Genomic DNA, 72,089 nt, shown 5'->3' with positions numbered 1-72,089 from the left:
TTCCGACGGACAAGACGAGTATATAGCGATGCCGTTTGGATTGAAAAATGCATCGTCCATCTTTCAGAGAGACATTCTCAAGGCCTTAGACGACCTCGCTTATTCGTACGTTGTTATCTATTTGGATGGTGTTCTAATTATTGCCAACTCGATAGATCAAGCTCTAGAAAGATTATACATCGTACTAAATACCCTCGTAAATGCCGGATTTTCTTTTAATTTCTCTAAATGCTCTTTTCTAAAGACATCAGTACTTTATCTTGGATACGTAATTCATAACGGAGTGGTTCGCCCCAACCCGGGTAAAATACAAGCCTTGAGTTCTTTATCTGAACCAACGACCGTCACACAGCATAGGCAGTTCATAGGTTTAGTTTCTTACATCCGAAAATTCGTCTCTAAATTTTCACAGGTAATACACTCTATACACCCTCTATACACACTTAGGTAATTTCCGTCCTGACTGATGCGCCGGTGTTACCGATACTTGACCCTAATTATCCTATAGAATTACATACTGATGCTAGTTCGGATAGATATGGGGCCATTTTAATGCATAAGGTGAAGGTAAAAAAATAGAGTAGTAGAATACTACAGTAAAAGAACTAGCCCTGCGAAATCTAGATATCATTCATAGGAACCAGAGACGTTAGTAGTCGTACACGCTGTTAAACACTTTCGCCACTATTTACATGGACGAGAATTTCTTGTTGTTATTGATTGTAATTCCTTGAAGGCATCGAGTAATAAGGTGAATTTGAATGACAGGGTTTACCTGTGATGGGCCTACTTACAAACTTTTAATTTTGACATTGTGTATCGAGGAGGTAAACGAATGACTCACGTAGATTTTTTTCCGCGGAATCTCGTAGACATTGATCATAGTATAATTAACAAAGTCAAAGAAAAAGAAATTAATCTGGCCGAAATTTCAAAAGATTGGCTGTTAGCAGAATAACGTCGGGATCCTCAAATTTCAGAAAGCGTCACTAAATTGCAAAATGATAAAACACTCGAGAGGTTGTATGCGTATTACTGGTTCGAAGGAATGACGAAATATGTTCGCAAATTTGTAGAGAACTGTCAAGTTTCTAAGTCAAGTTCAGGTAAAATACAAGACGAATTACATCCTATACATAAGATCAGCATATCTTGGCATACAGTTCACATAGACGTAACAGTCAAGTTAAGTGGTAAAAGTGATTTGAAAGAATATGTTATTGTTTTGGTCGACGCTTTCACTAAATTTGTATACGTACATCACACCCGTAAAATAGATTCCCTTAGTACCGTCAAAGCACTTAAGTCTGGCATATTTTTATTCGGTAGTCCTCGCCGGATAATAGCGGATCACGGTAGGTGTTTTACGGGTAAAGAGTTCCAGGAGTTCTGCCAAAGCAAACGGATTATACTCCACTTGATAGCAACCAGTGTTAGTAGAGCTAATGGGTAGGTAAAGCGCGTTATGGGTACGCTGAAAAATATGTTTACTATTACACTATTACAAATTATTATCACTATTACAAATATTGAACAAATGCAATCGGATTAAAGAATCTAGATTATAATTTTAAGCGTTTTTCCTAAAGTTCCAAAGGGGAGGCTCTGGTGTCCTTTCATCTCCGACATATATTATATAACGTGTATGTATATCTTTTGTGGAGATGAAAAGCACTTTACTTCTTCCAAGTCTCAGAACAACAGTTCAATAAAAAAAGCTTCCTGTTTAAATATCTACATTTAGTAACAACGTCACGGTAAACAGTTAATAGTGCACCATACAAATGTAAGGGAAATAAAAATGGAAACATGGTGGAACCGAACAACAGAATTTATTCAATATTGGCATCTTTCAAATGCTCGAGTTTAAAAGTTTGAGTGGAAAATTACTTTGCTGTGAATATTGTATCAGAGAAAAATTCGTCTTCTATTTCCCATACGTTTTAAAACAACTCTTTTTCTCTGCCTCTACTGGATTGAAAACATTTTTAATATTCATTTAATCAAGCTGAACGAAATATTTTCCAAAGTTACAGCAATTTAGAATTAACGTTTAATTATTTTAACGGGCAATTTGCAATGTCTATAATACGATACAATTCGAGTTAATTTGAGGTGACGTCGGGGTCACCAATTTAAGGTGTAGTGTTGTCCGTGATGATTGTAGATGCTGGCTATAGATGTCGCTGCTGGGGTACTGCTATTTTTCTTCTAATTTAAATGCGTGGAAGAAAAATAGGACTACGGAGCGCCGGGATTCGAACCCGGGTTCCGAACGTTCGTAACCTAAGGCGCTAACCACTGCGCTACCATCGCCCGGTAGAAGTTAGTGTCGAATGGCGGTATTTGTTATCGAGTGCCACCATAAATTATATATGTACGTATTTAAGTATAATTTTCTACGATTAGTACAGTACAATTATTTACAATATGCAAAAGGATTGTCATGAGATAAATGCACTTGAGCCTAATTACTTAAGAAACCAGCTGATTCCTTCGTTTTGTTTCACTTCCTTCGAAAAGAACAGGATGTTACATCCCGTGATCCTCTACATAAGCCAGACTCTATCCCTCGGGCAAGATGGCCACCAGATGTCTAAACACCCTCATTTCGGATCGTCAATAATATTTAACCTAACCCCAATCTTTAGGAGCTGTTAGAAAATAGATGTATGTACATCTGTATTGTATGAGCGAGGAATGAAAGAGAGGAATACAGAAGGAAAACGCCATGAGATGAGCGCATCGCGTATGTGTTGAATGAATGAATGTGCAATAAAACAAATTCATTTCTGTTTGAGAAGTACAAGAGAATAGAGCGCTGTTCGTTAATATTTCAAGTTAGTGTGTTATATATATGTTGGAGATGAAATGACATCGAAGCCTTCCCTTTGGAACTTCGGGATAATCCCCTAACATTGTAATCTAGAGTCTACTATAGCTGTAATTAAACAATCGTAGTTATTCAATCCAATTGTAATTGTTCGAGATTAGTGACAGTGAGCTTTGGCTCGAGACGACAGTCCGTCGCCCAACGTAGCCGCGGTCAAGGGATGAACGCTTTGTCTAACAAAGGCATGGAGTAATTCTATAGCTCTCCTTAAAAAGGGAATAGCTGCAACAGTCGACAGTAAACATTCCAACGGTCTCTGTCCCGTAGCTCGCCACATGCAGACTCTATTCTGCGAGTAAGATGATTGCCAGATGTCGATGCGTCTCCGCAGTACATGTTCAGCTAGCCCGAGCGCCCGTTATAAATCTTAAGATTTAGTCAACTAAAGTCCTTCAAACGGACAAACAGTCTTTGTCCCAACTACGGGAAAATAGGGGAGACCTATTTTTCAACGAACGACGTCTCCCACTAGCATCTTTCCCTCGAGGGCGGCTAGCATCTGTTTCTAACCACCGATAGGGAGATCGACCAATTAGCAGCAACGCCAATTTCCCTTACTTTCCGAACGAAGGCTATCCCCGACGAATCCGATGATCTCGTGTCCTTAAACACACCCCATCATAGTTTTCCTCTGTGGCATCATCGGGACGGAAATTCATTCTCTTGCGATCTCGTCGATGAAAACAGTAACCCCTTACGATCAGTGATTATTACGCGTCCGACTTAGATTTTCTGAGCATGTTCATCTATCATCCCGTCGATCGCGGACTCGTTATTGAACCTAGGATCATTATCATTAGTTTCTCGAGTATCTAATTACTACGGCTACTTATCTATGATAATCGTATTTGCACTAGTCAATGTCTTCTCTATTGCATGACGACAAGGTGTAATCCAAACGAAGATTCGTTTCACGCCCCTAACCCTAATTCTAATGTAAACCTGACATCAGAAGTAGGATCAGTGCCGGTTATAACAGTGCAAGAGCTTACGACCATCGTGCGCGAGTTAATTCAGTCGCTAGTGCAAAAATCGAGTGTGGAACCTAACAATTTTTCGCCACCGCGTTTTAACCCTGAAACCGCTGGCTTCGACTCCGCTGAATGGTGCGCAGTTATCAATCTGATTATGGAGGAAAATCCTTACACGGCAGTGCCCTGAATATAATTCCAATAACGAGTGTTGAATCGACTTCTACGTAGTGGAGCCACCAACTTGTAGATTAAGTCATTCGGGTGAGTCGTTTTCATTTTACCCTGATTTTGGACCGAGCGTTCACTAATTAAAGAATTCGTAGTCTTAAGATTTTCTGACAAAGGACGATTGATATAGTAATAATGCGAGGAACAAGAAATATTTGAACTAAATGTACATTTCAAATTTTGTCCGTTGCAGGTGTTGATGGTTAGAGATAAATTTTTCATGTCCTCGCTGATAGTTATTTAAAATATGATATCGCGATTGATCGTGAAATTTTAAATCAAGGTTTTGACGTAATATTATATAAAATAGCGTCGCTATGTACAAAACAAAAATAATTCATGCCTGTAATAAAACCGCTGAAAACGAGATCGATGTTAATGAAGTTGACAACGAGGTACGTGGTAGTGATAAAAGTCGATTAATCTTTTTTTTTTCGAAAATTCAGAGATTCATTCGTTACGGGTTTCCTACGTACTCGCGTAAATACAGGTCAGTTAGAAATACAATTAATTGATCCTAACATCACCATACAAAGAGGACCTGATATACTTCGCGAGGAAGAGCGCAGAATAGTACATGGGAGAATAAGCGAATTAATTAGAGTCAAATATTATAAGGCTTAGTAATTCACCGTTCGCGAGCCCTATATTATTCGTGAAGACGAACGATGGTTCAGATAGATGATTGGTAGATTTTCGAGAATTAAATAATAATACGGTCGCGGATGGGTAACTTTTCCCCCTCATTGCGGACCAAGTCGCGAGATTGCAAAAGTGAGATATTTTATTAGTCTGAGCATGGCCGGTGGGTTTCTCCAAATCCCTATTCATGCTAATTCGACAGAATATACAGCGTTCGTTACCCCCGACGGGCAATGCGAATACATAACGATGCCGTTTGGATTGGAAAAATGCACCCTCCTTTTTTCATAGGGCTATTCTTTCTGCCTTAGGTGACCTCGCGTATGCATACGTTGTTGTTTACTTGGATGACGTCCTCATTATTGCCGACTCGATAGATCAAGCTCTAAAAGGATTGCACACCGTATCAGATACCCTTGTAAAAGCCGGATTCTCCTTTAACTTTTCAAAATATTCTTTTCTAAAGACATCGGTACTCTATTCGGGATATCTAATTCACGACGGAGAAGTTCGTCCCAGTCCGGGTAAAATACACGCTTTGAGTTCTTTACCTGCGTCAACGACCGTCACACAGCTCAGGCAGTTCATAGGTTTAACCTTTTATTTCTGAAAATTCGTCCCTAAATCTTCACAGGTAACGAAACCCTTGTATGCACTCACTTCCGGTAATAAAAACATAACTCGGACGGATAGGCATGAAAAAAAAAACGCGCCGGTGTTAATGGTATTTGACCCCAACTATCTGATAGAACTTACAGACAGACGCTAGTTCGGATGGATAGGGGGCTATTTTAATGCACAAGACGGAAGGGAAAAAATAGAGTAGTAGAATATTACAGTATAAGAACTAGTCCTGCGGAATATAAGTATCATTCATAGTGATTCGAAAGAATATGCCACTGTTTTGGTCGACGACTTCACTAAATTCGCATATCTGCATCATATTCGAAAAATAGATTCCCTTAGTACCGTTAAAGCACTTAAGTACGCTATATTTTTATTCGGCAGTCCTTGCCGGATAATAGCGGATCAAGAGAGGTGTCTTACGGGTAAAGAATTTCAAGATTTTTGTCAAGATAAACATATTAGACTCCACTTAATAGCAACCAATGCTAGGAGGGCCAATGGACAGGTAGAGCGTATTATGGGTGCGCTAAAATCATATGTTCACAGCAATAGAAACGACCGGGCGGTCTCGGTAAGACGCGATTGGGGAAATACAACTGGCTTTAATTTGCACTACCAACCGCGCGACTAAGTCGAGTCCATTGGAACCGCTAATCGGAAAAGCAGCAAGACCCTACGGCTTTTCCCTACCCAACAATATCGAAGAAAGAAAAGTAGATATCTCCAATGTAAGGCAACAGGCAATAGAGAATATAGAAATTAGTGCTAGGTACGATAGACGTGGATTTGACAAAACTAAAGCTAAGTGGTTAGGTTTAATCTCGGTGATTTTGTATTACGCAAAAACGAGGAAGGAAACTAAACGAAGTTAGATCCGAAATTCAGGGGTCCATTCGTGATAGCAGAGATTTTGGAAGGAGATAGATATACTTTGAAAACTTTAGACGGCAAACGATCATATGAGAACAGACATGACAGACTGAGAAAAATGCCAGAAAGTTGCGTCCCTGCCGGGTTGGACATCTGCGGTGATGACAACGACGATGATAATAACGATGCAAGTACACGGACCTCAGAGGATCATTAACACCACGTTGTGGTCGTCCACCCAGTATGGTGCCCTGCGCCTTCAAAATATGTCCAATGTAACCTCCTATATATATGTCGGATTCACAGTAGGAATAAGGTTGGGGGAGTCGGATGTGTCTTCACGGTTATTAGCCATTGCGGTGGTACAGCACAGATGTATTTTATTCCAGCAAAAGGGGTACTTACAAACTTGACGGTTGATCACGGCAGGTAGGCAGTGACGATGACTTCAGGTTATTTGACGAATCCACGGCCCACGGAATGACCAGTATCAGCGTAACTCACTCGGCAATTCGTGTAACGACTCACTAACTAAAAACTCTTTCAATCCAGATGAAACCGCCCTTATATACTGTCTCCGCTTCTCGGGTCAATCCCTGTTTTTAAGGAGAGTCATAAAATCATTCCGTACATCTGACAGGTACGCGGCCCTCCCGTGACCGTGGCTACGTCTTTTTTTTTTATTAACGTGGAGGAAATCCGCACGGACACCAGGTCGCTTCTGGGGAAAAGCGGCTTGGTAGTGCCGGACTCCAACCGACTAAAACCTCCACGATGACCGTCCCGGCTGCGATCGATAGGGGCCCGGGAACCGGTGTGAGCGATACACTCCTCCCCCGCGCGCCTAATACCGCCGCTTGATGGTGCGGTGTGTGGCCATTGTCACGCCGCGGCTCGTCGCCGGAGCCGCCATGCCAGGCAGCCCGGTTCCCCTACGGGGCTGCTTTGCGGCCCCGGGGCGCTGAGCTGCCAGCGCCTAAGTTTGCACCCCACCGGGGGGCGCGGCGGACCTAGCACGCCTCACTGAAGCGCGTTCATGGCCTCTCCCGCGCCCTCGCGGGCCAATCCTCTCAGGGTGAGAGTACCGCACCCTCACCCTCTCCGCGGCCTCTCTTCGAAGCATAACTTGCTCACAGAAGGAGGTCACGGCCTTCCTCCTTCTTTCGCTTACCAACAATGCCTCGAGGATCGTCGGCGGCGAGAGGTCCCATCCGATTTTCGCGATGAGGTCGTGGCGCGGCCGCGCCCACGCCGGGCAGTATTCCAGCGTGTGCTGCGCCACATCCTACCCGATTCGGTACAGATACTCACCGAAGCAGCCGTGTCCGGTGAGCACCTGTGTCACCCTGTATGTCAGGGGAGATCCGCCGCCGTCCAACCAAACGTCCCAGTTTGGAAGGACGGCACCGAGGACCCTTATCCCCGATGCACCCGCTCTCGTGTCGAGGCCGGCGCGCCATCTGTCGAGCAAAGCTCATTATCACATCATCATTAACACATTCGGTCAAGATGGAGATTACTTTTTGCCTTATTTTTTCATGTCTATCCGTCCAAGCTACGCTTTTATTACCGGAAGTAAGTGCGTACAGGGGTTTCATTATCTGTGAGAATTTAGGGACGAACTGTCGAAAATAAGAGGCTAAACCTATGAATTGCCTGAGCTGCGGAACGGTCATTGGCGCAGGTAAAGAACTCAAGGCGCTTTGGAGTTCTCCAGACGCAAGTGCGCACCGAAAGAGCGACGCAAGTCTGGAACTCCACTAACGCCATTTAGTAACTCCATTTAATAACGCTGTTACTAAAACACGACATTTTGGGTAATTCGAGATCGCGCTGAGCTGGTGGCGAACCGATTCACACAATTCTGACCAGTTGACAGACGTAACAGCACTTATAATACATTAGCGGTCTTAATATAAAGACAAAAGGAAAAGAAATTTTCGAAATAGTCTTTAAAATATTTCTGGTAGCAGCAACTACCGAATTAATCGGGAACTCGAAATTTAAATATCAAATACAATTCCTTCCTGTTCCTTTCAAATAAAATTTACGACAATCAAATTGAAAACACATAATTGAAAACATAACATATACGTCGAAATATCTGAAATAGGAACTAAATAATACTTAGTTTTCGTCAAAATCATCGAAAGATTGCGCTTTGCGAGTTGCTGACATTGTTTAGACGCTGAAAGATTAGTGCACTACATTCGGCGTGTAAAATGGAGTGAAAAGAGCGTTTACACATCGCAATATCGCAAACCGGAACAAAAGTAAATCGTCTCATAGGCGAAATGTAAGAGAATATTTCAGGCAGAATCTCCAAAACAGCAATTACGATGGATTTGTGGATTTATGGATTAGATAGGACACAGAATATATATAGCGCAATCCGGCTGATGTGCGCTGTATTAGGCAGCAAATGTGGTGTATAACGCGTATCGAATTTTCGAGATATCTGGAATAGAAACTGGGATACGTTCAATTGAATATTTCAGGCAGAATTTTCTAAAACGGCAATTAAGCTGGACTTGACATCACACAGAGTTGCCATTGCGCAAACCAGTTGATGTGCGCTGTATTTGGCAGCAAATGTGAGGCATAACGCGCATCGAATTGTCGACATGTCACCAACAGCAGCGGAGATTCGTTCAATTGAATATTGAAGCCGTAATATGCAGAACTGCAATTACAATGTATTTGACAGGGCTCAGTCTTGTACATAGCGCGAACCGGCTTATACGCGCTTTATTTGGCAGAAAATGTGGACTAGAACGCGCATCGAATTGTTGACACATCTGCAATAGAAACGGAGATACGTTCAATTGAATATTTAACACAAAATCTGCAGAACTGCAACTTTGGTCGTTTTGGCAGGGTCGAGAGTTCATGTAAACAGGAGTACATGTGCTATATTTGGCAACAAATGTGGAGAAGAACGCGCGTCGAATTGTCGATATATCTCCACTGGTAACGGAGATACGTTCAATTGAATATATAAAACAGATTCTGCACAATTGCAATTACGCTGGATTTTACAGGGCACACAGTTGACACAGCGCAAACCGAATGATGTGCGCTGTATTTGGCAGCATATGTGGACTATAGCGCGCATCGAATTGTGGACATATCGTAAATAGCAGCGGAGATACGTTCAAGTGAATATTGAAACCTGAGTATGCACAACTGTAATAACATTCGATTTGACCTTAACCAGAGTTGACATAGCGTAAACAGCAGCACGTGCGCTGTATTCGGCAGCCAATGTGTAGTATAACGCGCATCAAATTGTCGAGATATCTGAAATAGAAACCGAGATACGTTCAATTGAATATTTCGGGCAGAATCTCCAAAACGGCAGCTACGCTGGATTTGACAGGACACAGAGTTGACATTACGCAAACCTGTTAATGTGCGCTGTGTTTGGCAGCACAAGCGGGTAGAACGCGTACCGAAGTGTCAAGGTTATAGCAGTTCTGAATATTCCGGCTTCAATTTCCATTTGAACGTATCTACGCTGCTATTGGTGATATGTCGAAAACTGGATGCACGTTGTATTCCATAATTGCAATTCCAAATACAGTATCAGCTGGTTTGCGCTATACCAACTGCGTGTCCTGTCATATATAATGTAATTGCAATTTTGCATATTTTGTCTTAAGTATTCAATTAAACGTATCTACGTTTCTATAACAGATGTGCCGACATATCAACTCGCGTCCTATTCCACATTTGCTGCCGAATACAGCGCACGTGATGCTGTTTATGTCAAATCTGTTCGATGTCAAATACAATGATATTACACCTCTGCATATTCAGGTTTCAATATTCAATTGATCGTATCTCCGCTGCTATTGGTGATATGTTGGCAATTCCATGCACGTTATACTCCACAATTGCTGTCAAATGCAGCGCATATCATCCGGTTGACGCTATGTTAACTCTGTGTCCTGTCGAATTTAGCGTAATTACAGTTTTGCATATTCCGTCTGAGATATTCAATTGAATGTGTCTCGGTATCTGTTCCAGATATCACAACAATTCGATGCGCGATAAACCCCACATTCGCTGCCAAATACAGCCCCTACCAGCCGATATGCGCTATGTCAACTCTGTGTGCTGTCAAATCCAGCGTAACTATAGTTTTAGAGATTCTGCCTAAAATATACATTTGAACGTATCTCGGTTTCTATTGCAGTCGTGTCGATGGTTCGAAGCGCGTTATACTCTATAATTTCCGCCAAATAAAGCGCACATTTGCCTATCTGCGCTATGCCAAATCTGGGCCCTGTCAAATCCAGGGTAATTGCTGTTTTGCAAATTCTGTCTTAAATATTCAATTGATCGTTTCTCCGTTTCTATTGGAGATGTGTCGACAACACGGGTCGCGTTCTACTCCGTATTTGCTACCAAAAACAGCGCACATCAGCTCGTTCGCGCTATGTCAACTCTGGGCCCTGTCGAATACATTATAATTGCAGTTCTCCATATTCAGGCTTCAATATTCAATTGAACGTATCAGGGCTGGAAGTATAAAATCGGAATTTGCCTATAGATGGCCTTAGCTGATAATGTAGTTATTACTAAGCTGCGTCATTGATGCCAAAAGTCTTTGTTGACATAGATTTTTCGACTCAGAACAATACAAGTTTCATACAACTGCATAGTTTGTAATAGCGTTGAACATGTCAAATTTTGTACCTGGAAACTACGATTTGCGGACAGCATTGATTTTCTGTTACCATTTGAAGAAAACTGCTGCAGAATCGCATCGAATGCTTGTCGAAGCTTACGATGAGCATGCTCTTGGTAAATCACATTGCTTTGAGTGGTTTAAACAATTCAGAAGTGGCAATTTTGACGTGAGGAATGAAAAACGTGGAAGACCACCGAAAAAGTTTCAAGACAGCGAATTCCAAGCATTGTTGGATGAGGATGACGCTCAAACGCAACAACAACTCACTGATCAATTAAACGTGACACGAGAAGCCGTCCCCATACGTTTGAAAGCCATGGGAAAGATCCAGAAGGTGGGAAAATGGGTTCCACATGAACTGAATGAAAGACAGCAAGAAAACCGAAAAACCACTTGTGAAATGCTGCTCGCCAGATACAAAAGAAAGTCATTTCTCCACCGAATTGTGACTGGTGATGAAAAGTGGATATATTTTGAGAGTCCTAAGCGTAAAAGATCATGGGTAGCTCCAGGCGAACCACCGACATCGATTACAAGACCAAATCTCTATGGACGGAAGACAATGTTCTGTGTTTGGTGGGATCAGAAGGGAGTGATCTATTATGAGCTGTTAAAACCTGGCGAAACCGTTAATAATGAGCGCTACCGACAACAAATGATCGATTTGAATCAAGCTTTGCGTGAAAAACGACCAGAATATCAAAAAAGGTAACACAAAGTAATTTTGCTTCATGATAATGCACCATCACATACAGCAAAACCGGTCAAGGAAACGATCGAAGCGTTCAGTTGGGAAATACTTTCGCACGCGGCTTACTCACCAAACTTGGCTCCGTCCGATTACTATTTATTTGCATCGATGGGACACGCACTTTCTGACCAGCACTTCGCTTCTTACGAAAATATACGAAAATGGCTCGATGACTGGTTTGCCTCAAAAGAGCGACAGTTGTTTGGCGTGGCATCCACCAATTGCCAGACAGGTGGGAAAAATGTATAGCTAGCGATGGGCAATACTTCGAATAAAATATTTTTAATCATTTTCATACAATAAATGTGTATTTTCTATACAAAAATTCCGGTTTCATATTTACATACCTGGTATCTCCGCTGCTATTTCTGATATGTCGACAATTCGATGCACGATTATACTCCGCAATTGCTGCCAAATGCAGTGCACTTCAGCCAGATAACGCTATGTCAACTCTGTGTCCAGTCGAATCCAGCGTATGTGCCGTTTTGGAGATTATGCATAAAATATTCAATTGAACGTATCTCGGTTTCCATTACAGATATCTCGACACTTCGATGTGCGTTCTACACCACATTTGCTGCCAAATACAGCGCTATTGCAGTTATGGAGATACTGCCTGAAATATTCAATTGAACGTATCTCAGATTCTATTCCAGATATATCAACAATTCGAATCGCATGCTACTCCACATTTGCTGCCAAATACAGCGCACTTCCTCGTGTTGACATTATGTCAACTCGGGTCGAGGTCAAATCCAATGTTATTGCAGTTCTCCACATTCAGGTTTCAATATCCCTTTGAATATATCTCCTCTGCTATTGGTGATATGGTTACAATTCTATGCGCGTTACACTCCCAATATGCTGCCAAATACAGCACAAATCAGCCGGTTCGGGATATGTCAACTCTGGGCCCTGTCAAATAAAGCGTAATTGCAGATTTGCAGATTCTGTCTCAAACATTCAAATAGACGTATCTCGGCTGCTATTGGTGACATGTCGACAATTCGGTGCACGTTATACTCCTCAATTTCTGTCAAATGCAGCGGACATCAACCAGTTTGCGCAATGTCAAATTTGTGTCCCGTTGAATCCAGCAGTTTTGGAGATTCTGTCTGAGATATTCAATTGAACATATCTCGATTTCAATTCCAGATATCTCACAATTTCGATACGCATTAAACTCCACATTGGCTGCAAAATACAGCGCACATCAGCCGGTTTGCGCTATGTCAACTCTGCCTATGTCCCTGAAAATACTGTGTAATTGCATTTTTGCATATTTAGGCTTAAGTATTCAATTAGACGTTTCTCTGTTTTTATTCGTGACATGTCGGCTATTTGATGCGCGCTGTATTCCACATTTGCTGCAAAATATCGCGCTATGGAACTCTGGGCCCTGTCAAATACAGCGTAATTGCAATTTTGCAGATTCTGTCTTAAATGTTCAATTGAACGTATCTCCGCTTCTATTGGAGATATGCTGACAATTGGATGCGCGTTCTACTCCACACTTCCTGCCAAAGACGGCGCACGTGCTCCTGTTTTCATTATGTCAAGTCGGGTCTAGGACAAATCCAATGTTATAGCAATTCTGCATATTCAGACTACAATATCCACTAGATCGTATCTCCATTTCTATAGTAGATTTTCCAGCAGTTCGATGCCCGTTCAACTCCGTATTCGCTGCCAAATACAGCGGACATCAGCCGGTTTGCGGTATGTCTACTCTGGGCCCTATCAAATCCAGCGTATTTGCAGTAGAGCAGATTCTGTTTTAATTATTCAATTGAATGTATCTCCGCTGCTATTGCTGACATGTGGTATATGATATGATATGACAATACGATGCGCGATATATTACATATTTGCTGCCAAATACAGCACACATCAGCCGCTTTGTGCTACTCGGAACTGGGTCCAGTGAAATCCACCGAAATTCTGCAGCTCTGCAGATTCTGTCTTAAATATTCAATTGAACGTATCTCCGTTTCTATAGCAGATATGGCAACATTTCGATGCGCGTTCAACTCTACATTTACAGACAAATACAGCGCACATCATCCGGTTGACGCTACGTCAATTTTGTTCCCTGCCAAATCCATTGGAATTACAGTTTTGCAGATTCCGCCTTAAATATTTATTATATTTATATAATAAATATTTTAATTTTATAATCAATATTATAATTAATATTCAATTGAACGAATTTCCGTCTCTATTGGCGTTATGTGGTCTATTTGCTGTGCATTGTATCTCGCATTTGCTGCCAAACATAGCGCACATCAGCCGGTTTGTGATATGTCAACCCAGGCCCCTGCCAAATTCATTGTAATTGCGTTACCGCACATTTAAGTATTCCATTAAACGTATCTCGGCTGCTATGGGCTATATGTCGACAATTTGATGCGCGGTATATTACACATCTGCAGCCAAATACAGAGCACATCAGCCGGTTTGCGTTTTGTCAACTATGGGCCCTATCAAATCCATTGTAATTACAGTTTTACATATTTAGGATCAAAGATTCAATTAGACGTGTCACAGCTGCTATTGATGATATTTCGACAACTCAATGGGCGTTATACTCCACATTTGCTGCCAAATACAGCACATATCATCCTGTTTACGCAAAGTCAACTCTGGTCCCTGCCAAATACATCGTAATTGCAGTTCTGCATATTCCGGTTTCTACATCCATTTCAACGTATCTACGCTGCCATTGTTGATATGTCGACAATTCGATGCACGTTGTATTCTACAATTGCTGCCAAATTCAGCGCACATCATCCTGTTGATGCCGTGTCAACTCTCGTCGATGCCAAATCCTGCGAAATTGCAGTTCTACAGATTCTGTCTTAAATATTCAATGGAAGGTATCTCCGTTTCTATTGCACATATGTCTGCAGTTCGATGCGCACTCTATTCCTCATTTGCTGCCAAATAAAGCGCAGACCTGCCTGTTTGCGCTATACCAACTCTGAGCCCTAACAAATCCAGTGTATTTGCAGTTTTGCAGATACTGTCATAAATATTCAATTGAACGTATCTCCGATCCTATTGGAGATATGTGGAGAATTCGAAGCGCGTTCCATTGCAAATTTGCTGCCCAATACAGCGCACGTGCTCCTGTTTACATTATGTCAACGCGGGCCGAGGTCCAATCCAGTGCTATTGCAGTACTGCATATTCAGGCTTCAATATTCAATTGAAGGTATCTACGCTGCTATTGGTGATATGTCGACAATTCTATGCGCGTCATACTACACATTTACTGCCAAATGCCGCGCAATTCTTCGGGATTTCCCTATGTCAACTCTGGACCCTGTCAAATCCAGCGAAATTGCAGTTTAGCAGATTCTGTCTTAAACATCCAATTGAACGTGTCTCGGTTTCTATTCCAGATATCTCAACAATTCGATGCGCGTTAAAGTCCACATTAGCTGCCAAATACAGCACACATCAGCCGGTTTGCGGTATGTCAACTCTGTTCGATGTCAAATACAACAATATATTAGTTCTGCATATACGGTTATCTATATCCAATTGAAGGTATCTCCGCTGCTAATCGTAATACGTCTACAATTAGATGCGCGTTATAATCCACATTTTCTGCCAAATACAGCACAAATCGGCCGATTTGCGCTAAGAGAACTCCTGGCCCTGCACATGCAGCGTATTTGCAGCTTAGCAGATTCTGCATTAAATATTCAATTGAAAGTATCACGGTTTCTATTGCAGGTATGTCGACAACTCGATTCGCGTTCTACTCCACAATTGATGCCAAATACAGCGCATATTAGCCGGTTTTCGCCATGTCAACTCAGAACCCTGCCAAATTCATTGTAATTGCGGTTATGCTCATTTAGGCTTAATTGTTCAATTGGAGGTGTCAACGCTGCTATTGCTGATATGTCGACAATTCGATGCGCGTTATACCCTGCAGTTGCTGCCAAATATAGCACATACCAGCCGGTTTGCGCTATGAGAACTCTGGGCTCTGTCTAATACAGCGGAATTGCAGATTTACAGATTCTGCCCTAAATATTCAATTGAACGAATCTCCATTTCTATTGGCGATATTTGGACAATTTGCTGCGCATTGTGTCACGTCCTGCGCTACGCACGTGCCGTAACGAAAAGACAGAAAACCGCAATATGCAAATAACGCGTGTGACAATTCGAAAACTCAAAACAAACGTACGATACAACGAAAATGGAAATTTTTTAATAAAAGAGTAATTAAATGTAGTCATATATAGAAAATTAGTATACGAGGGCAAATAACAGATAATAAAGTAAAAGTAGGTACTCTAACGAAATAGTAAATATAAAGAGTACAACATAACCTATAATTTCATAATTCGACTAAGGATAAACTATGAAGAACCAATTAACCAAAAGTGACTCGCAAATTAATTAATAAATCACGACATCATACTATACTCAATCAGCAATCACCTACAATTCGATAATTTAAATCTCGCGATAACATCATGAATAATTCAAAGGAAAGGAAAAAGGAATGGAACGATGGGAATACACACTTTTATAACAAATATGAAATATCAAACAATTTAATATATAACGAATATGGACATACAAAACCACAATAAACAAAATATATCTTATATACAACTAGATATAAAATATATAAAACACCTAGGCATATTAACACACTTCACTAAACTGGGCACTATTGTCAGAATTCACACACGAAACGTCAAAGGGATTCCACGAAGAATACACTTGAACAAGTTAAAACTAACACGTAATCGAAACAGACCACAAGAACGATTTCAAGAGACAACGTAGTACGGTGGTATACGGAACAACACTGCTTGTCGAATACTGCAGATAGTAGAAACCTAAAAGGAAAAGGAAAATTATTATGTGCGTTCTAACCATTAATTATAAAATGTGTAATTCAATAAAATAATTACAAAACAGTGGAAGTGAAAAGTACCTCGTGATCAATTACTCATCGTAGAAGGAAGTGTATGTGTGAAGACAGGTTATGTGTTCATATCCGTAGAACATAATCTATAACAGCCAGCTGAAACAAATGTAGGAATTAACTTTAATTGTTTCGATATAAAACATAATACTACTAAATGTTTATAAAAATATTGTGCCTGAACCAAAAGAAGTGTGACAGTGCTTATCGAATCATGCAGATAGTAAAAACATAAAAGAAAAGGGAAAATTACTATATGTGTGTTCTAACCATCATTTAAATACACAACATGTTAATTCAATAAAATAATTAAAAGCAGTGAAAGTTAAAAGCACCTAGTGCATAATTAATCATCGTAGGAGGAAGCGTACATGCTGGAATTTCGCAGAACCAAGTTGTGGACCCACTCCGTAGAACATAGTATAGGACTGTCAGCAGAAACGAATAAATAAACTAACCTCAATTGCCTTAATATATATGGAAGAAAATAATACTATTAAAGATTTAAAATTGTATTTCAATTAAACTAAAGGAAGCACGATAACAATCAATAATTGATGCTCGACAACAGACTTACAGTTGGCCAATGGAAAATAAAACCGCTAAAATCAAGAAAATTAATGACATTATAACGAAATAACTCAGCATTAACATAGCGGTCTTTAATAAGAAGATATAAAATCAATTAATAAGTGTAGGAAGAGTCAAGAAATAACTAAGATAGGTTAAGTGAATGACAACGATAATTTACTACTCACATCGAAGAAGTTTATACAAGGGTCAACGCAGCTATGAGAATACAACTATCGAATTGGAGTAAACGTGTATGAAGAATCGAAGTTGATACTACTGGAATGATCAAGAGAACGTGAGAAAATTGGAAAATCAAAAATTAGTGACATAATAAACGATTCAACATCGACAGAATGGTCTTAGCAAACAAGAAAAGGTACTTTATAAGTTAACGAGGTTTGTTGCAACCAATCATCGTAGAAGGAAGTGTGCATGCAGGAACTCCACGAGAAATGGCTACGGATCCAACTTTGTAAAACACAATATACGACGGTATGAAGATATCGAAAGTAATAAATACCGAGGTAACCAATCATAACCTAAAAAGGGGAAGAATGTTGTAAACCATTTTGGAATAGAAATTGATAATAATAAGAAGCTCCGTTACTCACATCGGAAGATATACATTAAAGCCGACGCAGTTACAAGAAGCCTACTACTAAACTGAAGTGAATACTTATGGAATACTGAACCAGATACTACCGAAACAGTCAAGACGGTAACAGGAAACTGGAAAACCACGGAAATATTCTTACACTATAACAGACAATTTGATGCTGACGAAGCGGTCTTAGCAAACAAGATAATGGACGGACTATTTTACTATATAGATATTTATAAAATATAGTTTTATATATATCTATATATATATGTCGGGTTTACATTAGAATTAGGGTTAGGGGCGTGAAACGAATCTTCGTTTGGGTTATACGTTGTCGTTATGCAATAGAGAAGACATTGACTAGTGCAAATACGATTATTATAGAACCGGACAAGTAACCGCGGTAGTTAGGTACTCGAGAAGCTAATGACAATGATCCTAGGTTCAATAACGAATCCGCGGTCGACGGGATGATAGATGAACGTACTCACAAAATCTAAGTCGGACGCGTAATATTCACTGATCGTAAAGAGTTACTCCTTTCATCAATGAGATCGCGAGCGAGAATGCCTTTCCCGTCCCGATGATGCCACAGAGGAAAACTATAACGGGGTGTGTCTAAGGATACGAGATCATCGGATTCGTCGAGAAAAGCCTTCGTTCAGAAAGTAAGGGAAATTGACGTTGCTGCTAATTGGTCAATCTCCATATCGGTGGTTAGAAAAAGATGCTAGCCGCCCTCGAGGGAAAGTGGGAGACGCCGCTCGTTGAAAAATAGGTCTCCCCTATTTTCCCGTAGTTGGGACAAAGACTGTTTGTCCGTTTGAAGGACTTTAGTTGACTAAATCTTAAGATTTATAACGGGTCCTCGATCTAGCTGAACATGTATTGCGGAGACGCATCGACATCTGGCAATCATCTTACTCGAAGAATAGGGTCTGCGTGTGGCGAGCTACGGGACAGAGACCGTTGGAATGTTTACTGTCGAGTGTTACAACTATTTCCTTTTCAAGGAGAGCTATAGAATTGTTCCATGCCTTTGTTAGACAAAGCGTTCATCCCGTGATCGCGGCTACGTTCGGCGACTGGCTGTCGCCTCGAGCCCAAGCTCATTATCACAACTCTCGAACAATTACAATCGGATTGAATAACTACAATTGTTTAATTACAGCTATAGTAGACTCTAGGTTACAATGTTGCGGGATTAATCAAAATTCCAAAGACTCCGGTGTTCTTTCATCTCCGACATATATATATATGTCGGGTTAACATTAGAATTTAAGGCGCGTAACGATTCTTCGTTTGAATTAGCCATCGTTTTACGAAACAGAGATTATATTTACGCGAATATACAGGATTTTACAAAATATTATGAATATTGAGTTTAATGAATGATAAGATTAACAAACGATAAGTTTAACTAATGATTAGATTAAAGAATAATAAGTTTAACGAATAATAAGAGTAATGAATAATATGCTTTACGAATAATAAATTTAACGAATAATGAATTTAATTAACGCTATTAACAATGATCTTGGGTTCAAACGAATCCACGGTCAACGGGATAACTCTTTTCTATGCGTAGAATAATTTTAAACACAAAAAAATACGATTGCTGAGACACTCGGTATACTGCTCGATGTATTACTTTCCAAGGCAATCACACGAATGAATATCTGATAAAAATCTTTTTTCGCTATACGACTGCATTTGTTTGTTATATGCTCGCTGGAGGCATCGAGAAGGATCCAATCCCCGTTGCTAGGCAGTTTCTGCCAAAAGTTTGTTGTATACTCTTTGGAAGCATCAAGAAAGATCCAAACGCCGTTGCTAGGCAGGAGTTTGATTCCTAATACAACGTGTGTCCCATTATATCGACATCTCCAAAGTACAATTCTATGTGATTTCTAGGGAGAACAATACAACCGATCCACACCTTCGTCAGGCAAAACGTTTATCCCGTGACCGTGGTTACGTTCGGCGACCAGTTGTCACCTCGAACCCACTTTCGCGATCACAAATATCAAACAATTACAAATGACAACAATTGCTTAATTACAGCTATGATAAAATCTAGGCTAAAGCATTAGAGGACTTTCCCAAAATTGCAAAGGGAAGGCTCCGGTTTTCCTTTCATCTCCGACATATAGATAATAATTTAATATTTAAATAATTTTATTTAAACTCAATTTAAATAATTCAATATTCAAACTAAATAAATCCTGTGCAACGAAATCGAATATTTATTTTAACCAACTTTAATCCTCTCCAGTGCTAGTATCCCTGCACATAGCAGGTTAGCCGAAAAGTGGAATTCATTTACCAGTTGCATTAAACGTTAGTTAACGCTACCCATTAAACGAAAATTAGTGGATAAACTCTTACGAAGTACCAAAAAACCACGACAGACGAAGCTACAAAGATTTGTTTTCCTACAGCCAAGAAGGTGCTTACAGAGTCACTTCCAGACTAGGAATTCAATCTACTAGTTACCAAAACACACGATAGACGAACAATACCCAGCACACACTAACACTCCTAGCTTAAAGAAAATAATAATAATAATAAAAAAAAAATTTCCGAAATAGTCCTTAGACTATTTCTGGTGGCAGCAACTACCGTATTAATCGGAAATCTAAATCAATATTTCATATACAATCATATCACTTCAACTGTCTCTTCCGACTAAATTCAAACTAAACAGAAAATAAATTAAACAAAAATTTTAAATTTAATTTGATTGAATTAGACAAAGCTTACACATTAAGAACGTAGCACATTACATTTGCCGTGTAAAACGGAGTGAAACGAGCGCTTAAACGTCGAAATATCTCCAACAGGAAGGAAATGACGACTAGTTTTCGTCAAATTCGACGAAATCATCGCGATTTGCGAGCGGTTGGGCTTGTTCCGACGTTGAAACGGACGTGCATTACATTTGCCGTGTAAAATGGTGTGAAATGAGCGCTTAAACTTCGAAATATCTCCAACGGGAAGGAAATGACGATTAGTGTTCGTTAAAATCGTCGAAATCATCGCGATTTGTGAACTATTGGGTCTGTTTCGACGCTGAAACGGGCGTGCATTACATTTGGCATGTAAAATGGAGTGCATGCAACGAGCGCTTAAACGTCGAAGTGTCTCCACAGGGAAGGAAATTTTTCTTTTTTTTTTTTTTTTATTTATTTATTGAAATTACAATCAATTCTCGCGTTGAGAATTTTCAGTAATTTTTCTGGCGTGGCGCAGTGACATGGCTGTTTATTTACAATAAGTCAATACTTATTATAGATAGGTATAATTTATAAGTATTATAAGTAAGTGCATATGCTTAATTTGGATAATTAAATGAATCTAACGTTTAGGTCTAGCGGGTAGTGCCTCTTCAGCCTGCGAATCTGGTCCGTCGTATCGAGTAGTCCCGTGATTAGGGGGTTTCGGTGTTTCTTGACTCTTTTGCTATATCTGTCGCTATATTTTGCTATTTCCTCTTTGACTGTAGGTATCTTGAGGTCGCGATGGATGGTTTCGTTGGTAACATACCAAGGTGCGTCTATTAAGGCTCTTAGCGTTTTCGATTGGAATCGTTGTAGTATTTCGATGTTGGAGTTACTTGCTGTTCCCCATAGTTGGATTCCGTAGGTCCAGACAGGTTTTATTACGGTCTTGTAGAGGGTAATTTTATTCTGTATGTTTAGTTTGGAGCGTCGGCCCGTGAGCCAATAGAGTTTTTTTAGTTTGTCCTTTAGTTGCTTCGTTTTATCTGAGATGTGTGTCTTCCACGTTAGTCTCCTGTCCAGGGTCATGCCCAGGTATCGGACTGTGTCCCTGCTAGGAACTGTTGCATTGTTGATGGTGACCTGGGGGCAGGTTTGTTTTCGGAGCGTGAAGGTTACATATGAGGATTTCTTTTCGTTGACTTTGAAGCCCCATTTGTGAAACCACTTTTCCATGGAGTCGAGACTTCGCTGGAGAGTGGATGAGGCTATTACCGGGTCTGCGTGGGTAGCTAATAGCGCTGTGTCGTCTGCAAATGTCGCTATTGTTATATCGTTTGATATAGGTAGGTCGGCAGTGTAGATGGAGTACAGTAGGGGTCCGAGGACACTACCTTGGGGTATGCCGGCTTCTATTGGGAATGTTGCAGAAGTGGCGTCTAGGCATTTAACCATGAATTGTCTATTGGTTAGGTAAGATTTTAGGATGGAGTAGTAGGGGTGAGGTAGAATCTTTTTAAGCTTGTATAGTAGCCCTTCATGCCATACTTTGTCGAATGCCTGTTGGATGTCTAGGAAAACCGCTGAGCAATATTTTTTCTTTTCGAGTGTTTGGCTGATCGTATGGGTTAAGCGGTGGATTTGCTCTACTGTAGAATGATGTTTTCGGAAGCCGAATTGGTGATCTGGGAGTGTTTTCAAGTTCTCTAGGATTGGAAGGAGTCGGTTCGTGAGCATCTTCTCGAACAGTTTGGACAGGGTAGGTAAAAGACTGATTGGGCGATAGGAGCTGGTTTCGTATATCGGTTTACCGGGTTTAGGGATGAGAGTAATCAATGAGATTTTCCAGGCCTTAGGATAGTGTTTCAGGCGAAGGATAGCATTAAAAATCGATGTGATGAGTGCTATCCCTTTTGTGGGAAGTTCCTTGATTGCTTTATTGCCTATTAGGTCGTGTCCTGCTGCTTTCTTGGGGTTTAGGCGACTGATTGTTTCTATAGTCTCTGCAGAGGAGAAGGGTTCGATAGGAGGGGACATTTGGAAGGGGGTGTGCAGGTATTCAGTAACGTCCGCGGCGGCTTTGGGGGAATGGGGTTTGAATACTTTTGACAAGTGTTTAGCAAACAGGTCGGCTTTTTCTATAGGGCTTCGCGCCCATCCACCTTGCGGACGGCGGATAGGTGGGATTATTTGTGGGGGGCGTGTGAGTTTCCTGGAGGCCTTCCATAGTGAGTCGGCTGTGGGGGATAAGCTAGCGAGGTATTTATGGAAACAGTCGTTTTTATAGTTTTTTAAGGTTCTGGATAGCTTTCTAGTTGCGTTGTTTAGTTTGCGTTTGTCATCCGGTGTTCTATGGGTCTGCCATACTCTTCTTAGTCTACGTTTTTCTGCTATTTTTTTTAGTATGTATTGGGGATATTCTTGTTTGCTGTTAGATGGCTTTGTCGGTGTGGAGAGGCGGATTGCGTTTATTATGCTCGTGTTTAAGTATTCCGTGGCTGCTTCGATTTCTTCCTTTGTTTTTAGTGGGGTGAAGGCTGAGGTTGAGTGTGTAAAGACTTCTCTGAAGAGCTGCCAGTTGGTGTGTTGGTTGTGAATGGAGCCATTAGGTGTATTCTCGATGATTGTTGAACTGACTGTTGCTATCACGGGAGAATGATCAGAGGAGAGATCAGCCGAGGAGTTGATCTGGACGTGTCTTGATGGGATATTTTTAGTTATGAAGAAGTCAAGAAGGTCGGGTATTTTGTTGGTGTCAGTGGGCCAGTATGTGGGTTCGTATGTGGTGAGGTAGTTGAGGTTGTTGTTTATTATACTGTTTAAGAGGTTTCTGCCTCTTGCTGTAACCAGTCTGCTGCCCCATTGGATGTGCTTGGCGTTATAGTCTCCTCCAACTATGAATCTATTGCCCAGGGTGTCCAGGAAGTTATCAAAGTCTTCTTTGGCGATGGAGTGTCTGGGAGGGCAGTATACTGCTGAGGTGGTGATTGAGCCATGACAGTCTTCTATTGCTACGTTTGTTGCTTGGAGGTAGTCTTTCTGGAATGATGGAAGTTCGTAGTGCTTAATACTTGCTTTGATTGTTATTCCGGTGCCACCGTGGGCCTTTCCGCTGGGGTGTTGGGTATGGTAGAATTTGTAACCATTTATTTTCAGGTAGCTCTTGTCGGTGAAGTGGGTTTCCGATACGAGCATTACGTCGATTCGCTGGTGTTTTAAGAAGAGTTCTAGTTCAAGTTTGTGTTGCGCTAGACCGTTGGCGTTCCACAGTGCTATGCGCCTTGGTTTTATTTTGAGTCGGGGCGTGCTAATTTTTCCACGATGAGTGTTAGTAGCGATAGCAAGTGATTTATTTGCTCTGATTGTTTCTCTATTAGCTTTTCAAGCCTTGAGGAGTTGTCTGTGTTAGGTGGGTTGGGGACACTGTTTTCGGTTATTTTGGATGCCTTGTACTGCTTGGGCATAGGAGGTTGAGGTGGAGATGAATTTGGTAGGACTGGGTGTTAGGTTGGTTGAGGGGGTTGGGGTAGTCGTGAATTTCGGCGGGCTGGGTGTTTGGTTGGATACCTCTTTTGCTCTGAGCTTAGGGTACTGGGCAGCCTTTGTAGTTGGCAGGATGGTCCCCTTGGCAGTGGATGCATTTCGCTGGGGTTTCCGGTGATTTGGCGCACTGGTCAGTGGAGTGAGTGCCTGCGCATTTAACGCAGCGGAAAGTATGGTTGCAGTATTTCTGCGTATGACCGTACCTTTGGCACCTTTTGCATTGCACTATTTCTTTTTTCACGAGCGGTGGTTCGATCTTTACTATCGCGTTCATTAGGCGACTGATGTTGTAGATTTCCTTATTGTTCGGCTTTTGTTTAATGTCTAGGAAGAATAAGGATAACGGGTCTTTCGAGACTCTATGCCTTATATTACTTACGTTGATGACTTCGTGGCCGAGTTTTGAGAGTTCGTATTTGAGTTCGTCTATGTCTGCTGAGTGGTGTATGTTTCGTAGGACCACCCGGAAAGGCCTTTCCTGTTTGAGTTGGTAGGTGTGGAAGTTGGCGTTCAGGGTCCTGAGTGTCTTGGTGAGCTTTCTGTAAGCTTCTGGGTTCGTCGGCAGTATTTTTACTTTATTGTTACTTATCTTAAGGTTATATTCCTCCTTGCAGATATCTCTCTCTGGGGACTTGATCATTGTCTGTATGTCGATGACGTCGTCCACAAATATTGGTGGGGGAGGGGGGATTCTCTGTGAGTGTTGGTTTGGTGGCGGTTCTACGATTTCCATGGCGTCGTTTGAGGATTCCAATACGGCGAACCTGTTGTGAGTGTTTATTTGCGTTGTTGTTTCTATTTTCCTTTTCTTTGTAGTATTAGCGTCGTTAGTGCGGAGAGTTCTGCTACACTTCTGCGACGGGGGAGGTAGCGCGGGGTAGCTGCGAGTCTGCTCCGGAGAGCCTGGTCGCGATTGCTGGGCCATCATCGAGCTAGTTAATTCGGAATGAACAACTAGTCGTGAGGCTATGAGGCTAGTATTCGGGTTGGGGTTAGGTGCGTGGGATTTTCTTCTCCCTAAAGGGTAAGGGACACTTGGCTGTGTTCTCTTTCGACGGTTGGGCGACACGTGTTGTTATCGGACTACGCTGGGCACTAGAGACACGTCTGCACGCTTCGGCACTCCACAGCGAACTGGGGGGAAGGAAATGACGACTAGTTTTCGTGAAAATCGTCAAAATCATCGCGATTTGCGAGCTGTTGGGCTTGTTTCGAAGCTGAAACGGGCGTGCATTACATTTACCGTGTAAAATGGAGTGAAATGAGCGCTTAAACGTCTAAATACCTCCAACGGGAAAGAAATGACGGTTCCCTTCAAAATCGACGAAATTGTCACGCAATAAAAGAAAAAAGTTTTATAAGTAGGAGAATGAGCAAAAACTCATTCGTATGCTTTATTAACTGCAGGTTACAAACTGAACTTACTGTCTAAAGGACTGGGGTTTTTATTTCCTTATTATGACTCATATCTTATGGGTAGGGGTCTGGCTATTGTCTTTTCTCTTAGTTATCACAATGCTAGGTGTTATCGATATATCCGATGTCAGTGGAATGCTTGCGTCTTGGGTGGTCATTACACCTGTTTTCTGGGTGGTCGTTACACTCCCCCCTTCGTAGAGTGAACTTAGTCCTCTAAGTTCTTGCGTTTCTTTAGAATCGATGGATGGAATTTAGCCTTGGGCGGTGTTGATAATTCAAAACTTACTCTTGATTTCTTTTCTGTTCCAGGTTGCATAGGTGTGTAAATGTTTATAGCGACGGCGGGTGTTGTAGTATTAGGTGTATTATTAACGATGTTTTTCTTAATTTTACAACAGAACATGTGAATGCATAATTTTGGCAGTCCTATCTTATTGAGCAGATACAAGCATATGAGTCCAATGGATATATATCCTATTATCTGCAACGTAGTGAGGCTCCAAGTTTTAATTCGTGTCATTCTGTGTGAAAAAGTTAATTGATTGGCTTTATCTTCTATTTGATTCAGGGTATTAGTATAACCGTTTAGATTGCTCATTACTTTAGGAGTTTTGTCTAAAGTGTCAAGCATTAAAGATAAGTCTACATTACTAGTTATATTTATAATTTTGATCTCAATATTATAAAAAACGCTCTTGGGGTTACCACTGATTCTCATATGGTTGTCTCCATACAATATGTCTACAGTTACTTTAGTTTTTAACAGAGAGGGTTGCTTCAGTTTAACAATTTGATGTCCTTCTTTAGAGAATATATTGAGTTCTATTGGTTTTTCTGGTATAGCTTTGTTGTGATTTCCGCTCTTGAGTGGTATAAAAGTTATTTCTACGATCGTATAGACTGTGAATTTACAGAATCTCATAGTATTGTCTACACTAATTATTTCAGATGCGCAATCGTGTTTTGAACGTCTATCATTTATAGGTTGAGTTTGTTTACAAATATAAAATTCGTGTTTGATTCGACATTGCCTGTCCAAATACATCTGATCTATATTCATATAAGTTAATCCTAAAGTAAAAAATATTGGATGTTCTGAGTCAATTATCGTTGGAATTGAAATTTTAAAGATCTTTTCATTTTGGGCAAACAGTGTGAGTGTAGAGACGTCTAAAATATTTTGGAAATTATTTTCTTCTGGTAAAAATTCTTTATTCATAATGTGATTTCCTAAAGCTTTAGCGTATTGTTCTAAGAAAGTGTGATGATCCATGATCTGGGGGCTAATAATTCCTTGTTTTCCTAGTAAAACCAAATTGAGTATTTCATCGAGTTGAAAATGTAGATCTAACAAAGCACTTTCCATAGAAATAATCTTAATTACTAGAAGCTCCTGCTTCTTTACTGCGTTTACTTTTTCAAGTTGTTTTAGACTGTCAATGTTTAAGATTTTCCTAATTAGAGCAGTTTGGTTAGCTACAATGGTTTTTAATTCATTTCCTTCACTAAATAGTTTGTCAATATTCTAGTTTATTAATTGTAAATCGTCAGAATCTAAAGTTCCGAAAAGTGTTTTGCTAATTGAGCCTATAGCGTTTATTAATCCTCTCCTAACTCTGGAACGAGTTAATAATTTCAAATGTGTTCCTAATGTTTTGACATTATTAAGTTTGTTAGTTAAGGAAAGTATCTCTGGTTCTATTTGACATGAGGGGGTACAATGTTTTTGGATCTCTGTTATATGTTCTCCTAATGTATCGATGTGGTCAAATATGTCGTTTATATCTATTCCTATGTATACGTTAACTTTTTCGTTATACAAGTAGCCTTTAGATATTTTCTCGTGAAAAATTGCGTTATTTTCGATCGGTATTAATTCCAATCCTAGCACGAGGGTTGTGCATGAGATGAGCGCCCTGAAAATTATGGTTTAATTTTGTTACCATGTATCTTTTTAATTTGGTTATTGATTAGAATTTCGTAATAAGGAGTCATAGCCTTTTCGATGTAGTAAGGGCCTAACCATTTATCGTCCAATTTATCCGTTTTATGATCATTATGTACAAGAATTGCATCTCCCTCTTTAAATACCGTTTGTGTCTTAATGATTTTTCTTTGTTGATTTCTCATGTAGCGTTTTCTACTTTGTTCAAGTGTCCGTTTAGCTAGTGCTTTATATTTGTCTAATTGTTTTTGCCATAGTGTAAACATTTCTTCGTATGTATAGTTGGGGGTTCTGGATATTGAGGATGGGAGGTTAGCTTTTCGTCCAAAGGTTAGTTCAAAAGGTGAAAAACCGGTTGCATCGTGTATTGCTGTGTTGTATCCTAAGCATACGAAGTTTAATACTTCGTCCCATTTTTTGTCTGAATCGTTTAGACTTGTTCTTATCGTGTCTTTTACCGTTGCGTGTGTTCTTTCTAGAGATCCGTTAGATTGTGGGTGAAAGCTGGTTGTTCTTATATGTTTGATTTTAAATGCTTCTTCGAATTTCGTCATGAGTTCGCTAATGAAGTTCTGTCCTTGGTCTGTTAGTATAGTTTTTGGTGCTGAGAAAATGTAGATATAATGATTCAATAGAGCATCTATTATGGGTTCGGTTCTTTTTGTCTTGAGGGTTGTTAATATCAGGTATTTGGTCAAATCATCATGAATGGAGAGTATATTGATTTCCTCGTTTAGGTTTTGGCATGAGACCAATTATGTCCATTGCTATCTTTTCGTTTGGTTCAGTGGGGGTTTGGGGTATTACGGGAATTTCTTTAGCGCGGATTCTGACAAGTTTCTGTTTTTGGCATGCTACACAATTTTTTTATAAATTCCTCTACTTTTGAGAACAAATGTGGGATTTTAAATCGTTCTTTGATTTTTGCGTAGGTTTTCTGTATACCTAAGTGTCCTGAAACGTCGTTATGGTTTTCTTTTATAATCGCGTCAATTTGTTCGTCTGTTAGAATTTGAATAGGGTCGTATGCAAAAATTATTTCTTCTATCTTGTCGTTAACATACATCAAAAATGTTTTTATTCGCGCCTTTTCGATTTCATCGAAGCTGTTGTCTCCTATACCTAACTTTTTATATGCGGTAGCTATTTCTATGATTTTCTTTAACCATTTCTTTTTGTCGTAGGGCCCTAGAGTTTCTTTTGTTATTTGAAAGAAGGATTTTTCATTGGGGACTATTTATCATATTCGTCAAAGAGATGGTCTTCAGTCGTTAGATTGTTAATAGTTTGTCTGGAAAGTGCGTCAGCGGCCGTATTGTCTTTTCCTTTATGGTATTGTATTTCATAATCGTATTCTTCTAACTTTAATCTCCATCTGATTAGTCGTGATGAGGGGTCTTTGCAGTTTTTAAGCCAAGTTAAAGCTTGATGGTCGGTGTTACGCCGGGCGACCCTCTGCCTGGCCCAGGTCACACACCGCGGGCCAGACGGACACCAGATGTCCGCTCTTCCGTACGGCGTACCCTCAATTGCCTTAAGTATCTTCCATAAATCTCAGGAATTTCCTAGTAGAGGTCCTTCAAACCAAACAAACGTCTGTTTCCGAAGAATTTCTAAAGACTCTTGTCTACCACGGCTTGACAAGGGAAAGTTAGTTTTTCTCACGTATGCTGCAACTTTCCTCCCACTAACCACTTTCTCTCGAGGGCGGTTAAGACCCTCCGTTTAACCAGTTAACAACGAAGCCTATTCCCTCACTCTCCTAACTAAAATCGTCACCAACAAATCCGATGGTCCCGTGCGCTAGACACACCCATCCTTAGCTTTCCTCCGACAAAGCATCGTCACTCAACATCACTTCTTCTACATCGTTGGAAAAGTCAACTACTAAATCTAACGCTAATGCCTATCGGGGCAGTCTAAGCATAACGCGAGAGTCTGTCTCGGTATTGTCGAGCATACATTTCCTCTCCTAAATATCTTATAGTGCTACGTCCACTAATATATTAAATCCAATTATAAGAGCCCTGCTCTAACGTACATATATATCTTATCTTCGTGCGATAAGTGATTATCTATCTATCTATGCTCATCAGTGTAATCTAAGTGTTGGAAATATATAATTTATAATTCTGTGAATCACAGTGTTATACAAACTCAATCACCCCTATTATCTCAACGGAAATCAAGGGATCGATCAATTCGTGGTGTCGATTGTTATAATCGTAACGGGAATTTACGACTCCCGTTGACGTCTCTCCTAGCGACTACGTCTCCCCGCGAATGGTCGAATAAACAGTCGGTTCTTATAAGAAAATGTCTTCCTAACAAATATTGTCTCAAACGTTTTACTGCCCATACGATTGCAAGGAGTTCTTTTTCAGTGGTTGAATAATTTCTTTCTGGAGGATTTAGTGTTCTGGAGATGTAGCAACAAGGATGGTCATTTTGCGAAAGAACAGCGCCTATTCCTTCGTTAGAGGCGTCAGTTGTTAATGTAAATGTTTCATTAAAGTTGGGATATGTCAATACTGGGGCTTTGCATAATGCGTCTTTCAGAGTTTGAAAGCTATTTTGTTGTTTGTCTGTCCAATGAAAGGGTGTGTCTTTTTTGTCAGGTCGGTTAAAGGTTTGGCTATGTTTGAAAAGTTACGTATGAATTTTGAATTCTTTGACTGCTTCTATTTTCTTTGGGTTTGGTTTTATTCCTTCGTGTGTGATAATGTGTCCGAGGTATTCTAATTCTGGTTTTAAGAATTCACATTTGTGTGGTTGAATCTTTAGTCCTAATTCTCTTAATCTTTGTAATACAATTGCAAGGCTATCGTTATGTCGTTGAATCGTATTTCCGAATATTATGATGTCATCTAAATAAACGAAGCAATATTTGTTTAATAAACCGCGTAGTGCTGTGTCCATCATGCGTTGGAATGTAGCTGGGGCCTTTTTTAATCCGAACGGCATTCGATTATATTGAAAGTGTCCCTGAGGAGTACTAAAAGCTGTATATTTTTTTGATGCTACGTCCATTGGTATCTGATGAAACCCGGAGGAGAGGTCTAGTGCGGAGAAGAATTTTGCGTTTCCTAACTGCGAGAGTATATCATCAATATTTGGCAAAGGGTACGCGTCTTGGTCAGTTAATTCATTTAATTTACGGAAATCTATCACTATGGGCCATTTTTGTTTTCCGGAGGCGTCCAATTTCTGAGGGACTACCCGTACTGGACTATTGTACGGTGAGTCTGATTCTTCGATTATGTCTTTGTTTAACATTTCTTTGATTTGTTTTTCAATTTTTAATTTGTGTACCTCGGGTGGTCTGTAAGATTTTGTATTTATGATTTTGTTTTCTTTCAACGTGATGATGTGCTTTGCTAAATTGGTGCATGGTAAAGTGTCTGTGTCCAAATTGAATACGTCAATGTAGTGTAGGAGGATTTTTTCGATAGGAATGCGAAAATTGTTTTCAATATGGCTCGTTCTAATTATGTTTTTGAATTTTTGAATTTGTTCGAGATCAACTTCATTGGAGAGGTCGTTAGAAATTGACATTGGTTGCTCACCAGTATCGCAGAAGCATACTTGCGTCGGTTTCTTGTCCAGATAAATTGTTTCGATTTTGGTTTGGCCTGGAGAAATTACCTGTGGTGGCTGATATGAGAATACATGATCGTTGAGTTGAATTTGGTCATTTGTAATTTTGTATTGATAGTTTTCTAGCATTGGCAACCCTATGATTCCGTCTTCGATTAGTGGGAAGTCGTCAGGTACTATGTAGAATTTGTTTTTTTTTTTTCACAGATTCTAAGATAAACGTATTCGTCTGTCTCGTATTTGTCATTGCCCATAAAAAATGTTTTCTTGTCGTCTTTTAATGGGGTAGAAATGATTCTTGAACGTTTGACTATGTTTATTCCGGCACCAGTATCTATTAAATATCGTTCTAGTCCAAGTTTTGATCCGATGGTTATTGTGAGGAGTCTTCCAGTGATGGTGTTAATTCGTATCGTTAGTCCTCTTCCACTACTTCCTCGAGATTCATTTCTTTTTCGTCTGTCATTATATGGTAATTTCTTGGTGGTGGTAAATTTCTCTGGCTGGCTGGCGGAAAATTTCGCTGTTGGGTAGAACCTTTGGATAGATGTCCCGTTTGATTACATTTGAAACATCTGGGCGGTGGTCGTTCCATTATCATATTTCTTTCCGTAGGTAGATTTATTGGCTTTGATAGTACTGCGGTGTGATGTTTCTTCTTGCATTGGGCGTTTCTTGAAATCGGGGATTGGATCTTGCAATCGGTTGATTCGTTGCTTTTCCTCTTACTATATTTTTGTTACGTTCAATTTCTCCTATAAGTAACTCCTCAAAAGCTGTGTCTTGTGCTTCCTGGAGATTCTTTGGTCTTGTAGCTGATGTGCGTATTTCTATTTCGGGTTTCAGGTTTAGGACAAAGATTTTGGTGGCTCGTTCGGTTTCAAGATCTATGGCAACTGCTCGTCGTATTGGATCACGAATTTCATGTTGCAATGCATATATTAGTTCATTGAGGTTGTGTCGAAACCTCTTCACATAACTGTGTACTGATTCGTTAAAGTTCTGTCGTGTACGTTGCAATTTATCGCGGGCTCCATTAGATGTAATGCTTACGGACACAAATTTTCTAAAGCTTTCGAACAGATCTTCATAGCTCTCGATTTCCATATGGCGAATACTGCGTTCCGCTTCTCCGATAATTCTTTGTGTCAAAATTAAGCGTAATAATGCGTGTTTTTCACGACACTCGGCTCGAGCTTCTGTTACCCGTTTAATAAACCCTTCTACTCCAATATCATCTTGTCCGTTGAGTGTAGGAATGAAGTCTAGACAGGTTTTTGCATTGTACACGGGATTGTCATAACTTACCGCGTCTTCTTCACTGTCTACATTGTCTGTTTCATTGGGTTTTATTTCGGTCTTTTTTTGAACGGGTGGCCGCTTTTTCTGAACGGTGCTGGTACTAGCGTCTTCGGTAAAAATGGAATTGAACTCAGACGTGGTAACTGACTGAACTCTTAATTGTAGTTCAGCGATATTCTTACCTAAGAGTTCGACTTCTTTAACGCGTTTGTTACGTCGTGCGACCTTCTATCTAGGCCAGATCACACACCGCGGACAGGATGGCAACCAGATGTCCGCACGCCTTCACTGCGTACCTTCAATAGTCTTAAGAGCCGATCATAAATCTTAGAGGAATTTCTAAGGTCCTTCAGACCGAACCAAACATCTGCACTAAGTCACTGTCTAAAGGTTATTGTTTACTACGGAAAGATAGGAGAAGTTCGTCTTACTCATGTACGATGTTTTACACTAGCAACTTTCTCTCGGGGCGCTTAACACCCTTCCTCCACTCTTCCACACCAATCCAGAAAATTAAACTATTATCAGAGAAGTCCTTCCCTCACTCTCCCAACAAGAACTTGGTCTTAACAAATCAGCTTTTCTCGCATCATTAGACCCACCCATCGCAAGTGTCCTCCGCTGCATCATCGTTACAGAAAGTCAGTCTTTATACGTTTTTTGAACCTTCAACATTTAAGCGTGCGTCGCGCACAACACCTTGTTACTCTAGCTATCAATCGAATTAATTGTACATTTCTAGTCAAGAAGTTGTTGGAATAAACATTAATTGTATTCGTTAATTCAGTGTAAAATCAATTTAACCACCCCTATTATCGCAAACGAAATCAGGGTATCGATCACTTCGTGGCGTCGATTATCCAATCGTAATGAGAATTTACGACTTCGTTGACGTGCTTCCTCGCGATCGCGTTTCCCAGCGAATGGTCAAAACAGCGTTGTTGACTTTCATTGTATAGTTGTCTACGCAAGTCATGTATAGCGTCTAGTATGGTCCGAAGATCTATACCTGTAGCCATAGAGCTAACAACAGATGTGTCTTCTGATTTTTTGCTCATAGTGGTTTTTATACTGTCGTCGGAGTCTGTACTATTGAAACTGTCGCGACGAGTACGATAGTGTTTAACAGAATCCAGTTTTTTTCTCTTTTTACCTGGATATTCTTCTTTTCGTGAATGTTGCCCTGACCAGTTTCAGTTTTGGTGATGACCGTAGTCGGTCTTCCGTGGAAGTCGTTTTCACGCAAAGTGAGCAGATCTATGCAGAGGTCCGCTTGATCCTTCAATCTTCAGTGATGCGCGTACGCCGAAATCGTAATTTCGTTTTCACGGAACCGAATGGATCCTGGCAGGATCGCCAAAAATGTCACGTAATAAAAGAAAGAAGTTTTATAAGTAGGAGAATGAGCAAAAACTCATTCGTATGCTTTATTAACTGCAGGTTACAAACTGAACTTACTGTCTAAAGGACTGGGGTTTTTATTTCCTTATTATGACTCATATCTTATGGGTAGGGGTCTGGCTATTGTCTTTTCTCTTAGTTATCACAATTGTCACGTCCCGCGCTACGCACGTGCCGTACCGAAAAACGGAAAACCGCAATATACAAATAACGCGAGCGACAATTCGAATATCCAAAACGAACACACAATACAACGAAAATGGAAATTGTTTAAATAAAAGTTTAATTAAATGTAGTCATATATAGAGAATTAGTATACGAGGGCACATAAGAGATAATAAAGTAAAAATAGGTACTCTAACGAAATAGTAAATATAAAGAGTACAACATAACCTATAATTTCATAATTCGACTAAGGATAAACTATGAAGAACCAATTAACCAAAAGTGACTCGCAAATTAATTAATAAATCACGACATAATACTATATTCAATCAGGATAACGTACAATTCGACAATTTAATCAAATCTCGTAATAACTTCATGAATAATTCAAAGGAAAGGAAAAAGAAATGGAAAGATAGGAATACACACCTTTATAACAAACAGGAAATATCAAGCAATTTAATATACAGCAAATATGGACATACAAAACCACAATAAACAAAATATATCTTATATACAACTACATATGATATATAAAACACCTAGGCATAGTAACACACTTCAATAAACCAGGCACTATTGTCAGTATCCACACACGAAACGTCAAGATTAAAGTAAAAGGGATTCCTCGAACAATACACTCGAACAAGTTAAAACTAACACAATCGAAACAGACCACAAGAACGATTTCAAGAGACAACAGAGTACGGCAGTATATGGAACAACACTGCTTGTCGAATACTGCAGATAGTGGTAACCTAAAAGGAAAAAGGAAAATTACTATGTGTGCTCTGACTATTACTTAAATATAAAATGTGTAATTCAATAAAATAATTACAAAACAGTGGAAGTGGAAAATACCTCGTGAACAATTACTCATCGTAGAAGGAAGTGTATATGCGAAGACAAGTTATGTGTCCATATCCGTAAAACACAAGGTATGACAGCCAACTGAAACAAATGGAAGAACTAACTGTAATTGTTTCAATGTAAAACATAATATTACTAAATGTTTATAACAATATTGTGCCTAAGGAAGTGTGACAGTGCTTATCGAATCATGCAGATAGTAGAAACCTAAAAGAAAAAGGAAAATTATTATGTGTGTGTTCTAACCATCACTTAAATACACAACGTGTTAATTCAATAAAATAATTAAAAGCAGTGAAAGTTAAAAGCACATGGTGCACAATTAATCATCGTAGAAGGAAGCGTACATGCAGGAATTTCGCAGAAACAAGTTGTGGATCCACTCCATAGAACATAGTATACGACTGTCAGCAGAAACGAATAAATAATCTAACCACAATTGCCTTAATATATATGGAAGAAAATAATACTATTAAAAATTTACAATTATATTTCAATTAAACTAGATGAAGCACAACAATCAATAATTGATGCTCGACAACAAACTTACAGTTCGCTAATGGAAAAAATCAAGAAAGTTAGTGACGTTATAACGAAATAACTCAGCGTTGACATAGCGGTCCTTAATAAGAAGAAATAAAATCAGTTAATAAGTGCAGGAAGAGTTAAGAAATAACTAAGATAGGTTAAGTGAGTGACAACGATAATTTACTACTCACACCGAAGAAGTTTATACAAGGGTCAACGCAGTGATGATAACAACCAAATTGGAGTAAATGTGTACGAAGAATCGAAGTTGATATTACTGGAATGATCAAGAAGACGTGAGAAAATTGGAAAATCAAAAATTAGTGACATAATAAACGATTCAACATCGACAGAATGGTCTTAGCAAACAAGAAAAGGTACTTTATAAGTTAACGAGGTTTGTTGCAACCAATCATCGTAGAAGGAAGTGTGCACGCAGGAACTCCACGAGAATGGGCTATGGATCCAACTTTGCAAAACATAATACACGACAGTATGAAGATATCGAAGGTAATAAATACCGAGGTAACCAATCATAACCTAAAAAGGGGAAGAATGTTGTAAACCATCTTGGAATAGAAATTGATAATAATAAGAAGCTCCGTTACTCACATCGGAACATATACATTAAAATCGACGCAGTTACAAGAAGCCTACTACCAAACTTAAGTGAATACTTACGGAATACTGAACTAGATACTACCGAAACATTCAAGGCAGCAACAAGAAACTGGAAAACCAAGGAAATATTCTGACATTATAACAAAACAATTCAATGTTAGCGAAGCGGTCTTAGCAAACAAGATAGTGGACGGACTATTTTACTATACAGATATTTACAAAATACAGTGTTTTATATATATTTATATATATACTTACAATTCCAGGATAAGTAAAAGTAGTCTTGACAAGTGTTAGACATGTAACGAAGAATCAGAAGATACCAAACGCACACCATGTAACCGTTCCAAGTAAAGGACACAGCGATGAAGGATTAGAATTGTAGAACCTATAAACAATAAAGATTTTAACTAGCAATGTATAAGATTAGCTCCTAAATTCTATGTAAAGGCGGCAAATTACACGCACAAGGTAACGACAACTTCATAACAAAGAAACAGAAAATAGCCAATAATATAGGAATAGGTTATGAATTAATTAAAACTGATTAACTGAGTATCAACGACAAACGCGATTAAGATAAAAAATTATTATATTGTACTAAGTTAATATAGCATAATTGTATTAAGTCTAGCGTAGAGAAATAAGGTTATTTTACGCAGTAGAACTGGTAATAACAAACTATGCACATATTACTATCAAATTAATTAAGCGAACACTCTATAAAAATAAACCACTCGTAACACAACAATAAAACAGTGCTATTGATAAATTATAAAATTTAACAATAACATAAGCCACATGCTATTATATTAAAATAACACACTATGCACATATTAGTATTATAATGATTACACAAACAATACTATTGTCATTTAAAAATTCTAACTGCGCTAAAATAAAGGAAAATAAGCGACGGACGAATAATTGTTTCAGTATTAAACAAATTAAGGACGCGTCACTTTTACTAGAGACACTCACGAGCGGCCATCTTGGACTGTTATGATAGCTCTTACACGTGCGCATCGGCATACATGCAATAATTACGCACATTAAATAAATGCAAAATAATATTATTCCCACTGCAATTATACGTCAACTATTAAAATAAAGTCATAAATAATTAACGGATAAATAATAGATTTCACATTAATAAAATGTCACTATATACTACGAACATTCACAGGCGGCCATTTTGGATAATCAACACGTGCATATAGTAACCTTTATGCGTTACAAAATAAATCATATTTTAAATAAATGATTATAAAAATGGAAGATCGTAACAAAGAAAGAACAAATAATGATCAATACAACGTAACGCAAGAATACTGGAAATTGATAGAAACCAGCCGTGAGAAACAAACCATGAAATAATATATTAAGCTTACTATTATAAAAAAAAATGATATTTTATTGAAAGAAACAGGAAATAACACATAAGAAGACTCGGCAAATACTAAGTTGCCACGCGCCTTGAACGATTCACTGGCAAAAGCAAAGAAGTTACCAGATACATCGCAGATGCAACTTCAACAAGGACAAGTTGGCACGCGCCTGCCACGTTCCACTGGCATCAGTAAGGAAGTTCTGGGAAACATCGCAGACGCAACATTAGCAAAATACGAGCTACTACGATACCTACATTTTATCACGCACCTTGCATGTCCCTAATACTCAACGAAATACGAGAAATTAAGAAGACGAAACTTCAGCAGCATCTATGTGTCTCTAGGATACGAGAAATTAGGAATAGCGTAAATAAGATAATCAAGAAGACGAAACTTCAGCACAATCCGCGAAAGTAGACAGTCACAAAATTCCTAATTTGTCACGTAGCAATGCTGCGATTCCCATAGAGATGATCCATCACGTGACAATTAGGATATTATAAATAAGCGGGAATAACATAGAGTAGGAGAGTCCTTATTCAAAATTCAGACCATTCACATCGTCACTCTGTCCGTCGAAATCGAATATTAGAAAAGTTAAATAGTTTCAAGAGTCTTCATCCAAAATTCAAATCGTTCACATCGTCACTCTGTCCGTCGAAATCGAATATTAAAAGGGGTTCCAAAAAATCATCATTCGAATTAAGCATTCGTATTGTCACTTCATCTGCGGAATCAAAGTTAATTGTCAAAATTTGACACATCACCAAGCCATATATACCGCCGATCGACTTTACATCTAATCAAGGTAGGAAATTTGAAATTGTATATCCTCTTCTCTTTTAACTTACAGTCGAACAAAGTTGTCTCTGAACAAAAGCACCCGTCGGCAGCTATAGTTGACAGATAAAACTATCAAGCACACAATTTACGTAGATTTCATCCGAATGTCTTGAATTCACGATATAAAATTGAAATAAACGTTCTTGGCCAAGATTTAATAAATTGTCTGGAATAAAACAACTTTATCAAATTTCGATCTATTTCGTTTACAATTGTTCGCTGTATCAACCAGTGATTACGGTGTTTTCAACGCAGAGAACATCTATGGTTTTTCGTTTTCCTCATCGTTAGCAGATGCTCATCCTTGGGCGAGGCCTACGAAGCCACACTGATTGTCCACAGTGAACCCAGTTGCCAATTAAAATAATCATTTTTCGCTTACGACTCCACTAGTAGAACGACTTATATTTTCTAAATTGTTAAATCTAACTGATTATTCGCTGTGTTAAACCTGTGTTAACGGTGTTTTCAATTATCGAAAACACTTATCGATTTTCGCATTCCTCCTCTCATCGTTGGCAAATATCGCCCGTCTTTGGGCAAGGCTTGGGAAATCGCACAAGTCACACACAGAGAGTGATATTCATTTCACCTTGATCATATCAGATGACAAAATAAGAAAGAATCGAAAAGATAAAAGTCACCTCAGCAAGAAGCGAGCCGAACGTTGGTACAGACGATTAATTGCTGCAGAAGTTAAAAGGGAAGAAAAGAGGCACAGAGAAGAGTTAGAATTAAATCACGAAGATTCTGTACCGAGTTTTTCGCCCTCGAGTTCACTTATTTCCGAACATTGCGAGACGCATTCCTTCTAATCTCGATCGCCATCGCCTACATCTTACGATAGCGTTTGTCATAAACCGTATTATGTTAATCACCCGAACGAGTAGAAATTAGTTTTCGCCATTAATCCTATCACAATAAGTAAATCTTATCGAACATTTCTGAAACCCTATCCGACCAGTAGCTCGAACATTCACTATATCTATATACATACTTACTATATACTACCGTATAATACATCTATATTTGTATCCGACGATACCTATAACCGACATTGTAATACCTTTAATCGACAAAAATCGAATAAATTATAACATATTTACATTAATATAACTCAATCGGACGAAATAAATATATTTGTCAATATCAATTGTCTATTCCGAATAACTTTAATCCTCTCCCGTGCCAGTACTCCTGCGCATAGCAGGTTAGCCGAAAAGTGGAATTCGTTTGCCAGTTGCATTAAACGTTAGTTAACGCTACCCATTAAACGTAAATTATTGGATAAGCACTTACGAAGTAACAAAAACCCCGACAGACGAAGGTACAAGGATTGGTTTCCTACAGCCAAGAAGGTGCTTACAGAGGCACTTCCAGACTGGGAATTCAATCTAATAGTTACCAAAGACGAAGGTACAAAGATTTGTTTTCCTACAGCCAAGAAGGTGCTTACAGAGGCACTTCCAGACTGGGAATTCAATCTAATAGTTACCAAAAAACGAAAGTACAAAGATTTGTTTTCCTACAGCCAAGAAGGTGCTTACAGAGGCACTTCCAGACTGGGAATTCAATCTAATAGTTACCAAAAAACGAAAGTACAAAGATTTGCTTTCCTACAGCCAAGAAGGTGCTTACAGAGGCACTTCCAGACTGGGAATTCAATCTAGTAGTTACCGAACTACACGACAGACGAACAATGCCCATCACACACTAACACTCCTAGCTTAAAGAAAATAATAATAATAATAATAATAAAAAATTTTTTTGAAATAGTCCTTGGACTATTTCTGGTGGCAGCAACTACCGTATTAATCGGAAATCTAAATCAATATTTCATACGCAATCATATCATTTCAATATTTCCCTTCCGATAAAATCCAAAATCAAACAGAAATTAAATTAAACAAAAATATTAAATTTAATTTGAATTAAACAAACGAATACGTAACAGAGAGATATATTTTTTGGTGGCAGCGGTGGGATACGCTTCCACAGAGGATTAAAGTTATTTTAAACGGTGGGATGCGCTCCACGGGGAATTAAAGTTGGTTTAGACGGTGGGATAGGTTCCACGGAGGATTAAAGTTGTTACGATTATCGATAAAATATATACCTAAGAAATAATGGCGACTAAATTAGAATTATTGGACAAAGACATGATCTTGATGTTATCGGAAAGACTTAAAGCATGGGATGCGGATTTTCGCAACATTAGTACAAAAATGAATAAATTACAAGACGATGTGCGTTCACTGAAAATAAAAAAAGAAATCAAAACACCCGTATCATCGCCGATAATTTCCCAAGCGACGATACCGATAGAAGTTAATCCCCAACCAATTAAGTTAAAAGATGCAATAGAGACAGTACCAGTGTTCGACGGACATCGACCCTCGGTATTTCGATTTTTAAGAGCATGCGAGCGCGCACGAAACATGGTTCCTAGGCATCAAGAATCTCAGTTAGTAAAATTATTAACGAATAAGCTTCGCGGACACGTGTTTCTCGCCGTAAAAGACACAGAAGTAATAAGTTTAAACGATTTCGGGAAAAACGGTTAACGAATATAAAGGGGAATTAGCTACAATATTTCAACGACCGGGAGAAGATATTTTGGACTACATAGAACGCGTCAAAGATCTCAGGCTGGCGATAATGAACGGGGAAAGGTACGAGTACGGCACCGTATTTCAAGATAGGATAGATCGAGACACGAGGGAAGCTTTCGTTAAGGGGCTCCCAAACGAGGTGTATTTACGAGTAAAGATAGCAGGATACCAATCCTTGGACGATGCGTACGGCCAAGCCGTGAAAGCAACACGAGAATTAAAACAAGTGAACAATAGAATTCGATACCAACGTCCGACACCTTCGAATAATTATAACCGAAACAACCGCCAGGACTGGAGATTTGTACCGCCGTCGCAGAAACATCTAAACAACCCGGGAATAGAAGAAAATGCCAGGAAAGAAACAAGAGCAATAACTTGGGAAGAAAAATGCATAAATAAATACCTCGATAGAGATCTAAATCAAAGGAGAGATGCTGATCATTTCAACCAATCAACCTTTCAATGCAAACACCATTCCGTTGCTGTGATAAGGGATAATGTCACGTTAAATAATAAAAGGACGCACGGTGCCATAGACAGGATCATGAGTGAGAAATTTTCTGAGTTACCAAACAAGATAAATAATACTAGTGCCAAAGAACTTTCAGATGAAGCAGAAACTAAGAAATTGAACGACGAGACGACAGGCAACGCTTATCCACTGCCTAATATCACAGAGATATTGGACCCGCTGGGAAGTGCGAAGTGCCTCTCCACGTTCGACTTGGCAAAAATACAAAAGCAAGACTTCACGAATTTCGTGAATGTTTCAACCATAATAGGAAAAGAGATAGCGAGTGTATCTCATTCAAAAGCTCCTATAAAACCATCAGAAGGTAACTTTATCGAACTCAAAGCCAAATCATTAAATTGCAAGGAAGATCACACTATAGAGAATAAAAATATAGCTATTCCTAAATCCAAAACAGAATCTATAAGCAAAAAGGTTTGTAATAAAAATTCAAAGAATAATTCTAAATCTACCGAAAATATTCTTAAACGTTCCATACAAATAAATAATAATTTAATTAAAATAAGCACTTCCAGTGAAACTATTCATCCTGAAAAGGTAGAGAAAAATAAAGGTGTTGTGAATAAAGTAAATGAAGAAGAAAAAAGGGTAACTAAGGAAAAGGATTCTAAACATTTTCGAGCTGAAGAAACGCAAGTTCAACGAGCTCAAAGAAATCAAAAGGGAGAAAATAAGGAATCACCAGTCGAAGATATATATAAAAACTTGAATAAATACGCTAGCCATTGGATTATAATTGGATTAAAAATACTTTATTGGTTACTACATCTAATATTTGACGTAGGTAACATAGTAGGTAGTGTCGATCTTATAATTGCCCCAAGAAAATATAAATGGTATCAAACTATACTATATACAAAATATTTTTGGGTTAATATGGCTGCGGCACTTTCAAAAATTTGTATTTTGAATGCTATTAGCAAGCAATTGGATAATTGGATCGATGTCAGTAAACTTGCGTCTTGGCGCAAAATAAAAACTAAAATGAAGGAAAGGAACGAAATTCTCCCCGCACAAATTAGTTTTGGACATCTAGCCAGAGAACCTGTCGGTGAAGTAACAATCGAAGAGAACATGGAACCAACATGCGCAGAATATCTCGAAGATCTGTTCAATAAAATTAACACTGTACAACGAATGGCAAGAGAAAATTTGATAAAATTCAAACTAAGACCAAAAGAATATTACGATCGACGAATCAACCCTCAAGATTTTAAAATAGGAGATTCGATATATCTACTAAAAGAACCCAGTAAAGGAAAATTCTCCGATCAATATACTGGACCACACAAAGTGCTAGAAATCTTGCAGAACCAAAACGTCAAGATTGAAGTAAAAGGGAACTGTGCACTTAAACAAGTTAAAACTAGCACATAATCGAAATAAACAATGAATAAAGTGATTTCAGTGGGCAACGTAGTGCAGTAGTGAATGTTGTAGTGCTGTTCGTCAAATGACACAGATAGCGAAAACATAAAAGGAAAAAGGAAAAATTATTATATGTGCTTCAATTATTGTTTAAATATAAAACGTGTTAACTCAATGAACAATTAACTAGTGAAAATAAAAGTTACCTTGTGAACAAGTGATCAACATACGAGAAAGTGTACGTGCAAGTATAGGTTATGGATCATTGTTCGTGGAACACAATGTATGACAGCTACCTAAAATAAGTGAATAAATTAGTTTCAATTGTCTCGGTGAAAAATACAAGGATACTAAATGTTATAACTATATTGTGGATAAATCAAAAGGAGGTGTGACACCGTTCATCGAATAATACAGATAGCGAAAACCTAAAAGAAAAAAGGAAAAATTATTATGTGTACTCCAATTATTTTTTTTGAATATACAACGTGTCGATTCAATAAATAATTAAAGGAGTGGAAGTGAAAGTTACCTTGTGAACAAGTAATCATCATACAAGAAGGTTTACGTGCAAAATAGGTTATGGCTCCCTGTTTGCAGAACACCATGTACAACAGCCAGCTGAAAAATAAATGAACAAATTAACTTCAATTGCCTTAATGCAAAATACAACAGTACTAAATGTTATAACAATACTGTGGAAGCATAGCACTGTTCGTCGAATAACACAGATAGCGGAAACTTGAAAAAGAAAAAGAAGTTTATTACGAGTGCTCCAATTACTGTTTGAATGTAAAACGAGCTAGTTCAACGAATAACTAAAACAGTGAAAGTGCAACTTACCTCGTGAACAATTAATCACCATACAAGGAAGTGTACATGCATGAATTTCGCAGATTAACAAGAAGAAATAAAATAACTGATAAGTATAGAAAGTGGTTAGAAAATAATTAAGATAGATTAATTGAGAGTTAGTAATAAATATAACCGGAGTAAAAGGATATTTTATTATGTATTAATCTACGTAGTATTGTTATATTATTATATCTAACATGTAGAAGCGGATTTTGTAATGCACAATAGCGGTCGCACACACAATGCATTATACACATATTAAATTAAATAAATTAAACAGTATCTTTATGGCCACAGATATAAGACGATTGAAGGCAACCATAGTAAGTATCCAAGGCATATCAAAGAATCGGATGATGTTGTGGGAATGATCTAGGTAAGTGACGCAGCATCGAAAGAGTAGAATCTGAAGAATTACAGACAATGTTAATCTAACAAATAAATTTTAATCACTAATAAGGAACTGTTCCATTACATAAAATAATAACAAATAGCAAGTACATGCAATAATAAATTAATAGGGAAAATAAGGAAAGGTCAATAAACACATAAATGGGTTAGAAATTAACCAAGATGGACTAACTGAATATTGGCGACAAGACATGATTGAACTCAGTGCAAAGGAATAAAGTTATGCCACACGAAATAACTGGTAACACAATACACAAAACAATATTACAGAACACTACCAAATAAAATTATAGTGATTAACAATTAATTAGTTATTTCAACAACACGTCACTGTTGACATTAAACCAACGCCATACCAAAGAGACAAGCGAGCGACCATGTTGAAAAATTTGTCGCGCGCACATACAAATAACAGCCAATGCAATATAATACGGCATCATAATAGCAATGTTAGGTACTAATAAAAAAAAAAAAAAAAAAAACACACACAAGAAAAGGGGAGAGAGTTAAGGAATAAATAACAACTAACATAATTATAACATATTATATATATTATATTATATACAAAGATACAGTATTCATACAAAGAACAGGTCCGAATGAAACATATATATATAAAAAAAAATATAATATATATATATTAACTATTTTTGTATGTGTGTACAGAACTGATGGCGAATTCATCAACCATTCTCTGAACGACGGATGGAAGAACATGTAGGTGTTGTCCAGACGTTTCACGAGGAATCCAGAGAGCATTTCGAATCTCTGCAGAAAATCCTCCCATGCACTATCGTTTACAATAATCTGACTCATCTCGAAAGAAATTTTTTTTTTTTTTTTTAGTTCTAGGAATAGCAATCCGCACCGTAGAACTGTAAAGCACCTGTACGCCATTCACGAAACCAAATACTTTTGCTATCCACCTGTAAACAAACAACATTTATAACTATACATATAATTTTCACTTATGTTTAACAATACATATACACGCATGTTGTAAAGTAGGCGATATTTATAACACTCACTTCCATTGATAATGCAAGTGACTCATAAAAATAAGCCGTCATATTTACCATTGCACGCACATATATATATATATATATATATATGTCGGATCGTCACTGGGAATGGGGTTGTGGGCGTCAAATGAATCTTCTCGAGGATTAGCCATTGATACGGTACACACAGGCGTAGTTTATTGCAATGATAGAATTATTACAGTCTTGACAATTGATCACGGCAGTTCGGCACTCGCGACACTAGTGACGATGCTCTCGGGCTCAATAACGAATCCGCGGCCAACGGGATGACAACAGAACGTACTCACAAAGTCTAAGTCTGAAAATAATCACTGATCGCGAAGGCGTTACTCTTTAATCGATGAGATCGCGAGCGAGAATGCCTTTCCCGTCCCGATGATGCCACAGAGGAAAACTATAACGGGGTGTGTCTAAGGATACGAGATCATCGGATTCGTCGAGAAAAGCCTTCGTTCAGAAAGTAAGGGAAATTGACGTTGCTGCTAATTGGTCAATCTCCATATCGGTGGTTAGAAAAAGATGCTAGCCGCCCTCGAGGGAAAGTTGCTAGTGGGAGACGCCGCTCGTTGAAAAATATGTCTCCCCTATCTTCCCGTAGTTGGGACAAAGACTGTTTGTCTGTTTGAAGGACTTTAGTTAACTAAACCTTAAGATTTATAACGGGCCCTCGGGCTAGCCAAACATGTACTGCGGAGACGCATCGACATCTGGCAATCATCTTACTCGAAGAATAGGGTCTGCGCGTGGCGAGCCACAGGACAGAAACCGTTGGAATGTTTACTGTCGCGTGTCGCCACGAATATTTCTTTTAAGGAGAGCTATAGAATTACTCCATACCTTTATTAGGCAAAGCGTTCATCCCGTGACCGCGGCTACGTTCGGCGACTGACTGTCGCCTCGAGCCCAAGCTCATTATCACAATTCTCGAACAATTACAATCGGGTTGAATAACTACAATTGTTCAATTACAGCTATAGTAGACTCTAGGTTACAATGTTGCGGGATTATCCAAAATTCCAAAGGCTCCGGTGTTCTTTCATCTCCGACATATATATATATATATATATATATATATATATATATATATATATATATTCGAAGACAAGGTACATTTGTAATATTTATTCCTATTGATAATATATACTTATATATTTATAACAATAAAACAAATCTCATTTATACTACTTACCAATACGTACGCATATATGTATATAATTATAACCCAAGTAGCATTCATAATATTTATTTTCACTGATAACATGTACGTAAAACCTAAATTAAAAACAAAAGTTTTAATAATAATAAAAAAAGGAAGAAAAAAAATATAATATATATAAATATAAAATTTTCTTTTTTACATATATTAATAATATTAAAAGGTTATTCTTATTTCTGATAAACTCGAGAGTAAAACGACAAATGACAACATTATACACTGACACAAAGATGCACCACACAGAAGAAACTAATAGAGAATGCTTTAAGCTTAGCAATCTTACTGCCCGACGAATTTGCATACACCATAACCAAAAACCCAGGACACATGGCTCTGATCGCAGGAGAAGAGGTCCATATAGTCAAATGCATTCCGGTACAAGTAAAGGTACATACAACAGAATGCTACTCGGAGCTACCCATTTGGCAAGGGAATCGCACCACAGGAACTCCGCCCGGACGTGCGCCAAACGTGGCGATATTCAGCACCATCGTCGTTGGCCACAAGCGGAATATGTACCCAGAAAGACCTGGATGCATTACGGGACACGTCATGTTCCCGGCAGAAAAAACTGCAGTCTTGAACACATTGGCCAGAGGAGCGACAGAAAAAACAATCGTCCCTGGAACAATAAACATCCTGGGAATGATGGGCGAAAACACATTAACGACAATAGCGAAAATACCGTATCAAGCTTATGGACTGGTTTCATGGAATTTGGAACTGTCAGTGCAGCAATATTTGGAATACTCGTAATGTTTAAATTAATTAAGACGATAATAGATATGGCCATACACGGATACCAGTTACGTGAAACTTACGGATGTGGAATCGCCCTATTAGGAGCAATATGCGGCTCAATCACCCACCTGCTACTATACCTCAAAGGAAGACGAAATATCGATGATCGAACAGCACAACCTCAAAGGATATCGATAACACCGGTAGTCACTCAACAACCAGCGACATCTACGTCCGCCTTGAGCGAACTCAGAGACACCATCAGTCAAATTTCCAAAGGAAATTTGAACTCCAAGGGCGGGGGTGTCACGTCCCGCGCTCCGCACGCGCCGTAACAAGAACAAGAAAACCATTCTATACAAAACGCGCGAATAAGGATTTGAATGCAAAAACGAAAATCCTACCACAATAACCGACTTTGGGTAATTTGGAAAAAGCCTATGGTTCAAAATAATATAAATCCAACCTAGTATAAATAAAATAAATATAAATCTCAGCTAATGGATTGAACGAGTCACGAACCAAACAAATAAAACCAGGAAATAAGAATAACTACAAAAAGGGGAAATAATTGAAACAATTTGGCGTATATATAAATATATTTTAATCAATCAAATTTGGAGAGAGTTACATATAAGTATAAACACATATGCCAAACATGTAATAAATCTAGTAAATATTTAGAGACAGTACTTCCAATGACATTATGCAACAAATACAATATTATCAATTTTAAGAAATATAGGTATATATAAAACGTAAAGCTAATAGTCTAACGAATACATAAACATACAATATTGTATGTAGTAACTTGTGGATTCTTAGAGTAAGGACAAGTGATTGCTGGTAGAATTTAAAGTTTAAGGTATTTTAATGAGTGATATTCGATAACAAAAGGACAGACTACGATATCTTCGCACGCCGACTCACACTCCGTGTCCGCTCAACTCGCACTCTGCTTCTCGACTCTCTGGCCGTTGTAGCACTCTATTGTCTATTGCTGGGCCCACCGCACACGTGTTCTACAGACGCTCGTAGCCAGGGTCACGTAGGTCTTTTCGGCTATTTACCTATTTACCTGAAGGACCCGGTAATGCATTGATGGAGCCGACAGCGCCTCGGCTCTCGCGACATTGTCTGTAGTTAGCTCGACGTTTCTTGGGCCCTTCTCCCCGATACTACATGTATTATAAAAGAAATAAAGGTTACATTGTCAGAAATATATATATATGTGCACATTCTACATTACTCAAATTAGTAATCTAAGATACATACTTAAAACTAGCCTACATTCCGGTAAAGAGTTATAAAATAAGAACTACATTACGAAACATGCATGTCTATATATAAATATATAAATAATCTATATTCTAAACTAAACCACTACTAATAATCTACAAAAGAAATAGAACACACAACGCAACACTTGGGACTAAGTGACAACCTGTCGATAGGCCAAACGCTCAAAATAATTAACACCCCAACTACTTGAGGAATTGCGTACTGAAATTCTACCACCAAACACAAATATGTAAAAACACATTAAACACACAATAATTTGAAAACAAAACCTTCAATACTATGTTGTCACAATACAAGATATATATGTATATATGAAATCAGATAATTGACACATAACCTCAAATACACAACATTACATCGCTAAAGAATCTAAATGAAAATCACATTACCAGAAATATATACATATATACGTGTGCGTGTGCGTGTTCTATCTTATTAAATGAAGTTAATATAAAATAAATAATTAACATTTCATTTCGTATGAATACTACATTGCCAGAAGAAATATGTATATGTATACATATATGTCGGGTTTACATTAGAATTAGGGTTAGGGGCGTGAAACGAATCTCCGTTTGGGTTACACGTTGTCGTTATGCAATAGAGAAGACATTGACTAGTGCAAATACGATTATTATAGAACCGGACAAGTAAGCGTGGTAGTTAGGTACTCGAGAAACTAATGACAATGACCCTAGGTTCAATAACGAATCCGCGGTCGGCGGGATGATAGATGAACGTACTCATAAAATCTAAGTCGGACGCGTAATATTCACTGGTCGTAAAGGGTTACTCCTTTCATCAATGAGATCGCGAGCGAGAATGTCTTTCCCGTCCCGATGATGCCACGGAGGAAAACTATAATGGGGTGTATCTAAGGACACGAGATCATCGGATTCGTCGAGAAAAGCCTTCGTTCAGAAAGTAAGGGAAATTGGCGTTGCTGCTAATTGGTCAATCTCCATATCGGTGGTTAGAAAAGGATGCTAGCCGCCCTCGAGGGAAAGTTGCTAGTGGGAGACGCCACTCGTTGAAAAATATGTCTCCCCTATCTTCCCGTAGTTGGGACAAAGACTGTTTGTCTGTTTGAAGGACTTTAGTTAACTAAACCTTAAGATTTATAACGGGCTCTCGGGCTAGCCGAACATGTACTGCGGAGACGCATCGACATCTGGCAATCATCTTACTCGAAGAATAGGGTCTGCACGTGGCGAGCCACGGGACAGAAACCGTTGGAATGTTTACTGTCGCGTGTCGCCACGAATATTTCTTTTAAGGAGAGCTATAGAATTACTCCATACCTATGTTAGGCAAAACGTTCATCCCGTGACCGCGGCTACGTTCGGCGACTGACTGTCGCCTCGAGCCCAAGCTCATTATCACAATTCTCGAATAATTACAATCGGGTTGAATAACTACAATTGTTCAATTACAGCTATAGTAGACTCTAGGTTACAATGTTGCGGGATTATCCAAAATTTCAAAGGCTCCGGTGTTCTTTTCATCTCCGACATATATATATATTTTTACATTTGTAGTTGCGCACATATTTTATTAAAGAAAAGTGTTAACAATATGTTTTCATGATTTATTTCTCGCGCCTGACTTCCATTAATCCTTAATATTCCTGTCGCCGTGACGCGTGTAAATCTAACATGGCTGCTCATAAATGTCATCAGCAAAGTTATAGTAACGGGTCTTTAAATTTTGTTTAATATCGAAGTAATTGTCTGCCGCTCGTTTTCCTTATTCTACCGCAATTAAACATTTACTTATTAATATTGCTTTAAAGTATTGTTCGTGTGAATATACGCATATATATATTTTATGTTGTGTGTTTGTAATTCTTCGATTGCGTTATTTATTGTTTTGAGTAGTTTATTTTATAGAGTATTCGATAATATAAAACATACGCGCACACATGCATATATATATACGTATTCATATGCATATTTTCTTGGCGGTGTAGTATTCATACGAAATGAAATGTCGATTATTTATTTATCCTTTACCGGAATGTAGGCTAGTTTTAAGTATGTATCTTAGATTATCGGTTTGATAGAATTCGCACACATATATATATTTCTGACAACGTAACCTTCATTTCTCTAATAATACGATATTGTATGTTTTATGTATTCGTTAAACTATTAGTTTTCGACATCATGTATACTTATATTTTATAATTTGATAATTTTGTTGTTGGAATACAACGATATCAGTCGCATGCGGATAGAGTGTTTGATCGTACAGATTCTTCCATTCGTTGCCCAGCGCTATCCCCACTAGCGTACGTTCGTTAGATGTACCGCGGCGGCTGGCGCGTGCATGCTCTTCCGAGAACTCGGCGGAAGAAACGTAAGGATATGGATGGAACATTGGGCACGTCGGTGTAGCGCCTTGACAGCGTAGCGCTTTGTATCGAGAAGCTGCTAGAAGGTTCCGTGGCACGTGACGTTACACAGACATCTACTCAGGTCACACTCATTACAGAGAGTGGGGGTTCAAAATCTTTACAAGCGCCACAGGTCACTAAGGCAGTTAGTCTGTGAATAACTAGCCAACTGTCTGCATTCCAGAACGCACATTTATAACTCTCGAAATAATTGTTTAATAAATATCACATTATATTATTTCAACATAAACATTGTGTCTTTCACAGAATATTAATCCTAATTCCAAGATTAAATTCTAACACTTTTACAAACAAACCATCCATTTTAAAATCGTATTTAGCGTCGATGAAATTTTAATTACTCGCCGTGAAAACGTCGCGATTGTTTTCGACACCCCTCTTTGCCGGGACAAGAAACGATACAATCAAGAATTCCTTCGTATACGGAAAAGAGGGTCATACGCGCACGCCATAGCTGTACATTTCTACGTCTTCCCTTTTTTACCGACGACTCACGTAATTGTTGCGTTCTAACGTTCTAAAATTGGACCAATCAACGATCCTTTAATTACTCGTCACGGAGACTTGGCAATTGTCTTCGACACGTGCCTTTGCCAGGACAAAAATTATTCCATCAGAAATTCCAGATTCTACGGATAAGAAGGACACGCGTAAGAACGTCGTTTCCGTCATCCTGGTAACTAATTACTGATTCTACCTTGTTCGTTAATTGCACGATTTCTCGAGATTCTCGAGAAAAAAAGAAGAAGAAAAAAAGGAACAAGAAGTAAAAGAAAACGATTCATACGCATACTACATAAAACTGATCGAATCATTTGAAAAATCCAAGCTGGCTCGAGGGGATTTTTTATCGAGAACGCCGGTGTAGTATCAACGTAGCGTCGCAGTAACGCAACGTTCAGCCATGCGACAGAAAAATGTATCACCATGAACACGAGCTTCTTTGCGTTTATCGACGAGATTCGTCTGACTGGCATTGAAGATGATCGATGCAACTCAATTACGGACCGAAGATACCTTCGCTTATTATTACTACTCTTGCTTGTTATTACTTCTTACTTCGTAGCAAACGTTTCCTGAATTTGTTTCGCAATTATCAAGTTACCATCGCAGTACGGTGTGCGATGCACAAAAATAGAAATAGTCGCTGTTCAATTTTGATCTCATTATGCCGATATGATATCGTCAGCGCGTAAGTAAGTAATATTATAATTGTAAACAATAATCGTCCGCGGAAGCAATAGAGGATTGGTAAAAAGGGAGGATTAGTAAAATCGTTAGAACATCAAAGTCTAATCACTTGAAAATTAGCTCGTTCACTGTACGTTCTTGTTTGTTAGCTCTTGTTAAATAACGTTTGTTACGACTTAAATATGAAGAATTTGAGCAAAGATACGTGCAATTTTAATTTCTAATTAGAAAATTTCTTCCCCCCTTCAAAGAGCAATTTGAAAAATATCGTTCAAACCACCTTACATTAATTTTGATCGTTCTGTGTCAAGAAGGTATCGTATCACAAAGTTACATGCTATGTAACTTTCGTTACAAACTGCTACATTCGATGTTCATTATTTTTTTAGTTGGATCTTTAGTTAAAATTAAAGTTACACGAAAAGTCTGTTCTTCGCCGAATGTCAGCGCAATATCTGAAGACATGGAAGGGAAGATAAATGATTTCTGCATGACGCTCACGATAAAGTGGTAGGATTTATTTACTTAAGCAACACTTCTCACACTGATGTGTGGTGATAAACAAAAAAGCAAATATTCAAAATGTTTCGAGTCAGGGAGATACCAACAAAAATTTTATAAACAGGCTTTTACTCGACAGATCTCCTGATGTCAAGCTGCAGAGAGACTGCACGTTATATGCGTCTTTTATCTTCGTCGCGAGTGCTCGCCCAAATGCCGTACTGCGATGACATGGCGAATTTTTTTCTCGTTTAACATGTTCAAGTCGGGAGGATTTCTACGATTCCTGCTTTCCGCTCAGGAGAAAAAAGAAAAAGGTGGAAACAATTTTCTCGCTTGATTTTTATTTCACAAATATTAATTCGTTATTGTTGAGAAGTATTGAAAAAAAAGTAAATAAATGATGTTGATACGTGCATCGATTTCGCACTGAAACGTGTTAATTTGTCAGTACATATATATTTACTGCTGAAGTTTATTTGTTTTTATATCTTCATAAATATAATTGAAAAACAATATCACAAATTATTTACAAATGTCAATGATCGCGTGGGAAAAACAGAACGTTCGTGATAAAATTGTCACCTGGTAGACCAAATGTATATTCTAGAATTATGGACATTTTTATGAATATGGAATATTTAGCAAAGCGCGAAGATAAATGTTTATCAATGGCAGATAACGCGAGAATAATCCGGGAATAATATGTTAAGAGAGAACACAATACAATTATTGTTCGAGTGGAGTATTTCATTTTATAGTTTCCAGAAGATTGATTTTCTCGGACAGGTGTTCGCGTTCGAATAAAAAATCCAGCAAATGGAGGTCGAAAATAGTATTTCTTACGCCATGGTGGTTGCTAACGATGTTCTGGTGTTCTATCGTTCATATCTTTAATTCATGTTTATAACGCTATAAACACTGATCGTTTATATGATAATATCCTAGAAACTGAAACGGAATTATCTTTCTAAGAGACGTAGTTCCTTCCGTCGATTTTATTTATAAATTAGTAATACTGACTAATCAATATTATGGGAAATATTGCGATTGATTTAAGAACAATATAAGAGAATTGTAGTTTGTATAACATAGGCCATGAAAAGCAACAGGAGATTATGAAACTTGTCTTTAAGGGAGGAAAGTTTCACTTTGTTAAAATGCCATTCTTCAAAGTATGATTTTACTCGACGAATGAAAGAATAATGGTAAATTAGATAATATAGATTTAGAATAATTGAATAAAAGCTGTGTGGCATTTTATATTCTCCAAATAAACGAGAACAGAATTATAAAATAGAAAGGAATAAAAAGAATAGAGAGTCGGATCCAGGAAAAGTACTACAAATAAAATTAGGGTAGAGAAGTATCAAAATTAATGCAAGAGTGTATTAAAATTTTATCAAAGTAGGATATATTTTCCCCAAAGGGAAGCAACATACCTCCGAGCGATTTGATTAAGAAGCCACTAACCAAAGTTCCCTCCACGAAAAGGTGGTGAACATCAAAGGAAAAGTTGGCAAAAACATGATGGCAGTTTCCGGTAAAGCACAATCTCGCAAGATCATTTTTTCGTCACGCACTAGCCCTTTCGTCGAACCCATTAGACTCCCCGTGGCCATGGAGCTAAATGGAAGGTCGAATTATAGAAAAAAAGGTCTCGGTTCCTTGTCGGAAATCGAAGAAAAATATACTGTAACTCGATCGAAAAAAAAAGGAATGTACTTGCTAGAAAATACAAGAGACATATTTAAAAGAAAATTGCAATTTTCAAATATTTTCCTTTATAAACTGTTGGTATTTTTTTACAGGATTGAAACGATCGATAGGGAAACTGTGTCAATGTGGTGCATAACTTATAAACGATAAAACGGAAGTATCAACGATATATCGATTCAAGAACTCTGTCTCTTTCTATTATTTCTCTGACGTAGAGAGATGTCCTTAATTAAAATATTCCAAGTCGAACGATTCTGCGCATTGCTTCGTAAATGGACAATATTTATAATTTTTAACGTGCACGCGCAATGACTTGAAAGGGGAGTTCTGAGCTCTGTTTGCTCTTAACGGTGTATTAATATTCGATTGAAATGAGAATCTAGAAACAAAGGGAGAGAATATTTTTATCGCAATAAATGTAACGATAAACGAAAGGACACGCGTGCATATGAGAGGAAAGAAAATGGATGAAAGCGTGCTTCAAAGAAACGATAAATCCCCTTGAAAACAAAGCCGATACGGATAAACTAAAAAGTTTTTTGAAAAATTCTATTAATGAAAAGGTCATAATGAATATATAAATATACATAAGTGGCAAGTGTATTCTCCAGTCAAATAATTATTAAAATTGTTAAAATTGTTAGAAATTGAAACAAAGTTCTTTAAAGCCATTATAATTACCAACTTACACGTAATTTATATTTAAAAAATTAAAACTTCCAATATAATTAACTTGTTTCGACCTTTTGCCTTACATGATTTTTTTCTTTTTTCTAAAAACATTCCACGGTCGGCGCATCAAACATAAAAAGAAGATTAAAAAGGAAACACCAAACAGATTTCACAAAGGACGTAACCTAACATACAAACACTCACCACACTAAAGAAATAAATCAATCAAATTCGAAGATGGTATCCCACTGGTGGTAACCATCCACATGCTATATTGCTATATCACTAAACTATAATATTTTACCAAATGTCCTACTGGACAAATTGTAAGATATAAATAAATAAATAATAGAAAAAAAAACATTCCGATTGTTCCCTATTTAGATGATTGAACTATTTAACCATAAGCTATACACGCAATACTGTATAGTTACTAAACAGTATAACTAAAGTGTAATTAAAGGAAGCATAGCTAGCAAAATGGCGTTAAATGAAAGTGGCCGTTAAAAAGCAAAAGATACAGAGCGCGAGATAAGTAAAACAACCTAAGGTTTATTACACATCTCGAAATGGAAAAAGTCTGTTGAAAAAATTGTTTAATCAGCTAGTTAAGTAAGAGTTAAGTAAGGAAGTTACTTAAGAAAATGATATACCTGTCAAGTAGGACCGAAGCGAAATTGAAGGACGATTAGATAACATTTAACCGTGTCTTTTCGTCGAACTCGTTCAAGATCGTTTACGCCGGTGAACTTGAACTTAAATGTGTATTCGTAAAAAGCGAATGGAACCAGGCAGCCAGGATGGCCTTGCTTGCGGTCGTTTCATCCATTCATGGGAGTCACTTCTCTCGTCTTTGTATAAAGAAACGATCGTACAAATTGCTTTTCGGCTCTTACCTTGATATACAGTTAACCGTCTCGCATCTAAACCTTCGAGATTGCACGTTTCTTCGCTTCATCCTGGAGAACACGACGTTGAAATAATTCTATGAAAATTTGTCAATATTTTTCGAGTCAAGGAAATCGCTAATATCTTGAAATTTAACAATTCAGAAAGACGAACAAAGAGAAGAAAATTATAAAGTTACTTCGAAAGAGGGAAAGTTACCATTTTTCTATTAATTTACAATTTCTCTCAAGTCACAGTTTTTAGCGTGAGCTCGCGAACCAAAGAGAAATTGTAAATTATCGATTTACGAAAGTCAAGATATTTTATATTTCCCAAATAAGCAAACTCGATATCGTAAAATACTACAAACAAGGAAGATTGAAAAGAATGGAAAGATGTCGTAGAACCGATCGAATAATACTACGTGTAAATGAAGAACGAATGACCAAAAAACAGGAGAAAATATAGAAGCGGCGGGAGAAATCAGATGGATACGAAACTCGAAGGAAGAAGGACACGCTGAGAAGCAAATATTACGCGCAGCTGTAAGAGCTGACACATATTATGCAAGCCAATCGGAATATCTGTTTCGTAGTGACGGTCATGTCTGTTTCAAAAGCGGACAATTCGATAACGACCAGCATAAACATTATCTCTAACATTAACGATAGATTACGAAACCGCAACATAGGAACTGAACGGTGTCCCTCGTATATTTCCTTCTTTCTGGCCATTCTAAAGGCTGCTACAGCTTCCAGTTTACTAATATGGTATTCTTCTGCATACGTCTATGCGTTTCTTTAAATATAGAAATCGAGCCTATCATCGTGTAGAGAAGGACATCAGGAAGTAGAACGAATGATTTATCGCGCTGATAATCACCGTCATCGTTACATTTTTGCTTGCTGTCTTTCTTTCTGATTTTTATTTTATTAGCAATCATGCGTAATACCACGATTTGCGTCACAAGAGAAGGGCGAATGACGAGATACAGAAATTTCTCAACCGATAAGCAAAGTAATTGCATTGTGCTTGATTTCCTGCAGATAATCCGAGATCTTGTTTGAAATTGGAACTCCAGACAATTTTAATACCGTTCTTTTATTCGTGCTTCAGGATAATGTTAACGCTGTATCGTTTGATCTTCTCCGATGCATTCTACTTCTCATTGTTCTTTTAATTCTTCTGATTTTACACGTCGTTCGTTTTTAATTTCTCCAACATTGTTCTCTCGTTAATCTTCAAGCATGAAATTACCCTTTTTTTAATAGATGTCTTTATAGTCTCATCCTCTTCGTTGATGCTGCATCTATTAATTCTTCGTTAGTTGGTCATATTATTCGTATAACTATATAGTTAGTTATTCGCGTTTAACTTTCTCAACATTGTTCTTTCAGCCATGTTCATAGCCACTAATTTTTCTATTTTTAGGCGTTAACCGGTTGAAATTTTGTTTTTTTCAAATTACAGTCAATTCTATTTACGCGCTGTTTCAAATTACTCCAGAAATAACATTTCAGTTCTTATAGCTGACTTATCTAAAATTCCTTAATTGCCGAGAAATGTAACGGAAAAGGTCTTACGTATTTTCGTTGCGTTATTCCAAGGCGTAACAAAAAATTGGAATTTTAAGTAGAAAACATTATCCATACCATTTATCCGTTTATAGAGGAGTGTAAATGGCAGGTAATAACATTATTTTCCTCTAAAGTCAACTGGGAAAGAATGGTTGCTACTTAGGCTATAATTTATTAATAACATACTTTACGCTTACATACGTAAAGCAAATATCTTATTTTTCCTAGAAAGTTCAATTTTCCTTGTCATTAGCCAGAACTCTCTTGTAGTTTACGCATGTGTGTTTATTTCTTTGCATGATGTCTGCATTAAGATTCTGATCTATGGAAACATCTATCCACGGAAGATTACCGAATGATGTCCATGTTTCGAAAATTTGTCGCAGATTTTTACACGTGAGTAATGTTTTATGAAATTAAATAATTTTAAATAATTTTTTTTAGTAAGCTTTATCTAGAATGTATTATTATCTACAAAAAAAAACAAATCAAGGAATTTGTCAGGATATCGTTTATATTAGGACTTTCTTGAATATTAAAAAAATTGTAAAATTTCTAATTGCATCGCGCTTTCTCGTAACAGAAAATAGCAGATACTTTACGATATGCTACTATTAATCTGTAACAAAAATTGGTCGGCGATATTATCGTGCGATATTATAGCGTGTCGCGTAACACGACGACGAAAAGAAGGATTTATGTTCAGAAATAACGGAAATGCGATAAAAAAAGAGATGAAGTATTTCGAAAATTTTTGTAGACATAAAAGATAGATAAATAACAGTGTTGCCTGAAGACATAAAGAAAATGGATAGATAATGGTGTTGCCAGAAAAATCGCTGAAAACTGAACATACCTAAAACTGACAATGAGTAAGTTCTGTGTGTTCAAGTTGAAACATCGAATTATTGAGAACACCTTTAATTTATACACGAACGAATGTTAATTTAATGTTGCTTTTTAAACCTAAAGTCAAGTCGATTCTGCTTTTCCAATAAAATTATGTCTCATATCACGCAATGAGAAAGCATAGCTTCATAGCTATCGGTAATTCGTGGTAATTGTAAAAAATTAATCTGAGAGTTCTAAATATTTAAATAATTTTATAATTGATATGTAAAATGATAGCTATTTCCTTTTAAAATTCTGATTCAACTAATAGTCAAAATTTCATTTTTCGTATTTACCGTGTTGATTATCGAACCCTCGACGCTATATGGTTGCTCTCATAAAACGTTAACACCTAAATTCGCTAACTCAGATGTCAAATAAAACGATTCGCTTTTATTAAACGCAAGTGCCTTAAAAATCTCAAGGTCCTCCGAATTGAACTCCACAATAGATCCAACCTTTCTACTCATTTCGACATTAATGGGCCTTGGTAAATAAAAATTCTGCCACAACTTGGGACGAAAGTTGGACTTTGAAACATTGGTTTGATAGTGGTGCAAGGTTTAGGAAGTTCCGTGTAACATCGATCATTGTAATTGACACTTATTGGACAAGAGAAAAATAGATATTTTCGTAAATAAACTAAACTCATAAAATGAGACACGCAAAGTAAAATCGAGTTCTCAAACACAAGGAATTCGTAAAAATATAAAACATTTTACAAAGTTATTATCTTTCTAATTGCTCATGAAAATGGACAATTAACAACTTCTAATCTATAGATAAAATATAACGATGCTAATAGAGCAACAATTTTCAAAATGCAACGATATCAATAAAATACAAATTTCCAAAATACGACTATGCAAGGATAAACGATGTTTACTAGAGTCTAGAAATAGTAAAGAATATAAATTTGAAGAATTTGATTTAAGAATTACAAATAAAATAAAATAAAATGAAATGACATAACAGGAAGAACGTAAAAATGACAAATAAATCGATAATTCGGCAAGGGAAAGTTCGTATCAAGGATAGTTGCGGTTTGCCAATGAAATTTTACCTGAATTTCTTTCATCGGTCGTACACACGGCTTATCTAGTCTCATGTTTTCGCCACTCTTCCATCTTCATTCGTTCTTCCATGAACCGGTTTCAAACTCGTCTTCGTGGCTTCTGGTAATCACTTGGCCGACCTTCTTCGGTCGCTGCTTGCCTGTGAGTTGCTCTTCGATTCGCTGGGAACCACGGACTTTCCCTGGGCGTCCATTGCTTTCAAGGTCAACAGCTTTCCGATGAATAAAACCGAATGTGACAGCACGCAAAAATCGTTTCGGCTCGTTGTGTCTAACCACGATCGATGGTTCGCCTGTAACGAAATTCCGGTTACAGGGATGGGAAAACCGAATCTTTCACGTCGTATCGAGTTTCAAGACAAAAGAATAGGAGTTTACTATGGGCGAGCTTCTATTACAAAATTCACAGCTTCTTGAATTTCGATCAAGCTCACTACTAGATCCAGAACTAGGACACCAGCTCTGGAATTTTGTTACGGAGCTTAGAACGTGAATTCATTGATTATTCGTCTCAGTTTAAAATAGAAAATAGAAAAATTTAAAGCTACATGGAGAGAATGATTTATATTTAGCTTTAAAATTTCCTCGATTCCTTGGATTTCTTTGTTTACTTCTTCAATTCTTATTTACTTCTTCAATTCTTATTTTACTTCTTCAATTCTTATTTACTTCTTTAATTTCTTTCTTGTTTAAAACAGATCTACTAAACTGGATTTTTTGTTCTTGCTTAGCTAAATATTTAGAGCTAAACTTCTCAAAGAAAAAAAAAAAAAGAAGAAACGTGTATTTATCGTAAAAAGAAGAAGCTGCAAGTTCCAAGATAGATTACAGAAAATGTTACAATATCGTCACTCGCGTTTCTCTGCTTTTCGATGTACGGAGTTGATCAACGTATATCCAGAAATTCGTGTAATTTTTCGATCTTTTTCTTTTATATTCGTGACTTGTCGATCTTTTGAATTTTTGACTTTTATTTAATTCCTCGACTTTTCATAACGTCGTAACTTTTATGTAACGTCGACACATTTGCATACTTCCAACAGACATTTTTATTATCCAAAATGAAAGAACAATATGCAAAGGTACGTCACGACTTTACAATCGAAGAAATAAATTCGAATGAGCTTCGCTTATGGTATCGCCTTTTCCATTATACGATTGTTTGATTTTCTACTCTTTAAAAACGAACGCCGAATGGTATTTAAACATACGGAATACAAACACGTGTTACAAGCATGTTGCATTCATCCGTGGGAATGTAGTAACGCTTTACGCACTTCCAGATATCTTGCTTCCTTTATTCATAAATTAATTCACGCGGCCGAAGGCCGCCGCGTTTCAGAAGAAATCGATTCAAAATTGCAAAACTTATGTGCACGTGCTATCTTTCGCTCTTTTTCCACAGACGCATGCTGCTGTAGCTTCATCGTAGTCCTTTATTGTGTAGCGCTTAAGCTGTTACCACACATTATTCTCTCATTAATCTCAATGATATTGCTATCCCAAATTTGTGTCTTGCAATTCAATCTCGTCTTCGTATTCGTCTTTGCTTTGATCGATATTGATATTTGAGAAATGATCTCCAACACGTTAAAGACGAAACTACAATAAAATATATCACACATAGAGAATTATAATTAATTTGAAATTTTAATCTAAATTATAAACGAATAGGCCTACACACAAAAACAGACTTACAAAAAAGTATTCGAATTTCTTTTACGAATACATTATCTGTACTATTGAAGATATTTTGAAATTTACAAGAACAATATTAAATATTGAATATTGAATTATGAAAATTATTAATATTAGATTATACTGTTGATAACGTTGATATAAGCTGTTTTTTTTTCTTAAAAATCATCGAGTTTCGCTCTTGCATTTATAAAAATCTTCGAAGAAAGAGATCCCGAAATAGAAATTAATACACATGATGAAATAATTTGCAGGAATGGCAAATTGTGCAATCGTCTACACGAAATAGTAATTTCGTGTTTTGCAGGCATAATTGCTTTCCAAACAGCTATTAGACAATAAAACTTTATCTTCCGCAATCAACATCAAACATACATTTTAACGTCGGAAAATTCGCCTGAACTATATTTTATTTACTCGAAGATCATTAAACATTAATTGAATTTAATCTAATTTTAAATATTATCGCTTTTCCTCGAGGTGCTCCTCCTAGCTGGCAAGCAACATGTTCTCTTAATAACTTCTCTATCTAAAATCAATCTTTCATATCATGGATCGTTAATTTATGCATCATCGCGATGTCTAACCAGTTTCTGATTTCCACGAATATTACCTATGAAAATTATAGGGAAAAAGCAGGATAAATTACGTTTTATATTTTTTACGGAGCAGTTTTAAAATTGAATACTGTACAGCAAGACTGTAATAAGCCACAATTTTTGTTTTTTTTTTTTTTTTTCATTATACACGATAGAAATTATTTGATTTTGGAATTGAATATGTGTTCTTGCCATACTTTTGGATATTTTGAAAATATTAATACGCTTATATTATATAAAATCCATAAAACTAATCTTATCTTTCTACCCGCGGTGTTCGATTTAATAACATCACACCAAAGTTGTTGTTTTATTTGATTTTAGGAATCTTTTCGTATATTATTGTAACTTCAAAAATATCAAAGTATTATTCATTTTAACAGATATGCACATTTTACTTCGACAAAATTTCCTCAGTTACACGTATCTTCGTATTTAACAGAATTCTTTCCACTTTTAACTGAAGCGTTTATTTTAAAAGTGATGTAAGTATATTTTTCGACAAAAATTGATAAAACGAGAGACTTACGTGTACTTTAACGTAAAACTTTTATTTATAAACGAATTATAATTTCACTCTTAGAATATTCGTTCGTTTGGATCAATCGAAACATCGTTAATAAATGGAATAGCATAATCGCGTAATCATAATTATTTTGGAAGCGGTATAAGTCTATTTCTTAATGATCTGTAGCTTGTCCAAATAGTCGAGGCAGCAATAATTAAAAAGAAATGATATCGAAATTAAACAGCAGTATTTTACGTGTTTCAATTCTTCAACGACAAGCTTCCGACTTAAACTTTATATTTATCGTGAATCATCAAATCTTCTCTTCGATTTTATTCAGAGGAGCTGATAAGGAAGTTTGCGATATGTGTGAAGCACCGTTTATAGCTGCGATTACGAATGCAAATGTTGTCGTCCTATGTGTGGACGTACGACATGTAGACGAATCCCCGGGCATGTTGCGTTGTCATGTCGCAACGTTATCGGAGCTATCATGCACGCAAATTTTATAAGAACGATCAACGACGATGTATCTTTCCATGATCTTGGCGTGTGCACCTTTTGGATTTTGTTAAATAACAAAACGCACTAGAGTTGCTGAAATAATTTATTCATCGTGCAGCATCAGAACAGAATATTTTTCTTCCGAGTTGGATTAAAATATTTACAAAATAATTATTTATTTACAAAATAATAAATATTTACAAAATTAAATAAAGAATGACTGTACTTCGATAAAAATTTGAAATCAATATCAAGCAATTACAGACGATAATCTGTAGATATGCATAGTAATTATAAACAAACTGTACATAACGAGGAAATAATGAAACGAAAATTGGATACAAATCATAACGAGTATAACGAGTAATTGATATCAGAAATACCTATATATTCGCAACGTAGAATTGACGACCCTGAATAACAACATGCTAATAATCACCTTGTCGATCGAGTAATTAAAGGAACGTTATTGTCTTCTGTGAGAATCACAGTGCGTACTTTCATAACGTCTTTATAAAGTCAGGCAAAAGCTATTGTATGCATAAAAATGGATTTATTAAAAGTATTAATTATGCACTATCCTGCAAGAGAAAAGAGAAATCTCCTTCCTAAAAAAAAAAGAAAAAAAAAGGCGAAAGAAAAAAGATACTATATGCCTTCTAACGTTAATTTCTGATACAGACGAACGAAAATGACAAGATCAATCAGCGTGATATACCGATTGTTCCAATTTTCTATGCTCTACAAGATGATGTAATTTTGAAAAAATATCAGCAAAAATCGTTATCTGTTTATGGTAATAATAACATCTCGCGACACACGTTGAACAGACCTATCAAACGGAATGATACAGGTATGTTACTTATAAGTAATCCCGATGATTTAGCGCTTTTATCGACAAATCTTAGAAATAACATATACTGCAGCAACCGAGACAATCTTCGAATTTGCAGAAGATCGTTGTAACCAACGAAAAAGAACGTTTTATGAACGTTGTTCAAACCGCTCGCAGGAAGATACCTCTGTTTTAGATTTCCTCTTAGATCAACACAAGACGATGACTTATAATTCTTATAAATGTAGTATCGTGGACGAAAGGCCTAAGAAATATCGGGCGAACTATGAACAATGTCGCGAAAGCCGAGGCGCCGTCGGGCCCATCAATGTGTCATCGGTCTTTTCAAGTGCATAGTTTCGTGGAAAAGACCTACGTGACCCTGGCTACGAGCGTCTGCAGAACACGTGTGGTGGGCTTAGGAAAAAGGCAATAGAATGGGACAACGGCCAGAGAGTGTTAGTCGAGAAACAGAGTGCGAGTCGAGAAACAGAGTGCGAGTCGAGGAGCCGAGTGCGAGTCGAGCGGAGACGGAGGTTGCGAGTGGCGTTGCCTAGAGAGTGTGGATTGCGCTGTTTTCTGTACGTTTGGTGTGAATAGTTCAAGTTAAGCAACAATCGTCTTTTTCTGTCTGATTAACATCTCTATTGTCCACTCTTTGTAAACATATTACATCACGATATTACATATTTTGGGGGCTCGTCCGGGATTGGACAAGACAGAAAACGAAACGGTTTAACAGAGCTATTCGAGCTAGTTGTGAATTTACCGGTACGCGGTGCGGTAAAAGACGATATCGTTGACTGTTTAAGTTTGTGTAGTGTGAAAAATGGCAAACGTCGGGGACGAACGATTGTCGGGTGAAGAGGGTTCGACGCTGGAGGAGCTGAGGAGTAAGCTCGCGCGAATGAACCTCCCTATATCGGGTGCGAGGTCAGTGCTGATTGCAAGGCTGAATCGGGCGTGTAGGGCTGGACAATCGTATCGTAAGGGATCGACGGGCGGTGAAGAGCTAACCGGTCAACGAGATTTAGAAAATGTACAGAGAGCTGAGCGTGATTATAACGAAGGTGAGGATGTTGAGAAAATGAATACGAAGGAGTTGAAGGAGCGCCTCGCTAGTTTGGGTTTAAAAACGACGGGAAGAAAAGTAGAATTACGCGCACGGCTACAAGCGGCCATGGATGGTAACGACATATCGTCGGAAGAAGAAGGCGACGACGAAAGTGAGGATGAAGATGACAAGAAAAACGCAAGAGGATACAAGAGAGATACGCGAAGGGTGTATCAGGACCGTGACGAATGTTGTCGAAGGGCATGTGTTGGTTCGACACTGAGTTTTAGAGACGTCGAAGATGCATTAGAGTCGTTTAGTGGCAACAGAGGTGAAAATGTCGAACGATGGTTTGAGTCGTTCGAGGAAGTCGCTGATACGTGCATGTGGTCGGATGGGCAGAAGGCAGTCTACGCAAGGAAGCTGCTGAAGGGATCAGCGAAAATATTTGCGAGCTTCGAGTGTCATGCCAGGACTTGGCATGAGTTGAAGAGGGGGCTAGTGAAAGAATTTTCGAGGAAAGTCAACAGTAGGCAAGTACATCAGAAACTTGAAGAAACAAAAAAGGAGAGTGATGAAGCATGTTTGGCTTACATGTACCGCATGCTCGAAAGAGCCAGCCATGTGGACATGGAGGAGGAAGCAAAGGTGGAATACATAGTGGATGGAATAATAGACGACGAGAACAATAAGGCTGTATTGTACGGCGCTACGTCAATCAAAGAGTTGAGGAAGAGGTTAGTGATGTACGAAGAGCAGAAGAGTCGCAGAGCAAAGTCGATTATGAAGCCGGCTAAAACCCAGAAGAACGGGAAGCCCAGTCAATCTGTAGATGCAATGAAGAAAAGAAGATGCTTCATTTGCGGTAGTGAGGATCATCTAAGTGTTAAGTGTCCGGAGAGGGGAGAAGGTGTTAGGTGTTTCAAGTGCAGCGGATTTGGACATATTGCAGCGAGGTGTACGGCACAACCGAAAGAGACTTGCGTAGTGTCAAGATCCGAAAAGGGGAAGTATGTGAAGGAAGTGGCGATAGATGATTGTAGGTTTGTGGCACTAGTGGATACGGGTAGTGATCTCACGTTCATTCGATCAGACGAGTATGCGAGGTTAGGGTCACCACCGCTAGGTAAATGCAAGTTTAAGTTCGACGGTTTTGGTTCCGCTGGCAATGAGACCTGGGGTGAATTCACTAAGGTAATGACGGTTGATGGGTGTAAACTGCCAATCACTTTGCACATTGTCTCAAACAAAATATTGACGAAGCACGGCCTGTTGTTAGGCACTGATTTTCTGGATCAGGTAGAGTTACGGGTTAAACGGGGCGAAGTGACTTTCTTGCGGCTTGACGAACAGACTAACAAAGACGTGTCGGATGTGTTTAGAATTAACGTAGTAGAACAGACTGACGAAACAGACCTAACACACGTACAGGAACCGCATTATCGTGAAGCGATTCGAGATATCGTTAGGGGGTATAGGCCGGAGAAGAAGCGAGACGTCGGAATAACCGCAAAAGTAGTTTTGGAAAGCGACAAGCCGGTAGCGCGAAGACCGCGAAGACTGGCGCCGTCGGAAAGAAAGGAAGCGTGGACAAACGAGGGTGTCATCAAATCGTCAGACTCGGAGTATGCGAGTCCGATAGGTGTAGTTAGAAAGAAAGATTTGTGTGTGCGTGTGGCTAGATGGGCCTTGTTACTAGGCGAGTTTAAGTATCAGGTGTGTCATCGGCCGGGGAAAAGTATGCAGCATGTAGATGCTCCGAGTAGGAACCCCCTGCCGAGCACTATGTATGTAACGGAGAGTGAAGACGGGCTGATTGCACGGTTGAGAGGGGCACAGAACAAGGACATTGAAGTCCGTAGGATTTTGGACGCCGCAACGTGCAGTCAAGCCGATGGGCAGGTAGTAAGAAACAATATTTTGTATAAGGAGTGTGAGGACGATGTGCTAATAGTAGTATCGAAGGCGATGCGGGCTCAGGTAGTCAGGCAAGCGCACGAGCGTGGGCATTTCGAGGTTACCAAAACAGAAGCTATGGTCAAGAAGGACTTCTGGTTCAAGGGGTTACGCGAAAAGGTCGAACACGTGGTATCCAACTGCCTTGACTGTAGCCTAACCGAGCGAAACATAGGTAAGCTAGAAGGGAACCTGCGAAATTACAAGAAAAGAAGAAAGCGTGTGAAGCAGTACCGAAGGAAGGACCCGCACACACCTCGATTAAACGCCGAAAGTGACGCATCTGATGACAGCGAGATAAAAGGCAACATCTGAGGGCAACATCTGAGGGCAGATGTTATTGCAGGATGGCCGAATGTAGTATCGTGGACGAAAGGCCTAAGAAATATCGGGCGAACTATGAACAATGTCGCGAGAGCCGAGGCGCCGTCGGGCCCATCAATGTGTCATCGGTCTTTTCAAGTGCATAGTTTCGTGGAAAAGACCTACGTGACCCTGGCTACGAGCGTCTGCAGAACACGTGTGGTGGGCTTAGGAAAAAGGCAATAGAATGGGACAACGGCCAGAGAGTGTTAGTCGAGAAACAGAGTGCGAGTCGAGGAGCCGAGTGCGAGTCGAGCGGAGACGGAGGTTGCGAGTGGCGTTGCCTAGAGAGTGTGGATTGCGCTGTTTTCTGTACGTTTGGTGTGAATAGTTCAAGTTAAGCAACAATCGTCTTTTTCTGTCTGATTAACATCACGATATTACATAAATATCGATAAAACGTCTTTCTTCACGCGTCTATTACGAAATCTATCCTCCACTGCGATAAAATATAATTAATATTTATCAACGAATTTCGAGAATTAAATCGACGAATAATTCGAATAGCTTTTCGCGTTCACGAAATCTTTCACGTTCGATTTCTATTGGCGAATTTTCAAGGAGGAACCCTTTACTGGAATACGCGCGAAATTCAAACTTCGTTTTCAAACTGTTCCGTTGCGTAAGAAAGATCGTAAGAGCGATCTTGCATCTCGCGTATATAACATGTAATTCTCTTCTTTTTTTTCTTTTTCAAGGGTATCGGGTTTCTGAAGCAAATATCTTTGACGGTTAAGTCCCTGCGTCTCCGTGTTTCGCGAGTAGATTTCATTACTCAGCGAATTTTCCTGAAGCTATCAATGGGGCTATTTTGTTTCGGGAATCAGAAAAACTACCGTGTTCTTTCGTGACAATTGATTTAATTAACTGCGGCTCGAGGAAGATAAAAACGGAAAATATCGCGCTCATTTATTTTCGGTGTCGAAGATCGCACGAATAGAAAATTTGTAATCCTCGATTGGCATAATCGACACTATCCGATCATAATTTTTTTATCTCTCGGGTAAACATAGAAGGTCAAAAAATTAGAACTCCGGCGATATCGAAGATTGGAAATTTGGAACTTGGACGATTTGAAGATATTTCAAAATTAGGATATTTGGAACTTCGAGCGCATCGAAACTGGAATATTTGGAAATTCGGAAATTTAGAAGTTCGACAATTTGAAAATTTGAAAGTTATTATTAGAAAGTTAAAATTGAGTGTTAAAAAATTTGAAAATGTCGATGCGATTAACCTCGATATTCTTCTATATATCTGTTGATTTTTTCGTTCACAATGTAACAAACCGAAGAACCGTAGAATTTCAATTTGAAAAAGATATCAAAAAACATTTACCATGTGAAGAAACATAGTGAAACAAAGTATGGTTCACTGAACGGTTGATTCGCTTTTACTCGAGTGCTATGCGAGAAAATGATGGATAAAAAAGAGAATTGCGTAAAACACAGAGAATTGTACAAGTCGAAGATAAGTAAGTGATGTGATGTTGGAACAATAAAATTGCCGATTGAATGATCATTGCGAGTACCGTGTGAATTACGATGAAACCAACTTTATCATGATTCACACACGGTATACGAACTTTTCAATTAATCCTATTAAATTTAATCACGCAAGACAAGCTGTTAATCAATTCACGTGTCAAGTATCATCGAGAACTAAAGTTTGTCTCTGTTTCTTTGTTTCTAAAGTCCTTTAAATTTAAATTCGTTAAGTCGTTAGTATATTTCCATATAGCTTTTACCCCATCAAATTTATTTTTTCTTAAATAGTAACATTTATTTTGTAAAATCTGTAAAACTAAAGCTACATATTACTCATTTTCCAACGTTTCTTTTCTACCATCGATTAATTAATGGTAAATCAATTTATATCAAATTTGTTAAATCAATTTCTATAACAATTAGTAATTAATATTAAAAGTCGAATAAATTAATGAGCCCCATTAGATAAATTCGTTCATTTCGTCGATAATGGAACGATTATTTCAAATTGTTTCATCGTTCGACTTTGAAAACCACTCAAGGAACTATCAGTTACACGATATCTGACTAACGCTTCGACGGATGGATAATCAACGTTTGATTCACATGATCATTGTTTTTCCAGTTCACATATCATTAGCCGAATTCAATACCACGGTAAACATGCGATACTAAAAATTACGTAATAATTTCTATTTTATAATCATTCTTTCCTACCTGAAAGAAATCGATCTTTCGTATATCATAAATCCCAATGTACGCAGCAAAGCAACTTAGAATTATACTTTTTTCTTTTCCTTGCTAAACAATTCATACTCAATTAATATTCCTGATCAATTAACCAGCCTAGCTGTCTGCTTATTATTGTATCTCTTCCAATCTATACTATACAAACAACACTGTAAATTACCATACGTAACATGGTGAAACACAGGAAATTCACAAATTCTCACTCCAAATACTCCGCAACTTCACCTCGTAATATCACTCAAATTTCCATGAGTCACCAACAGGCGAATTAAGCTAGTTAACCAAACACAGTTTGAGGAAACATATCAAACCATGCAACAACGTCGCAACGTTCTCGGAAGGTACACTCACCTGCGCGTCACCAGTTTATGTTTCTCGCTTTCCGGTCGCGTATACGTGTCGCGACAAAGCGACGAGAGAGAAAGAAGATTGCGATGGTAGTGAGAAGAGCGAGAAGGGCAAAAAGCGTGCAAACGAGTCACGAGAAAACCCAACGGTCGCGGTGCAACAGGAGAAGCGGCTCTTTGGAATCGTAAAATCCCCGCAGTTCTCCAGTGACGTCTTCGACTTCGGCGTTGCTGTCGACGGGACGATCCACGGGAATCAAAGTCATCGTCCAATAGCCGCACACACGACGCTGGTGGGGCTCCGCTTTCGTTTGCACACGCTATAAAGCCCCGCTAATTGTCCACGCGGCGAACAGTCGGTGCGTGCCCCCTTTTAAACGACGATGTAGCGCGGCGTCCGAAAAATCGAGGATCCGTGCACCCAAGATCATTGTGACGATCGAGATCGAGCACGTGTCCTGGACTTGGATCACAGGATCACGAGAGTCGTTGCGATCCGCGATTTTTTTTGTTATTTTTCCAATTTCCGTTTTATCCTGTTGAAACAGTGAAAAGACATCCGGAAGAAGAAGAAGAAGAAGAAAAGAGTAAAGTTTGTTCGAAATCGACTTATCGAGTCGGACAAAAGTGAAGAAGCTAGATTTCATTTTATTTCTGTGACTTCTGCAGAGAGTTTCTCGTTTTAGAAACAAAACCACGACGAGATTTGTGATACGCCGAGTGAAGTTTCGCGTTGCTCTCGGACGATCGTGGAAAAGGTAAACGTTTGTTTGCACCGATCATTCGTATCGATGTGTCGCGTGAGACTTGAATTTTGGTACAGTGGTTCGTCGTGAAAGTATTTGAACGCTGGTCGTAAAAGGCTTTGGTGTATAATGTATGTTATCTGTTACACGAAACATTATGAAGCATATCGGGAAAAACTTGTTCGATATAACCGTACCTGTGTTATCTTAGCCGTGTCTCATTACGGTGATAATTAAACTTCAAAATGTTTCGCCTAACACACATATTATAATATCTACTATATCCATAAAGGACTTCTATAAGTATTTCAGCATTTAGCATAGATAACTGTTCTTTCACTCGCGGGGAGACACGATCGTGTAGAAGCGCATCAACAGGAGTCGTAAATTCCTGTTACGATTGTTCAATCGACGCCGCGAGATGATCGATCCCCTATTGCGTTTAGGCTAATAGAGGTGGTTGATTGAAGTGCACAGTAGTAAGTTAGGTCACCGTTTATTCCACAACTTATAACGAGGATAGTTACACTGGTGCGTATGTACGAGATGAGTGAGTGACTGATCTGCGGGTGTGTATACCCGCTCGAAGGATGTTGACCGTTCGAAGGATGTAGAATCAGTGCCGTTAGGAGACGATGCTGTCTCGGTGGAAGGCTAAGGATCGGTCCCTCCAGCGCACGGGACCATCGGATTTGTTGGAGCCGATGTTATTTAGGAGAGTGAGGGAATAGGCTTCGTTTTTAATTGGTTAAACGAAGGTTGGTGGATTAGGAAGGGTCTTAGCTGCCCTTGATAGAAAGTTGTTATTAGGAAGCATCGTACGTGGAAAAACCCAACTTTCTCTTGCCAAGCCGTAGTAAACACCAGTCTTTAGAAACTGATTTAGAAAAGGACATTTGTTGGGTCTGAAGGACCTTAACGAGCAAATTACTCGGGTTTATGACGGGTACTTAGGCTATTGAGGGTACGCCGTACGGAAGAGCGGACATCTGGTGTCCGTCTGGCCCGCGGTGTGTGACCTGGGCCAGGCAGAGAGTCGCGCGGCGTAACATCTTCCCCCCGTTGAGAGGGTACCGATCAAAATTTCATTAAAGGTGGAGTTAATTGGAGCAGCCGCCCGACTCCTTGATGATTGCTGATTGTCCTTATTCTGCGTGATCGGGTTGGCTCGTTGGTGGGACGCGCTGCGTGGCACGTCGTTCCAAGATGCTCGTTGCCGTATGACTTGTGGTAGTCTGGATGAGGCCGTTGTCGCCAGGGTGACTTCGAAGATACGGTCGAAAGTCCGGTGCGTTGAGGATGTTGTCTTCCTTGCGTTCTGGATCGCCGTGGTCATCTGCATTGCCTGGCGATTTTCTATTGCGGTTCGCGAACCAGGAAGTGTCGTGAAACAGCTCGGCCCATGAAGTATCGTGAGACACCTCGTCCCAGGAGGTGTCGTTGTACAGCTCGCCGATTCCACAAAGGCACGTGAAATGCGTGTGTGGTTGCACAATGAAGACGTGAAGTAGGTCTTCGGTGGATTGGGGGACAGGGCTCCCCCCGCTGACCCATTCGTATCGCGCCTTCTTGATGATGATTGATGGTTGGACCGGCGTGGTCCAGTTTTCTGCGAAAGACAGAATGAGAGACATCTTACCTTCCGTTTGGTTAGGTTTGGATCTGGAGTGGGAAGATTTTGTATCTCGGTCCAAGAGGCTCGGCTCCGTATGAGTCGTTGCCGTCCGTAGCTGCCAGGGAAAATGGATGGCCAGGCCTAATGGTTGTTGCGTTGAGAGCAAGTGGCCCACCTTGTAGGCTGCACTGACATCGACGAGTATGGTGTTTTGTTTCAGCCCATTCGTCGGTGTGCTCCATTTCGGCGATAATGTAGTAGGAGACGGCATGTCGGCTGGTAAGGTTTCATCCGTCTGTTGATCCAGAGACTCTTGAGCGGCTGTCTGATTCAAGGCGTCTGATGGCGTGGAATCAGATTGTTGCGATGCTGATGATGTGAGCGAGGTTGTCGTTGGGTCTCGGGTGGATGACACGTTGTGAGTGTCACGCGATGAGGTCCGCATGGGAAGCGT

The 72,089-nt window shown here is 38.6% G+C and overlaps 1 long non-coding RNA gene across 13 annotated transcripts; it reads right to left on the bottom strand.

Moving 5' to 3' along the window:
- Positions 1-34,201: 34,201 nt before the first annotated feature.
- Positions 34,202-38,847, bottom strand: LOC117216211. 13 transcript variants are annotated; one of them, XR_004489327.1, is made up of 5 exons: positions 37,437-38,847; positions 36,185-36,314; positions 35,987-36,035; positions 34,769-34,858; positions 34,202-34,665 (listed from the first exon to the last, which is right to left on the bottom strand). It is a non-coding gene; the product is annotated as an uncharacterized LOC117216211 (long non-coding RNA). The 13 variants fall into 13 exon arrangements; XR_004489328.1 differs by lacking the exon at positions 37,437-38,847 and adding an exon at positions 37,318-37,430; XR_004489326.1 differs by lacking the exon at positions 37,437-38,847 and adding an exon at positions 37,105-37,195.
- Between the last annotated feature and the right edge of the window lie 33,242 nt (positions 38,848-72,089).

This window comes from Bombus bifarius, unplaced genomic scaffold (genome assembly GCF_011952205.1).
Source record: "Bombus bifarius isolate JDL3187 unplaced genomic scaffold, Bbif_JDL3187 scf7180000010252, whole genome shotgun sequence".
NCBI lineage: Eukaryota > Metazoa > Arthropoda > Insecta > Hymenoptera > Apidae > Bombus > Bombus bifarius.
The sequence above is the reverse complement of the archived record's forward strand: the minus strand, read 5'-3'. Positions and strand labels throughout refer to the sequence as shown.